This window comes from Astyanax mexicanus, chromosome 21, assembly GCF_023375975.1.
Source record: "Astyanax mexicanus isolate ESR-SI-001 chromosome 21, AstMex3_surface, whole genome shotgun sequence".
NCBI lineage: Eukaryota > Metazoa > Chordata > Actinopteri > Characiformes > Acestrorhamphidae > Astyanax > Astyanax mexicanus.
In genome coordinates, this window is record NC_064428.1 from 27094227 (window position 1) to 27166315 (window position 72089).

Genomic DNA, 72089 nt, shown 5'->3' on the forward strand with positions numbered 1-72089 from the left:
ACCCTATATACCCTAATATTACCCTGTACTACTCTTTTATTAATACTGTACTGGGAATTATAGGGAAATGGATACATACGAGCATTCAGCTACTAACGTTATAGTAGGATAACTAACAAAAGCTAGCGTTGCTCACTGTTATTGTTTGGAAACTAGCTAACGCTACGTTTTGTTCGCTATAATATTTAAGCGTTTTCTTACCGTCGGATAAACACGCTCCTTTCCTCCGGTCTTCTGGCGTTTTCTCTCTCCTCCCAACACCAGACAAAACCCCAACCGGCGAGCTGGAAGACAACGCGGGGTTTTTAACTCGGCTCGGTCCCTCGCGGCTCCGCTAAACGCTAAACCCGCGAAACTCGGTACGCCTCGCGCTCTGTCCGTTGGTCCCAGCAAACGTCGGGCTCAGAGAGCTGAAGCAGAGCGAGCAAAGAAAACCGCAGCGGATTAATGAAAATACATCTTCCAGCTGCCGCCGAGACTGGGCCAAACCGAGAGCCTGAAACGAGGTTTCTGCAGGGCTGGGTGATGTCACGATTTATAAACTCCCGCCCCTCCCTGATGCCAAGCTCCCTTCACCCTCAGCCACACCCACCGGCACCAGGACACGCCCCTAAACCCTCCCAAATCCCACGCCCAAAAAACATCCACAACCACATCACATATACCATCTCGATGCTTTATTTATTTGTTTTTAATTATTATAGACCCAAAAAGACACCTGTATTCAAAACAGAAAAATTAAAAAGGCTTACTATAGACACTTCAGGAGCTCCTGAAGGGACATGGTGTATTTCCTTTCACGTGAAAAAAATTGGTATGCACCCACACTAACTGCTAAGAAGTGATGAGCACTACATACTAAGTAGGTTAAGAAGGTTCTAAGTAAAGCTTCACAATTTACTGACAACTGCATTTACACTCAAATATGTTTTTTTAAGTCCTTTAAAAAATAAAAATCTGTGAAAAAATGTGGATTCAATGTAATAAAGTATTCACACTGACAAGATCTCCTGATGGCAAATGAAAAAAAGCTCACTAACTTGGTAGGACATGGTAGGATTGTTGAGCTGCATAAGCAAGGCTTCTCACAACGTACCATGGACACAGTAAGACAGTTATTTTCCATTTATTAGAAGATAATACATTTTAAGTTAAGTTTATGAAACCAAAATGTCCAGAAGTAGGCACAAAAAAATCACCTTTGCTGAGCTGCAAGATCTGATAGGCTGTCTTTCAAGACACAGGACAATCCTCAACCCAAATTAAGGTCAAAATCATGATTTGGGGTAATTTTTTTCTTCAATGTAACAATGGAGTTTCAGGTTGTGTAGAGGCATGTGGTATGTGGAGATGTTGCAGAGGGCATCCTTCAAGACTGAGGGCCCTAGTCTATGTGGTAATGGCTGGTTTTTTTTTTAACAGAACACTGCTGCAGTTCACTCTTTTAGACCAGCCTGCATGTTCCCCTGATCTGAATCCGATTGAGAACATTTGGATGAATGAATGGCAAAGGATGTTTATAAAAATGGACATCAGTTCCAGTCAGTGGATACCCTTCATGGAGCCATCTTCAACATTTGGAGTAATGTTTCCACAAGTCTCATTGAAACACCTGCATCAAGCAGGCCTAACTAATTGTTTAAAGTGATCAACAAGAATGATGGAGCAACTCATCACTGAGTCCTTTTCCTTGACAATTTGATTTCTATTTTGATGGGGTTTCAGGTTTTTTGAGTTATGGTCAATATAGCTATCAGTCTATTTCAGATAAACTGTTGTTTGCCCACTCAAAATCTTTAGTCTCTTGCTCCCATTTCTTATTTTAGCATTGTGAAGTTCTACTTAGTATCTAATAATTATGAAATAGTGTCTCATAATTATTACTTAGTATCTAATAATTATGACTTAGAATCTCATAATTATGACATAGTAGTATCTTGTAAGTCTGACCTAGAATCTTAGAATTATGATTTAGTATCTCATAATCATGACTTATGGGAGGACCCTTATTGTTTTTCAAGTGGTTAAAAAGGCTTTCATAAACCTTGTATCTTGGTTATGTATTTTTGTAACTCCAGCATTACACAACACTTTAACTAGCCAGATGTACTAGGTAGAGTGATCCACCTCTGGTAGCCTGTTAGCCACCTGGCTAATTCCCACACTAGCTGGAGCCCTTGCCCTGCAGCTAGATGTTTTTAAACAAATAAAAAACTAAAACATAAGTGACAGAGACTTTGCAGTTATTGCAGCCGATAGTGTATATTGTCTGTTTAAATGTGCTTAAACAGGATCTATCTGTCGAGAACAGAAGTGTCTTTTGTTAGCCACGTCTGCAGCTGCAGCTATTGAAAACAGGAGAAAGGAAAAGACAAGAGAGGCTGAATGAAGATGAATCCTGATACAAAGTGCTGCTGAAAGACAAATACTGCAAGCCAGAGAGGAAGAAAGGGACGGGCAGAGGAGTAAAATACGTATTCAGGGAAAAAATAGGGCCTCCAAACAAACTGCAAGTCATGGCAGATATAGACAGAGGCAGAGGCTAAAGGGAAGCGCTTATGCTAACTGACACGCATCACACAGCTTATCTTTGCTGTTTCTGAAAGATAGAAAAATGAAGTTTGAATGTGTGCCCAACCTCTGCTAGGCAGAGAAAGTAAGATGACTCATGTTTGCTGTCTGTCTGGCTGTACGTCTGTCTATGTGCGTCTGTATTTACTTCACTAGGTCTTATCTTAGCATGTATCCATGCATTTGCGTACAGTGTGCCTAGTGTAAATAACCCTGCCATTTCACACACACACACACACACACACAATATACACTGCCTGGCCAAAAACAAAAAGTCAGGTCTAGGTTCAGCAACAGTATGTGCTAAAAGAATGAGGTCAGCTGACTACCTGAATATACTGAATATAGACCAGGTTATTCCATCAATGGATTTTTTTCTTCCCTGATGGCTCTGCCATATTCCAAGATGACAATGTCAGGATTCATGGGGCTGGAATTGTGAAAGAGTGATTCAGGGAGCATGAGATCATCATTTTCATACATGGATTGTTCACCACAGAGTCCAGACCTGAACCTCATTGAGAATCTTTGGGATGTGCAGGAAGGAGAAGGCTTTGTACAACGGCCAGACTCAACCATCATCAATGCTGCTGCAAGATCTTGGTGAAAAATTAATGCAACGCTGGATTCAAATACATTTTGTGACATTGCAGAAACTTATTGAAACAATGCCACAGTGAATGTGTGCTGCAATCAAAGCTAAAGGCAGTCCAGCAAAATATTAGTGTGTGAGAGCTTTTTTTTTGGCCAGGCAGTGTATGATATATGTAATCCTTGCTAAAATCATGTGTTCCCTTTTACAGCAGGATAATGCTTGCCCACATATTGCAAGAGTTTCTCATGAATGGGGCTTAAGTTACAGGTTGCTGTGGGAATAAATGACTGAAGATTTCAAATGTTTTAGATGGTTAACTGTCAATGCAAATTTTTCTTTTGGCATGTGTTCAGGCATAAAATGCAGGATTTTTTTTTCTTAGCAAAACTTGAACTATCTGGGGTTCATATTGTCTGCAAACAAATAAATGACAAAGTAAATGTAAGAATCATTGTATATTACTTTATTTTGTTTTTGTTTTTCTTTAAAATACAGTTACAATGTTTTCTGACTTGGTGTTGTATTTCTCTATTGGACGTCTTGCTGTGTCTGTGCCCAGAAGAATCTGCCAAGTCACTGTCCTGACTTTAAATGCATCTGAAGATTTAGTGAAAATCTATCAGCCAGAGACTCCCTATTACTGAGTAAACACCTCAAGAGGCCTGTAGCATTTGCCAAAGCTGTTACACACAGACCCAGACATGCTGATGGATTATTTTGTTGAATAAGCAGAAGAAGTGAGTGAATTTTTTTTTTAAACAAATCTTTGCTTTATTGATCAGGATTGGTCAAGAAATCTAGCTTTTCTGCTCTCTATAATATACTCCCATATAACAAACTTGGTTTTCTTTACAGATGGGGAGACAGATAGGTGAAATGATGTTTGTCTTAGTTTGCCACCTAGTGGTGAGTTGGAATACTACTACATGAATTCAAATACAGCGCTGAGAAAAAATAAGAGACCACTTAAAAATGATGAGTTTAAATTTTTTTTTTTTTACCAAATTGAAAACGTCTGGAATATAATCAAGAGGAAGATGGATGATTACAAGCCATCAAACCAAGCTGAACTGCTTGATTTTTTGCACCAGGAGTGGCTTAAAGTTTCTAAAAGCAGTGTGTAAGACTGGTGGAGGAGAACATGCCAACCGCATAAAAACTATGATTAAAAACCATGGTTATTCCACCAAATATTGATTTCTGAACAGTTAAAACTAGTTCTCTTTGCATTATTTGAGGTCTAAAAGCTCTGCATCTTTATTGTTATTTCAGCCATTTCTCATTTTCTACAAATAAATACTCTAAGTGACAATATTTGTATTTAAAATTTGGGAGAATTGTTGTTCGTAGTTTATAGAATAAAACAACAATTTTCATTTTATTCAAACATACACTTATAAATAGCAAATTCAGAAAAACTGAAGTGGTCTCTTGTTTTTTCCCCAGAGCTATACAAGGAAGGAACATCCTACCACTGGTCAGACAGCTTTAAATGATCCTGGCTTCGTCATGAAGCCACAAGTTGCCCCAAATGTTGGCGTGGCAAACTGGGGAATTAAACACGCTACCTAAATAGTAATATAATGGACACCATCAGTTCAGTGGCATGTGCAGAGCATCCTGCTGCCATATGCATTTCCTCTTATGGCGGGGCTTTCAATTGGCTTTACTTTCAGCAGGATAATGCTCACCCACCCACTGCAGGAGTTTCACAGGAATGTCTCCAGCAGACTGTGACACATCTTTGGCCTGCCTGCTTCATCAGACTTAATGCCAATAGAGCATTTATGGGACCAGCTGGGATGCCCAGCCTCATCAGTGGGCAAATGTACTGCAGGATTGCGGCCCAAGAGGCTACTTGAGTCTCAAGAGTGGTCAAGCTGACTAAGGGGCTGCCACTAGGATCGGGAGATTGCTGGTGTGAATCCCGTTCATGCAGCTTGCCATCAGCTGGGTGGGTAGATGCCGCCCTCTCCCCACATTACTCAAAAAAGGTGATGTCTGCAGCACAAGGCGTCTGTGAGCTGATGTATCAGAACCGAGTCACTGCGCTTTCCTCCGAGTGCACTGTGATACTACTCTGCAATGCTGCATCAGCAGCAGTTCAAAAAGAGGCAGTGGCTGACTCCACATGTATCGGTGGAAGCATGTGCAACTTTTCACACTCCTGGTGTTGGGGCATCACTCAGGTAACTGGCTGTGTAAATTGGGGAGCAAATGGGATAAATTTTGAAATAAATATATAAAAAAGTATAAAAGGGATCATCACACCCAAATGACAATTACAAAAAAAACAAACATCCAAAACACTTTTGAAAAATCTGTATTGAACATGTACCAACATGGATGAATATACACATTAGCAAGACACATACAGTTAAAACTGTGAAAAACAGCCTTGTACAAAAAAAAAAAAAAAAAAAAAACGTTATTAACTGACTTAAAAAATCCTTTCGAATTCTTTGTGTTTAAATAGCCTCTTCCAGTAAAACGTTTAGTGGATATTGAACAAACTAGCCCATACACTAACCATAAGTGATAAGATGACACCATGGTCAAAACAAGCTGTACACTGTTGGAGAGAACATTATAAAATTGGTGCATATACCATAAAATAGGCTCTTTTATTTTTACAACTCTTCATTCAAGTATGTCTAATGTGTTTGACCTGGCCATGCAACTCTGTATGTGTGTGTGTGTGTGCATAACATTGTGAGCTTCTATAGCCCTTATACACTGACCTGGGACCAGTTTTCTTAGCAATAATATGGGTTTCTAAAATTGGTCCTATGTCAGTGATAAAGGTGCTGAAGAAATGGTCAGCTCTCTCAGAAACCGAAGAAATAATTGCAAAAGAAGCCTACTGATGTTTGTGCGTTTAAAATTCAGTACATACATGGAAAAAAACACAACATACAACAATAAATTAAAATTCTATACATAGTGATTATTTAGGACATAGACTTCAGTATAAGAAGGAAAAATAGTCAAGTGTTACATTACAACAACTGCTTTAGTTCATCTGAATCCATTCTTTTACACTCTCAGCATTAACCTTTCCAGAATGAGGAGAATTAGGCTATGAAATTTAAAAGGCAATTTAAATGCATTATTTCTGAGGTCTGTCAAGTCAAGTTGATGCACTGCATATGCACTGCGCTGGTCCACGAGGCAGAGAAAACTTCTAAAAACTACTTTAAAAAAAAGGCAAATGTGTTTACCCTCCAGAGATGCTCCTTCTAAATGTAGGTCAACCGCCGCCACGCATAATTAAAGTAGTTCTATTGTTGAAGATTCTACAGAACTGGAGCGCTGCACCCTGCTGAGCTAGTTTACTTACATCAAAAGCAGATCAGAACAAAAGAGAGATTGGTGAAATTGTCTATTGTCCAAAATGTACTGACTGTAACCTGAGCTACTGCAAGAGAACATCATCATTTAGCTTCCATAAATCTGTCCAGTCTATTCTGAAGTCATTAGCCTTGACTGTAGCATCTATTTTAGCAAAGTCTTTATGGCACCGTCTCACAGCCTGTAAAACAAGTCTTCACAAAAAGCATCACTAAACTAATCACATGCTGGTCCCTTCCTGCTGAAGTGGTGGTTCTCTATTCTCTATGGTGGTGGATCTATTCAGTTCACACTTTGCTCCTAAATCGATCTGAACGGTGGTTTTGAGTCATGGTCAAAGCCACGATGTAGACACCATTATTTTTACACTATACAGACAGACTGCTTTGGGCTGAAGGGACACTCATGAAGTTTTGCTCATCACAGATTTAGGATATACGTTTTTGAAGTTTCTTAAGCTAATCTCAAGTTACTGCATCTGTTGTAGCATAGTCATTCTTGCCCCATATGTTTGCTTTAAGCCTTAGAGAAGTCTTGATAACTTATAGTAGAAACCAATGGTTTCCAATCATTGCTTTACCTAGAAATGTATGTAATAGAAATATTTTGAACATTTCCCTATGTACAAGAAAACAATTTAATCACCTATATATATGTACTAATGCAGCAAATGAAAATAAGTCTAAAAAATAGCTGAAGTATCTGTTTAGTCCTTTAGACCAACAGAGAGTTATATTATGTTTTTTTTATGTCTGTAATTTGATTTTATAACATTTTGGAATCATTTTTTTCAAAGTATGATTTATCGCTACAGATGCAATAACTGGAGATCAGATTAAAGGAGAACTCCGGTGAGAAATTGACTTTAGGTGTAGTAAAACATGATAAAAGTCCCACCTACATTCTTACACAGCTTTCCGAAATCAAGCAATTTTATTCCGTTTTTCCAAACTACATAGAATGTGTTGTAATGGGGCATATTCTTGCCCCTGCAGATAAATCGTTTTTTACACCGTTATCCAGGCTCAAACTAGCTCCACATCTCTGTAATTATAAAAAAGGCATTAATAACTTTAAAAGTGCACAAGAAGTTTATTAAAAAAAAGACACTGTTTATAACCCGTAGTATTGATGTTGGAGCCTGGAAAGGCACAAACACAAACCTTTATCTTTTCCAACAGCATGTGCATTACATGCTTGTCATTCTATTGATCATGAATTTACTTTAAGATTGCGGTGCTCGGAGATGTAGGTTACGCTACAGGTTGTAAACAGTGTTTTTTAATAAACTTTTTGTGCACTTTAAGTTCTTAATGCCTCGTTTTAAATGTCAGGGCTGTCCGTGTGTGGAGCTTCTTGAGCCTGGATAACAGTGTAAAAAGCGATGTATCTGCAGGGGCAAGAATATGCCCTGTTTGGACAAACAGAAAAAAATAGCTGGATCTTGAAAAGCTGTTGAAGAACAGAAGTTGGCTATTTAACAAAAGTTAGTACTATTTATCATGTTTTTCTACATCCAAAGTCAAAGTCACACCGGAGTTCTCCTTTAACAAAAGGCAGAAGTAATTTCTTTCAGGCCTAGCAGTTGTCTAATTCACTTTAAATAGTGGTTCACTATCGAAAATGGATGTTATCTGTGTATGGCTGAGCCACCAACCACAACTTCCTCCCTCAATCAGCACATCAAATGGAAAGCAGTGGCAACATAAATATAGAACAATGTGGCTGGTGACTGTAGACTGCAGAAAATGTGCAAAGTCATCGTGGAGCAGGCGAGGAACAGTTCTCTCTTCCTTCTTCAGAATTCCTGAGGCAGGCACAACTCGGTACAACTTATTTAAAACAAGATGTAAAGGCTTTCAATTAGCAACATTAGATATATTGGTTACTATTAATATTTATCAATTAACATTAAAATCTGTTTAAACACAACATTAAAAACAATCAAAATGTCCAGTCACTTCCAGGACAAAGCATCTTCACGTGAAGAGAACAGTACAGACAGCACAGACAGCAGGATGATTTACCAACAGACAGCTACAGGACTTCTTCCTTCTTCTGCAAACCAATTTCATTTCTTTCCTCTTTTCTGTAGCAGTTTTGGCTATGTTGGTGTGTGCTTTGTGTAAACCGATAGGAAGAAAAATAATAAACCAGTCAGTTCAGGAGGAAAATGTCCTCTCTCCTTAAGTCCTTAAGCATGTAAAGACCCCCAGACTGTGTGCAGCTTTGTGTTTGTAGGAGTGAAAGTGTGTCAATTGTACCAGTCTAGACATTATTCACGGTTTGGTTGCCAACAATGAAGTTAGCAGCTCAAGTATGCTGCAGTTCCACGCGGTCACCAACAGATGGCGCCAGTGTAATTCTGGGACTAATTCACCAGCAGCACGTCCTCATAGGTGGTGGTCCTGTAGAGTATAGATAGACACAAAAGCACAAATTACAATAAACACATTTGTTTGGCACATATTAGTATATTAGCTAACATTAATGGAAAAGCATTATAAATATTTACGGCGGGAGTCAGGCGATATTTATTTTAAATTAAAAGATTTGTAAGTGAACAGAATATTTTTAATTAATGGTATCAGTGTCCTAGCACAACCATCCCTGCAACATCTAACAAATTAAAGGTCAAATTTTATCGTTTTTTTCATTTATTTTAAAATGCCTAGTTGTGGTCTCTAGTATGAATAAATGCCATGTGAGCTTTTTTTTGTAAAAAAAAAAAAAAATCTCCAGTGTTTCTGTATAAACCTGCTTTATTTCACTCAATTAGTAGTCTCTAAAGAAAGACAGGATTTCGGCTCATTGATATTCATACATGCAAATATATCACCTCTGATTGGCTAACAGCACTGCAGCAGAGAACGCAAACTGCCTTCGACCCACAGTCAATTTTACAGCTCTAAAACTCAAAGGACAAAATGTTTTACAAAATGAGATACATCCTTAGTTGTAAAGATATAGCACTGAGTGCTGGTTAAAGTTAACCCTTAAACTTTGCTGAGTGGCCCCACAGCCAAAAACATTATAAATGTTTATATATTATATATTATTTATATATAATATCATAGCTCAATGCTGGGAGCATTATTTATACCTCTTTAATCCATGCCTGGCATTAGGCATGGTTCCAATAAGGTTGTGCATCTTATTCATAAAGACCACTGGCTTAACTGTATGCTTTATATATACAGCTTTTGCAGAGACTCTGTAATGTAACAACTGGCACAAAAGGAAAAGTAAAAATAATTAAACTGTATGAGTGTAAGAATATTGGCAGTGACCATTACTAGCAATCTAAATAAAACAATGGGCAAAACTAGAAAAACAAATCTTATAGTCCCCTCTAGTTTAATCTCAGGCATAAAAGAACACTTTATCCAGAGTGGCTAAAGCTAAAGCATTACATAATTCAGATCCTGCTGAAGGAACTTTACACATTTAGCTAAGCTCTTTAACCAAACTCTAATTATTTGTCCTTAAAGCCAATCCTTCTTCACACAAACACACACACACTGCAAAAAATCCATCGGCAAAAACTAGACAAAATGTAAATATGTAAATTACATATATAGACAAAAAGTCTTATCAGAGAAGAAAATAAGATTTAATGCCTTAAATTTAGAAAATTACACTTGCTAAGATTTAGTTTTTCGCAGTACACAAACAGGCGTTTGGCTGACCTGTCGCAGCAGCAGAAGAAAGAGCACGGCGACGTCTCCAAGCCTCGGAACTTTCCAGAGCAGGGCGTGTCCTTGCACTCGGCAATGAAGGCGTGCAGGTCAGTGATGTGTATGGGCTCCTGAGTTTGGTGCTGTTCAAATAAAGAAGATAAAAAATTAAAAATAAATGTAAATAAATGAAAAAACACACTAAAAATGTGACAAACAGGAAAAATAACTTATAATTTCAAAAGCATAGGCATTTCAGTCTGCCTGAACTTCTTATAACAGATTAGCCGTACTGATTCCAGCTGACCACTTCCTTCCTTTGCTCCAAACAGTGGTTCACGGTACCTTTCACACCCTAGTTTTTCACTCCCTGTACTGACTGCGAGCACAACCAAACAACAACTAAAGAACATTTCCTATTTATCAGTCCTTCTAACTTACCTTGATGGTTTCATAAGCACCAGTAATAAGGGCGATGAAGAGTGACAGCACCATGTAGATGAACAGGGAGATGAATGTGTACAGATACACCTAAAGACAAAAACAATGGTTAGAAAAGCCTATGGAAAAAACATCAATACTTGGTGCAGAGAGGTGATTTAGAGAGTGTCTACACCTTAAAAGAACAACATGCACTTTTAGATTTTATTTGACCACATGAATCATTAAGGACCGACAAAAAAACACTAATATTTATCTCACCTGGCTGAACACCCACACCAGCGTGCTGCTCTCCTGCATGTCACTGAAGGTGACGAACATATCATCTCCGTTTATCAGAGAGAACAAACACTCCGAAACCATGGACAGAGAACGGAACTGGCAGGAAAGGAAGCCACATGAGGAACATTAATCAATAAAACCTCTGTATTATTCATTAATAGACAATGTCTACAGAATTCTGTTCAATAAAATAATGTGAGTAAATACAAACTAAATCTTTTGACACATTAGTTACATCAACCAGTAAATAAAATTTAGCTAGTCAATTAAACTAGACTTGAATGTAAACATCACCTAAGCAGAATCATTTAAACAATGTCTTGGAGTGGCCAAACAAAAGTTCTGATCAAGACACTACTGAGTTGCTGTGAGAGAACCGGAAACAAGATTCATCCATTTGCAGAGCCAGTGAACCAGCTGCAGTTCTAGACCAGCAGTTTCAGATCAAAAGTTCAGAGATTAAGAAAATACAACTGATTAAGTGTAATCCAATCTTAGTAAAAAAAAAAACTAACAAACAAAAAAAACAACGTATTTTCCCACATTTTAAACCAAGATTAAGAGTAGATGCTGTAAGGTAATTGTATCTACCGCATTTAAAGTGTAACAGAAAACACAGGGAAAATTGCTAACTTGTTACATACTGCACTTTAGGTGGAACAAAAAAAACTAGGAAAATTCAAATTTGTTAAATGTCACATTTAAGGTGAATCGGAAAACACAGGGAAAATGCCTGGTAGCTACCACATTTAAGGTGGGACAGTAAAGTAAGGAAAATGTAAGGTGTTAGCTGCTGCATTTAAAATGGAACGGAATACTAGAAGACAAAGTTTGGTTCTCAGCAACCACATTTAAGGTAGCACAGTAAAATAAAAATAAATAAATTGTATATTTGTTAGCTCACGCGTTTAAGGTGGGATAAAAAAAACTCTGGCAAAAATAAAAAGAATAATTGAATAATCAAGAGTTTTGTGAATATTACTTAATTTAAGAGAAAAATAAAAATTCAAAAGCAGAAAAATATAATATATTATATATAATAGAAAAATCTTTGGCAATAAATTAGCCTTTTCTCAGCACTGCATTAAGTCCACATGATATCAAAAGAGGGCTTGTACTTTATACCTTCACATGATATGGTCCCAAAACGATCCACCCACAGAAGCAGTAGCCCAAGTATATGGCTGCCACGCAGCAGCAGAAACGGATCACGTTAGGGAACGCTGCCCGCAACGTCACGATCAGGATCTGCAACAGAACTGTTTTAATAACTGCATAAACAAAATTAAAACAGCAAAACAACAACTTCATTCTAGAAAAAAAAAATGTTTGCATGTCTATTCGTTTGGTAAGAATGTAAAAAACGTGCAGGCTTTTGAATTTGTGCTCAATCTAGGAGTCATATCTAGATGATATCTAGAAACGTGCAAGCTTCATTTCAAGGATGCAGCAATGCATTTCATAACAAACAAAACCACAATGACTGTGCAAGAAGAAGAAGGGGAAATTGGAGAGCAATGATGCTTATAAAAAAAAACAGAACAAAAATAGATTTAGGCCATTTCATTACAGTGAAAAACCCTGTAGAAAACCTGTGTTTAGACAAATGTTTCACTTTGTATTTGTCCTTTGTTTGGCCAAATAAATTATTATTAATTTCAGTACATCACTAATGGAGTATGAGAAGACAATTAAACAGAAAAAGAAGCAGAATAAGAATATCAACCAATATCAGCCTAGTAACACCACAGAGAGAGAGGGTCTGAAAGTTGCTGTGTATTATAAAACTTACATTGTACTTCTGGAAGAAGCTGAGGTAGCGAATGACTCCCACCCAAACCAGCAGTGTTGATGTTCCCAACAAAATCCCACACACATCATATGATGCAATGTTCTGTGGGGGAAAGTCAGAGAAAGGAAAGCTACATTAGAATCAGAAAAACAATGAGTAAAAGCATTGCCTTATTGTCTTATTGATCAACAGTGATACAACAACAAACCATGGCCAATAGTACATATCATGACATATTATGACTGGCCTTACTATAACTCCAATGTGGGAATAGAATAGATGGGAGAATGAAAAAATAATGTCTGTAGAATTTAAGAACTGTATGTCCAATCTATCTAGTCCCCACTATCAGACCTTACTTGAACTCTGATAATTCACATTTCCTTGCCATGAGCATGCTGGTTAGTGTTCATCCTCACTTAAACAGGTGTGGGTGTATCCCATGACATTTTTCTTACCAGTGTAAAGGTGATATATTAACAAACAAAGCTACCTTTCTAGCAAAGAACACATTTTGGTGTTAAAAAGAAGCCTTTTGAAAGAGTGTGAAGAACCTTTATAGTAACTTATTTAAAAGCTAAAATAATTATTTTTTCATTAAAAAAAAATACTATTTATCAATAGAAATCACTAAATCTTACATGGTGGCATTGTAGGACATAAAATGCAGGACATAAAAAGAATTTCCCCCCGGGGATCATCAAGAATTTCCCCCCGGGGATCAATAAAGTATCTGTCTGTCTGTCTGTCTGTCTGTCTGTCTGTCTGTCTGTCTGTCTGTCTATCTATCTATCTATCTATCTATCTATCTATCTATCTATCTATCTATCTATCTATCTATCTATCTACCTTTTATAATAAGCCAGCAGTTAAAGAAAATGCTACATATTGCACCATTAAACCATATCATACAGATTTTACACAAATGCTTCTTTACAGAACCAAACATTTCTCCAGGTTAAGAGTTTAAATCAGGTTTTATATTGTAATTGGGGCGAATTACGCAAATACCTAATCCAGCATGAATAGGCCAATAAATCAAGAGAAAAGCGAATAAATCACATTACATAATCCCCTACTTTAAAAATAATGTCCAAGGTGATGTTGCCAAAGTCCTATTTTCCATATTAGAGATTTCTAATGAGGAGGTCAGCTGTGTCTGACAAACCTTTGACTCGATTCCAATCTTAATGAAGGAGCCAGTGATGGTGAGCAAGTCGCTGATGATGAGGAGGATGTACCAGCCATTGATGAACTCCATTCTGTCTCCCCAAGACACTTTACGATTCAGGGTGTCCTTAAAGAATTGCACAAACTCCTGCAATAGAGAAGACAAAAATGTGTATTACTATACAGCTCTGAAAAAAAGAGACTACTTTTCTTTAATTTTACCAAATTAAAAACCTCTTATCCAAAAGCAGTGTGTAAGACTGGTGGAGGAGAACATGCCAAGATGCATGAAAACTGTGATTTAAAACCAGGGTTATTCCAGGGTTTTATGTAACTTTTTTTTTTTTTTTTACACAGCTTTGCACAGCCTAGGAATGCATCCAACATTTGGATTGATTTGAAGGACGCAACTGATGTATCCTTCCTGATCATCCCTCGGTCATCCACTACTCCACTAAAAAACGGCATCACAAAAATGTTGGAAAACAATAGCACAGGTTGTGCAGCACAATTGCAAGAGGTGGGACATTTCTGGTCACATCACACAGCTTTGTTAGACTGTTCCATTAAAGTGACCAACAGGTAACTAAAAAGGTCCTAACAGGGACAAGTCCTACCTCAACTGCAGTCTAGGTTTTGGAAGGCAGTTAGAGAGAGAAAGTGAGCAAGAAGAGTTCTTATAGCTCTTTCAAAATCACTAGAGCAAACACCAGCCAGTAGTAGATGTGTTTCTTTTACATCAGGCATGCTTAAAAACTTTCTGGGGGATGCTTGAAAAGTGAATGTGTGCTGAGTTTGTGCTTATTGTGATTAATCTTAATTTTGCTGTGCTATATTTTGTTCTGTGTTACTGGATTGGACTGAATACTGGATTAAAGAATGTTCCAGAAAATTGCTTCATATTCTTTTCATATAATTTTTTTGGTGAATTCTGTCCATTCAAATATATGCACACACTCCTAACACTCCTTAAACTCTTAACATTATATTTTTCTCATTTCGTACATTATTCAAAAGTTTCTAGAACACTTTTGGAATTGAACTATAGTATGGTTCTTTGTTGAAGAACATGTATGTTGGTTTCTTACATGCTGAAGGAGGACTCCTCTAAAGATGGAGCGACCACACAGCAGCAGAGACAGTAAACACACCACCGCTACAGCCACATCAAACGTCACCCGAGCATAGTTCTCCGCTAAAGAGAGAGAGAAATAGAGATTATAGCAGTAGGATCTGAAGAAAGTCTTGTGGGGGAAAAAATGTGCATGTCACATGATGGGTTTAGGGATTAGAGACACAATGTACAAAATTATACGATTGAAGAAATTTGAAAAGAGAGGGAATGAAAAAAGAAATGAACACAATGCACAGTCACTCCGATTGCTGCAAAATCTGTCTGTCTGATTAGTTACTGAAACCTGCATCAAAAAGACGAAAAGGTTCTTCTCCCACTACCCGATAAAATGACTCCCCATAGGCGTCCCCTTTGGGTAGTGTACTTCTTGATGAAAGTTTGTTGACATGCCTATACGACGCACTCAACAACCCAGTTTGTCAAGTCAAGATACAGACTTTGAGACGGAGTTCATCCCTGAACTGAGAGAAACAGGATAACCATATTAATAAATTGGCTGTAATCTTTGTTGCTCACTAGCCAGCTAAAGTCATCTTTATCTGCAGTGGTGTCATAAATGAGAAACCTGGACTGCTATAGACCAGACATGCAACATTTACATTTAGCAATAAATCCAGGTTCTTTTTGTGTTCCGATGATGGTTGGGTTTGAGTTTGGAAGCCCAGTAGTAAGCGCTTCAAGCCTGCCTTTGCTGTGGATCAACACACTACCCCCAATGCTGGTGCAATAATCTGTAAACCATCGTTCACAACAATCAATTCTTTGCTCTTCTTATTGCAGTACTTCCAAAAGGTATTTTATAGCAGGAAAATGTTTGACCGCACACAGCAAGCTTTTCCCAGGAATCTCTTCACCAGATTGGGATGCCAGTTTTGGCAACATACAAGTGTACAAGATCTAAAGGCTGAGCTTCAACATCTGCTGGCAATTATGTGGGCATATCTAATCTTGTATCCAGGCTAGAGGCAACCTAACAGTCTACTAGAGTCTCCTTTCAGCTGTGCAGTTTTCCATAATAAACATATCTTTTCACTCTAATACTGTAATCACTTTCATATATCGTATTTTTTCGCACTATAAAGCGCACTTAAAATCCCTTTATTTTCCCAAAAACTGTCAGTGTGCCTTTTAATCTGGTGCACCCTATGTGTGAATTTTACCAGTCAGGTTGTAAGGAGCAGTAAAGCCACTCCACTTAAGTCAAGCGTTATACAGAAGTTTCAGTTTTGTTCTCCAGCACTGAGACTGGAGCAGTATTAGCATAAGCCACTAATCAAGAGCTAGCTCTTTGGCCATTCAGAGGTGAGTGCTTTCGGCCTCTAGCCTGCTGCTAACCCCGACTATCAATGCTGAAACAGCATTAGCATGAGCCGCTAACCACTAGCTCTGCTAGCTAATATTGCCCTGGCTTAGCGGAATACTTAGGGTTCCTCAGTGTAGTGCTATTGGGCGGCATTAGCCGCTAATCGCAGCAAGCGCTAGCGTTAAGCTGCTAAAGCTAATGCTGCTGACCCAGCCTTAGTGGAAATCTGGAAATCGAAGCCTACTGTAAATAAACGGAAGTGCTATACTCACCCAAATAAACAGTTTTCAGGAGAGAAATCTGTGTAGATTAACACCCAGTTCTTAACTTAGCTTTACAGGTCTCTCTACTGAATTAGAAGGAAAACATAGCGACACCCCTATTTCTTACTAGTGTTGCATGATGCGCCTTATAATCCAGGTATTATCATTACATTACAACAACTCCTTTATGGTGTGTTATTTTTTATATTATGTAAAAACTCTCACCATGGCCGGACACACTGGGGTCTTTGCATTCCTTGATCGCAACTTCATTATCCAGACTGATCTTCACCTTGCCGCTGTGAGCCTTGTTATCCAGCACTATCTGCTCAGACAGGCAGAAAACAACACAGCTAAAATCAGCTCTTAACAGTATAACAGCTGGCAGGTGAATGTAGGAGAACATCTGAGAACCGTGTGAATGGGACAGAGTAGTCTAGAGAAGTCTAGAGAAATGTGAATGAAGCAGAGCATTCTAGATAAATGTTTGTGGCACAGAGCATTCTAGAACAATGTGAATAGTGCAGAGCAGTCTAGTGAACTGGGGAAACATGTACTAGAGTAGTATGGTTAGTACAGAAATGTCTAGAACAAATCTGTGGTTTAGAGCAGTGTAAATTAAATATACCTCTATATAGTCACTGGGGAAGAGTAGATCAATAAATGTCTAAAGATCCCCCTGTAGGAATTGATGATTGACCTTTGTACAATGTGAAGTAAAGGCACAACTTACTGTGATGGTAAACGTGTAGCAGTCTGGTATCTCATTATTTATGATGGTCTGAAGATTTATAGCCTTCAGCTGAAACTGTATAGTCACATTGATGAGTCTGAAAAATCCCAGATTGCCAAAAAAAGAAGACACAAAAAAAGAGAGTAAAACATAAGTAACTCTCATTTTCACAATGTAGGAGGTTTTCTGGAACACAAACCTACTTGTGAAATTTGAGGGTAAAGTTTTTGTAGTCACTTCCTATGAATCCTGAAGGTGTATCGAGTGGAGTGACCCCCACACAATCTACAGAGAGAGAGAGAGGAAGAAAGACACTTATATAACATATTTACATACTACAGCTGTTAACCATTTCCTTTTTTGAAGTGTACCTACAAGTGGTTCTTCTATAGACATATTAAGGAATGTAACTTATAGCAGGGCTGCAAATGTTTTAGTTTAGAATGCTCTAACTACCGGTATATTAACTTTCTTTGGACACCAAATAAGAATAAACTATAAATAACTATAATTAAATGCAATACTATATTATGTTAAATTGTTTATTATCCTTTTTTTTTTACCTGATTCTACAAATGTTCAGGACCCCACAGTACCATGACAGAGCATGCATAATATGAATGGTAGGTCATTCTCAGCACTGTACTGACACTGGCCTGATAGTGTGTTAGAGCAGTGTTTCTCAACCAGGGTGCCGTCTGGCTTCATCGGGGGTGCCGTCAAAATATTGCGCCTCACGTGCATATTTCCTTTCCAGAGTCAGCTCGTGTCGGGGTTTGTCCCAATTCACAGGCAGCATACTTCGAAGGATGCGACCCACAGAGGCGGTGTATTACTGCGCAGCTGTGACGCAATCTGTCTTCGAATACAGCCTCCCCCACGCGATGCACGCGCTATTTTATTTCATATTCCGCCAGCAACACCCCTCGTTCTCACCTGAAGTACTGCGCCAGCACCCCCCCCCCGTTCTCACCTGAAGTACTGCGCCAGCACCCAACCCCCCCCCCCCCCCGTTCTCACCTGAAGTACTGCGCTAGCACCCCCTCCCCCCCGTTCTCACCTGAAGTACTGCGCCAGCACCCCCCCCCCGTTCTCACCTGAAGTACTGCGCCAGCACCCAACCCCCCCCCCCCCGTTTCTCACCTGAAGTACTGCGCCAGCACCACCCCCCCCGTTCTCACCTGAAGTACTGCGCCAGCACCCAACCCCCCCCCCCCGTTCTCACCTGAAGTACTGCGCTAGCACCCCCTCCCCCCCGTTCTCACCTGAAGTACTGCGCCAGCACCCCCCCCCCCGTTCTCACCTGAAGTACTGCGCCAGCACCCAACCACCCCCCCCCCCCCCCCCGTTTCTCACCTGAAGTACTGCGCCAGCACCACCCCCGCCACCCCCCCCGTAAACAGGGGTGCCTTGACATATCGCATATACTTAAAGGGTGTCGTGATAGAAAAAAGGTTGAGAAACGCTGTGTTAGAGTGTCTTGTGCTGGTAGGAATATATTAGACACAGCAGGGCTGCTCGAGTTTTTAAACACTTCAGTCTACCACCAGTGTCATGTTGGCAGTGTACTGTGGGTGCAGCAACAGATTCAGAGCTTCAGTTTCTTGAGTTTACATCTACAAGGTGGAGCAGCTTGGTAGGAGTGTTTAATAAAGAGAGGACAGTGAGTGGACACAGAGTTTAAAAACTCCAGCAGCACTGCTGCACTGTGTGTGATCCCAACACACTAACACACACTGCAATGCTGAGAATAAATAACCCACCACCCAAATAATAATAATAGCTGCTCTGTGGTGATCCTGCACATTAAAAAACAGTGTAAAATTCTGATAAAGTATGCACAGAAACAGATAGAGGACAACAGTCTGTAATTATAAATATAATAAGCTTCTTCTAAATGCTCAGAGGAGCTGAAAAATGGTTCACCTGTATTAATATGAGGGTCGATGCTGAAGGTGTCGTTGGCAGGGTCTATCCAGCCTCTTCTATAATACTGCTGGCAGAGCGACAGAGCACTGCCGTTCACTCCTACTCCATACACATACGCGTAGCGGCCCACGGTGGTCTCTGGCAAAGCTAGGTACTAATGAGGGACAGAAGAAGTAAAAGAGGAATTGATGAGATGATTTAAAAGGGGAGCAAAAGAAAGAACATGATGATCATACATGCTACACTAGAGCAGAACGATAAATTGTTTTTTAAACTGAAATCGCAATTTGACTGGACGCAATTTTTCAATCGCAGGAGCTGCCATTTGAATTAGCCAATAGCCTGCAGGTGTGTGTGAAGACGCAGCCTTCTCTTCCGGAGATGCATCACATTGTTGCAGCACATGTGCCGTGATGCCACTGCTTTTGTAGTTCGTAAAGTTCTGCGAATTGTAGTCTTTGGGGTCATAGTCACTCCCATGCAGATATTTTGCCCAAATCGTGCAGCGCTATGCTTTACAGAGTTCAAAACTATGCCCCCAGTGTCAGAAATCATGAAGCAAAGCTATTTTTGGGTAGTGAACATTTTAGTGCCACTGCCATTGTTGGATTGGTCATTTCAATAAATTGCCCACCATCTAGGGCACACATTGCTCCAATCATTGGCATCATGATGTGGGGAGCCATCGAACACGACCCAACGGCCAACCCCAAGCAGTGATCTCAAGTTAACACACTGCCTTTGCCAATCAAGCATTTATGGCACCAGCTGCAGAATCTCCAGGTGCAGAGGAAACATCTTCAACATCATCAAATGTACCACAGAATGCCATAAGCAACCTGTATGCCTCTATAACAAACCATACTAGAGGCTAGAGGATACCCAACAGGGTTGCCCGTTTCCAAATGTGCAGTTGTCTCTAACAAACACATCCTTTTGCTTTTGCTATTGCATGAAATACTGCTTATGATCACTGGTCAGCAGCAGTCAGCAGCAGTCATGCGACTTAACATCACATCTACTTCAGACGTTTTTCCCCAAATTGCAACCTAAGGACTATTCTGACTCATCACTGGCTAACTATGGCTTGCTTCACCATTACACAGACTTCCCCTTTTTCAGTGCTGATATCAGGCATCAGGTGCAAGAAAGTGCTAGTGGCTCTTTTAGCAGTTCCTCTACTGCTCTTTAAAATTTCTCGCAATGGGGCTCCGAGTGGTCCACCGTTGACGTAGCTTGCCATTAGCTAATTACCAGAGCCCTGAGAGAGCACAATTGGCCTTGCTCTCTCTGGTGGGTAGAGGGCGCTCTCTTCCCACATCAGTCTGAAGGATGATGTCGATCAGCCCAAGGCATCTGTGAGCTGATGTATCAGAACCGAGTCGCTGCGCTTTCTTCCGAGCTTGCTGTGATGCTACTCGTCAATGACATATCAGCAGCATTTCAAAAAGAGGCGGTGGCTGACTTTACATGCATCAGAGGAGGCATGTGCTAGTCTTCACCCTCCTGGTGTTGGGGCATCATTACTGATAGATTGAGTCCTAATGAGTGGCTTTGTTAATTGTCCTTATAAATGGGATAAAAATTTGAAACAATACAAATAAATAAAAAACATTCTAGCAATAACAATGCAGTACACAGACTCTTGAGCAGTGCAGGCATTACAGTCAGTCACTCTTTAGATGCAGTCGCATCCACATGATCACAAGCACATTTACAGTATATCACAAGACTTTTACATGACTAACAATATAGCACTGGTTACATATACATACTGGTCATATAGATGCTGTATAAGTCACAAGAACTGTGTTTTGCAGTAGGGAGTATTTCCCTCTCAACAGCCATTTCCAAGCATTACAAAGGGCTTCAAAAACAGCTGATGCTACACTACATGGACAAAAGTATTGGCACACTTACTTATTTGTTGTTTGTTCTAAAATCAATGGTATTTATTCAGCTTTTGTTGGGAGTATCTGTCTGTACAGTCTAGTGAAAGCAAAGGAAATTCACCCATATTGTTTTAAAACTCAGCATGCTCTTTCCACAAGAGGGGATTAAAACCCTTCCAGACTGCCCTACAAAAAGGCCCTCAGAGGCCATTTAGTGAGAGATCACTGTGAATTAAAAATATGGCTCTGTGTTTCTAGCTTGCAACTTATTCTTTTGTTTGGGGTTGCACTTAAGTACCCGTTTACCTGCTCTACTGCATAGTAGATGCTGTCGTAGACATCACTCTGTGTGTACACTGCCAGCGCGTCACTTTCCCCATCATAGCCTTTGAGGAACAGATGTTTAAAGGAGGCTGTGTTCTCTTCTTTAAATGTCACAACCATCTGGTTACTCAGACCAAACAGCACCAGCTAGACAGATAGAGAGAAAGGAGAGGAAGCAATCAGTTGTTGCTGTACAAGACATACAAAACTACTATACAGTACATGTCCTGTCATTTTTCATACTATCAGAGTCATGGTTAAGCAATAGAGAACAGACACAATGGTAACATGACGAAGACCGCAAAACTGAAACAGTCATTTTGCACTGACAAACCAAAAGTCATTGGACAGAAACTAGTATAGCCTTCTATGATTTATTTCTGGTACACTCATGACACTTTGGATCAAGGAATGCTAAGTGTCTGCACAACTTCAAAAAAGAATGTCTCGTCTATTAGGCACCCACCATTAGGCCTCACTCAAACTCTTGATAATTTGCATCAGCTTGTCTTGAGCACGGCAGCCAGTGTCCAGCCTTGCTCACAAGATAACACCTCACAATGTACACAGGTGTGGACCTTCCCAAACTTCATGAACAATCATGATTTTACATGATGTTATTCCATGACTTTTGACATGTCATTGTATTTCCATTAGCATTATGTTGAAGAATAGACCAATGATTTAAGTAAGTTAGTGCTAAAAAAAAAAAAAAAATATATATATATATATATATATATATATATATATATATATATATATATATATATATATCATTTTTAGTAAAACAAAAGATTAATGTTAGAATATTAATAGCTCATATTTACCTAACTTCTCAAAGTAATAATGCTAATCTCAGATCAGGTAAAGCATTTTACATAATAACAGATGATTTAGACAAATAATTTAGACTTCAGAGAACTAATCCAGGATCAGTACTTTTATACAGAAATACTTCATAATTCCAATAAGTCCAACAAGTCCAATGTGTCCAGTGCTTGGCCTGCATACTGACCTGTTTTCATAGCAAAATAGGTGTACCAGTAAAACTCGTAAACTTAGAGAGTAAGGAACTTGTCCTAGTTCACTTATGTACGTATGACTTTTATAGTCATTTGAGTGCTATTTCCCTGTCATTAAATCTAAAGTTTACAAGTTTAGGGTATGCTGGACCTTAACCCACTTCTCTTTTGTACTACTAGCCCTTGTTTTCAAGTGTAACCCTTTCCATTGGAACAGAGTTGCAAGGGCAAGGAGTGTATAATATATATATAAATATTTCTGTTGCACTATTTAAGGTGTAATGGGAAAGTTAGTTAGCTACCAATTTTTATGCTCATTATGAGGAAAATAGCAATACAGCTTTGAAACCACACATTAAACTATGGTAATATAGTGTTTGTCATTTATAACAAGCAAAACAGTCCAAGTTGTGGGTTTCTTGGGGCTCAGGGCATTTTTGGACTTATAAAACCTGCATTATGTCTCCTGGTCAAGATGGATTAAAAGATGGGAAAATCCTAGAAGAAATTCCTCCTGTACACTGAAGCTGAAACTGAAGGCTGGGTGTCATTGGACCTTCTTACAGAACAATGATCAGAAGCATACATCAAAGTCCTAGAAGGCATGGTTTCAGAAGAAGTCCTGAAAGATTCTGCATGTGCTGTTACAACCACATGACAAGAACCTTATAGAAAAACTTCGTTGTATTAGTGAATATTAGTGAACTAGAGGCAATTTTCCTTGAGAAAAGAGCTGAGATTTTCAAACAATGCAGCCAGAAGCTGGAGTCTGCCCATGGATTTCATTTATATCAGGCCATAGCAGCAAATGGGTGCTCTAGAAAGTACTAAAGATGCTTTTCTCTAAAGATGCTTTGGTGTTGAAATGGGAGAAACCACATGATATATTAGTAACAAGTGTTATCTATTTAAATGTTCTTGTTTTGTTGGTTTATGGTTTATAACAGCTGCCAGTTTGTAAAGAATGAACTTTAACAGGTTTGAACTTCAGTCCACTCTCATACCTGTACAGTGACTATAATGATCTTCACAAGCTGTAGGAACAGTTTGAATGGTTTCCGGCCTTTTGCATGGAACTTGTCACAGGGGCTCATGAAGAAATATTTCAGTTTCCGGCGCAACGCTTCCTCCTCCTGCTCCACGGTCACCCAGGATCCCATTGTCGGGGACAACCTGGAGTTGCCATGATCGTTGTTACACTCATGGGATCCATAGTGAGTCACAGGGGACAGCAGCCGATCTCTTTCTGGAAGGATAAAAAAAAAAAAAAAAAAAGAGAGAGTCACAATCTTATAAATAAAGAATACAAGTAAGACAAGATATCTGCACACAGTTCTGATTTTACCTTCATTACCACGCCACAACAACCGTATCAGGATGAACCCATCAGACGGTGTGTTTGTCATACTTGACTTATGACACATCCTTCCTTCTTCTTTACCAGTTTTAGGACAAAGAACTGTAACAACTTTGTAATTTCGCTAATAATGAAGAAGTCAGTATGAGCCATGTTCAAATAATCCCATTCTAACTGGTCGGCATCAATTTTTTTAAAACAAAATGTTAGTAGGGATTATCTGAATAACATTCTGTATCAATTTACTACCCTTACACAAACTGACTGTGACAGCTGAAAGATATAAGCTGTATGATGCTGTGCAATATACTTTAGCTATAGAATTTGTTGATTACCAAAAGACTGGCTGCCTTTCTCTGTGTAACTTTTTTACTCATTTTTTTACTTGAGTAGCACTACTAGGGTAAAAGTATTACTAAACTTAGGTAATGAGGTAAATTTAAGCAGCCCTGCTGAGGTAAATTTACAATTAAAATAGCAATACTCAAAGCAAATTAACTGGAAAAGTGCTGCTTACTAAATTAAGGATTAGAATAGACTGCTAAAAAAGCATTAAAATTACATTGTGCTTAGCTGGTATGTCTGCGGGGTTACTAAAAAAAACATATATATTAAATATTTGTATAAATTGTAGTTTTGTTATTCCTTTTTTTATTCAATGATGGTAAATTTCATTTTGTTCTGTTTTAGCCAAACATTTTCATTTTCATTAAACCCATATTGTTAGCCACGTTATTTTGGATGAAGAACTCTTAACATTTCCAGTCCAACTACTCTTGAGAGGCAGACAGCAAATACCGAACATTACTGACAAACATTCTGCTGCATGAAGCATTAGTGGAGTAGGTGAGGCAGAATGATGAGAATTTGTGTCTGTAAGTAAAGTTTATTTGTTCTGGGAGAAATGGAGTACTGGTAAATAGACAGAGAGCACACCATCTGTCTAAATAGGCCTGTTTAAACATTATGGCCAGGTAAAAATAGCAAAAACAAAGCATGGAAAAAAAAGAGTGATGGCAATGTACCTGCGAAAATGATACATTGTGCTCATGTCAATGATCAGGAAACAACATATGTTCCATGAAAAGGGTGACAAAGTGCTCTAGCACCATTCTGAAGGTGGCAATTAAAAACATGCCCTGTCTCTCCCCAACTGTGCAAGCTCTCTATATATGTCAAAAAAAGGTTACCATGTTGTACACATTTTCCAGAATTGCATAGATTTTGGATTGCTAGTCCCCCAAATCCGCTGGTCAAATCTAGGTAACACCATAGATCAATATATCAGCTGAATGTGGACCAAAGTGCATTTAAACCACTCCATCTGCTGGACACTGAACCTAAAGGTCCCTAAAGCCCCCAATCAAAATGTTCTACTTAAAGTAACTTCTTTCTACCTGTGTCTTCTAATGAAGTATGTGATTAAAAAAAAAAAAAAAACATCACGATAGGTTAGAGAAATCATTTCTAGCCTTCTGGTCCATTAGTATATTAACCCACTGAATCCTAGGTTTGTCCTCAGGGTTAAATGTTAGGAACAAAAAACTTATGTTAAAACTATTGATGACAAGAGTGAAGTGAGGCTTACATACAAAGTCAATAAAAAGGTCATAAGGCTAAAAAGTGATGACCAAAACATACCATATAAACCAATGACTTTTTTGAGTTTGAAATTATATTTTGACTACTAACAGTGTCTTTTATTTTGTAGGCCCTAATATAATCTAAATAAGCATATTATGTAAAGCACAGTCTATAAACTAAGGTTGTGCAACAGGGTAAAAACAGAATATCACAATACTTTAAGGCATTTTAATGATAGATCAACTTTAGGGTGAAGTTAAATAAATGTATTAAAAAATAAATTAACTAAAAAAAATAAACTAAAATAAAATCCAAGTACAGGCTGGGAGAGCTCAAGGGAATTATGTTACTAAGCTATGTTCTCCAAACTATAGCTCACAAGATCTCAAATATTTTCTTTAAAAATGGAGAATCTAGTCACTTTTCCTGTACTTATGTTCACCTGCACCCGCATACGTTCACTTAAACTGAAGTAGTGTTGGAGGAGTAACACTTCGCTATGGCTCATTGAGGGTAAATTATTGTGCTAGTCTACAGTGGCACCTTTGGGCGAAAAAAAGGCAGTTAAAAGCATTTCAGATTTCAGCTTGAAGGTGAAATAAATCACGACAAGTCACTAAAAAAAGTGAGCCCAAAGAGAAAACACCTGCAGGCACGTGTGATCAATGGCTGGAGCGATAGTTCTTAGCATGGCTCATTAAAGGCGAAATAAATCACAGCCCGAGCTCGACGTAAGAGTGGTCGAACTGGTCAAGAACCAAAAAAGGAAGTGAAAAAGAAAGAAAGAGGAAAGGAAAATAAAAACAAAGCAAGCGAGACTAAAGGTTGATGGAAAGGCCGACTGTGGAGAATGTGTCTATGAGGCGCTTTTATGGCTTTGGTAAGGTAAAGCAGTTTGCACTGACCATGTGTCCAGTTCCCAAGTCCACTTGACTCAGCAGATCATGTGGCCATTTTTTTAAAGCTTTTGCACTCTTAAAATGAAAGAGCTACTAAGGGTTATTGGAGCGACGCTATAGAAGAATCACTTTTGTTATGAATGTAAAAGTATTGAGATACTTGTTTATTCATGGTTTCCACTAAAAACAACATAATAATAAGTGTATCCTGCTTTTACTGGTTTTCCACTAAATTAATGAGGTCTGGATGTCCATATACCCCATCTCAACAGAAACTGTATGTGTGTGTGTCAAAAATAGGTGCAATTTAATGTAGAGGTGTCTACACAGCTTATCTGTATCACATAATTGCTATATTCAAATAACTAGCATTAAATCGGCGCTATTGTCTTAATGTGACACAAATTTTCCAGGGCTGTGGGGCTTTACAGGGTTTTTTTTTTCCAGGGCTTTTCAAACCCTATAAGTAATTTGCATACGTTGTGCAAGATACATTTTTGTTTCTGCTTGTCAGTCAACTTTAGGCGACTTGACTTGAAGATGATGGTGCCCAAAGGATTACCTGAAGGTACTTTATGTATAAGCAGTGTTTGTTAAACTACCTGTGCACTTTCAAAGTTCTCACAGTGCCTCATTGTACATGTCAGGGCCTCAGAATTTTACCAATTAAATGTGGATCAACTTTGTGATTTCTTTGCATGGGCAAATTCTATGCCCCCATCACTAGCATTGTTAGTCTGTTGAGAGCGTCACCTAAAAGCTCTGCATTTTAGAATGCTGGGGGTAAATGAATGTGGGCTACTCAACAAAAGTTCGTACTCATAATCATGTTTCATTAAACCCCAAGTCCATTTCACACTGAATTTTGCCTTTAAACCAAGCTAGGTGAAACTAGCCTAAAGAAATCAGCTTTATGGAAAAGACTGAGAGACTCACTTCCTTTTTGTAATCAGAACGATCATCTGCAACTTTTCTCTCACGTTTTTTGAATGATATCTTGGCATGAAACATATCGTGTCAACAGGCTAAAATATTTGTCTGGACACTGTCCGACCGATTCTGATCTTGAAGTGTGTCATACAGGATGCAGGTGTATTTAGGCTGCTGCTCCTGAGCCACCATGACGAAAACAGTGATAGAGACAATCAAACAAGGTAAAATAAGTAAAAGAATCTCATCCGTCCTGCTGAAAGCGTCTGCAGACGCTAGTACACACGCTTCAGCTGTCTAGAAAGATGCAGGTACAATCAGTGTAATCAGAAGGCTAGTCTCTATATTGGCGACAGAGGACAAAATTCAGATTCAGGCCTCAACGTGTCTTATGTTAAGGGATGCATTTTTGACATTTATAAAAAAATATATATATAATAATAATAATAAAATAATAATAATAATAAAATAATAATAATAATAATAATAACTATTATTTTTTTTTAAAAAGCACAATTGGCCTTGCTGTCTCTGTGTGGGTAGATGGAGCTCTTTCACATCATCACTCCTAGGGTAACGTTGGTCAGCTCAGAGCGTCTTTGAGCTCTTGTGCTTGAGTTGCTGCGCTTTCCTCAGAGTGCGATGTGATGCTACTCGGTAATGCTGCATCAGCAGCAGTTTGAAAAGAGGCGGTGGCTGACTTTACATGTGTCGGAGGAGGCCTGTGCTAGTCTTCCCCTTACTTGTGTTATGGCATCACCAGTAATGGGGAATACACAGATGACTAGCAGCTGAATGTATGGGAGAATTGGCCTAGCTAAATTGGGAGAAAAATTGGAGAAACTTTATGCTAAAAAGGAAAAGAAAGTGGTAAGACTCTGTCCTTCAAAATGGGCTGAAATGGCATGCTAACGTAAGTGAAAATAAAACACCTTCTGCACATTTTAATTTACAATTACCGGTACTGTTTATGCTGTAGTTGTGCTTTAGATTTGCAAAAACGCATAGATCCTAGGGGTGGGAATCTTTTACTATCTCACGATTCGATTCGATTCCGATTTTGGGGGCCACGATTCGATTCAAAATCGATTTTTGATTCAAAACGATTTGATTTATAAAAATTTATTGAAAACTTATTGAAAAAAAAGCCTCCAAAATATACACTGGTCCTGGAGAAGGTAATGTGTTACAAAAACAATAAAATGTGCAGGAATGTGGGTCTTCAGTGACAGAGGAATCACTGGGATATCACAATGACGTTAATGAACAATAAATAAATAATAAATAACACTGCTTTATTACCAGGCTACTAGCGGTGGTGTGTAGGTGACGCTGCTGGGCTGATGTGATGATAGCAGTGGAGCGCTAAAGTTCAGGAGCAGCTGCTGATTAACTAGTTAATTTTAGGCCGTTGTATTTCTTCAGAAAGGGGGCAGGAGGTGGAGAAATTAATTCATATTGTCCATTCCTTAATTCCTCTGTGATGGGGAGCTGAAATTAGCTCTGATTAGCTTATTGTTATTTTTCCGTTCCGCCTTAAATGCTGCAGCCCGCTGCCACCTGTAGCGTTATTTAAGGTGGAACTGGAAAGTTAGCTAGTTAGCTAGCTAACAGAAACTGAAACTAACTACTAGCGATCTTTTTTATGCTTGTTATGAAGCATTCTGCCATAAAACATTAAAACTACACGTTAATCTAAGGTAATATAGTGCTTGTTCTGCCATCTTACCGGTGATTCTCATACACCTACGCTCTGTGTGGGTCTGACGGTAAGTTCAAACTGCAGCGGCCACGGTCGCTTTGGGCAGTGGGAGGCGGAGCGAAAAACGCTTCGTGCCGCTGCAGTGTGAACTTACCGTGAGGGGTAGGGCCAAGGGAAGAAATGGGATTGGACCTTAGAATCGATTTTGGGACATTTTAAATCGATTCTGAATCGTAGTAAATGAGAATCAAGATTCTTATGTGAATCGATTTTTTGGCACACCTCTAATAGATCCTGTAACAGTTTTAGGCTCTAAATCTTATTTTTTACTTAGAAAATCAAGAAAAAATAACATTCTTCAAACTGCACATTTGAAGAGTAAACACAACACATTATTCACTCTATACAGTGTTAAATATTTACTGCCTACCAATAAAATATACTGACTGTATTTGTAATTACACAGACATGCCAAAAGTCATTGAATAGCATAATGAATAGCTAGTTAAACAAGCACTTCATGTTTGTAGACATTCACAGCTTTTTCTGCAAACTTTAAATAGCCCAGATCACATGTCCATGCTGAGATGAGAAAATAAAATATTCCAAGATGGAAGACTTGGAGTTTCCATTTGTCACAAAGGTGCATAAGCATGAGATTTAGGGCTGTTTAATGTGTCAAAAAATAGATTACTTTTATGATATTTATTGTAACAGTCTGACAGGCTAAAAAATAGTTTCTAACAAATATTATGAACTATTAAATTACTGCTCAATATTTATCCTATATATGTATATATTTTGTGAAATAGTTATACATATATAAAAGTGTAAAAACACACTAATATATCTATAAAAACTTAGGACAAAAGTTCTCTATATTCAATCAAAGTACAACAATGCTCTCCAGTAGGCTGTCTAATAGCAATCTTTACTTTACTAAGCTATTCAAATACTACAAATAATACAATATTGTTTATTGATATTGTTTTGAACGCCGTTCGACTGTGCTATTCTTCTCTAGAAATAGCTTATTAGCATTGAGATTCATATCTAGGAAACTGGCCTAACGGGTAGTGAATTATTCAGAGGTCATACGGCAGAGCCAATTCACCACTTTACTGATCAGTTTTCTGTCTATCAACTGATATCCAATAACGAAGCAGTTTTTAAACAATCCCGGATGGATAGAAACCCTAAACGAGCATACAACACAACACAACACAATCAGTATGAAATTAAATATGATGTAACTGTGGTTCAAAGTAGTTTGCTTGTCTGGTGACCCTTAAACATCTGTAAATATATATGGTGCATCACAAAAATGCCATGTATTATAATATAATATAATTCTGACCTCAGACAGCCCAAGGCAACACACACACACAAAAAAGTGGCTGTGTGCTGTGTAGTGAGCATAGTACTTTAATTGAAGCCATGGGGTCAGTGAGCAAGCCAGACAAAAAAAAAAAAAAAACAAAAAAAAAACAAAAGAATCATTCAGTGGGATTTGCATGTCATATAATGTAGGCCAAGTTGAACAGCTTAGAGGGTTAAATCGCATTAGCAGAGACTGCACTCGTTGACTGCACTCAAAGATTTTTCTCCAAAAAAGTAAAATTCAAATGGGTTCTATTTAGCAACAACGGTTACATTGCTGTTACACTTTGAAGTTCAGACTGACCACTGGCTAGGCTGGCATGGCTGGACCGTGTTATTAGATGACTCTGCAACATAATGCCAACACTATGAGACACTAGTTTTTATCTAGACATAATCACACTTACTAGCAAATATCTTACGTCAAGTGTTTTTCTGCATACCTCAGACATTTTGAAATCCAAAGCAAAATACCTTCTACAGTAGGGATGCACCGATACCACTTTTTTCCCCTCCGGTACCAATACCAGATTTTCAAATGTCTGCAAACTGCAAATTGGTTAATATGATGCAACTATTATATCGATACAATCAGTAGAAAAGCCTTTGTTGTATAGAATCATGCACTGACAGAGCTGGGCGATATTATATTATGATTTTTTGTCTTGTCAGTACAAATCCAAACAAGCAACAAAATAATAATTTAAAAAATCCCACTCCAAACTAACAAAGAGCACTGCAATATACATCTCTGCGTATATACACATATGAAATAATTGAACAGTCAGCAATCTGAAAGGAGACAGGTAAAGTAAAAACAGTTAGGTCTTCTCTTTCAGAAACAAATTTTAAGATTTTGATTCTGTAAATAGAAATGCAATGGTTCCCAGACCCTCACAAAATTTGTCTGATCTGTGGTTAAGGTAGTGAGTCAATCTCTCGAGAGCAGAAATCTGTGTTATCCACATGTGAACTGTGGGGACCTGGGAATTAACCACCTCCACAAGATTCCATTTTAGCAAGAAATAAGAGAATAGTCAACAAAGATTTGGTGTTAAGAAACTGTCCTGAGTGCAACTGAGAAGACAGAAGGAAGGAGTCAGCAAGAATTGTTTACCAGGGACCTCACGGATTACAGAGTAAAGTCTGGATAAGTGTACATTTGTGTTTTTTTATACAGTGTCTGGCAATATTCTCTGGAGGTGAACAGGTGTATAAAAAGTTAGACAATTTTTAAAGTTCAGTTCATGTATAGAGATTGAAGTATGTTTAACAGATCTTGTCCCAATCTGCAGGATTAAATGTCATTTCCAGATCCTGCTCCCGTAACAGCTTCAAAGAGTCTTGGGAGACTTGGCCAAAACTACTGTTTTCCAGCTCTGAAATGTCCATGCGAATCTTGCCTTCTTGTCACAACATGATATTTAAAGAAAGGTTTAAACTATACATACTATATTCTTTAAATATATAAGCAATTCTCAATAATTATGTTTAGTTCTTACTTAACAACTTCCTTTTTTTATTTGTAAACAGACAGCAGTATTTAAAGTGATACTAAAGCTACTGTTTTACTTTTTATTTAAAACTTTTTGTGTAGATAAATAGTATACAGCACCCTTCAACAGTACATGTAACAGTTTTTATATAAAACACATTGTTTTTGTCAATATATATTTTTTTATTAATGATTAGCTTCACATCATCCAATTAAACAGGATTTTACTACTAAAACAATCAAACTAACAAGAAAAGTAATTAAATGTTGGGTTAGGCTTTTACAGCTCTAGAAAAAAATAAGAGACCACTTAAACCTCTGGAATATAATCAAGAGGAAGATTGATGATTGCAAGCCATCAAACCAAACTGAACTGCTTGATTGCTTGAAGTTATCCAAAAGCAGTGTGTAAGACTGGTGAAGAAGAACAGGTCAAGATGCATGAAAACTGTGATTAAAAAACAGGGTTATTCCACCAAATATTGATTTCTGAACTTTATGAATATGAACTTGTTTTCTTTGCATTATTTGAGGTCTGAAAGCTCTGCATATTTTTTGTTATTTCAGCCATTTCTCATTTTCCACAAATAAATGCTCTAAATGACAATATTTTAATGTGGAATTTGGGAGAAATGTCTGTAGTTTATAGAATAAAACAACAATGTTAATTTTACTAAAATATATACATATAAATAGCAAAACCGAAGTGGTCTCTTAATTGTTCCATAGCTGTAAGTTATATCTACACCTCTACTTTAGTGAATAAGTATTTATAGTGGTCGACTGGTTACATTTATAGAATTGCTGTTGGCCAGTTAGCATAGTTAACCTAACCAAGTTAGGTTAACTAAGGCTAGTTGAGCTAACATGGCTAGTTAAATAGTTAGCAAACTAACTAGCTAGGTTAGCTAACCAAGGTTAGCTACTATTGTGTTATTTGTTGTTGTACAGTCTGCAGTTTACAGTAAACCCTGACTCATTAAAATTCTCTTCCTTGTTCTTCTTTCTCGCCTTGAGCAGAGTATTAAAATATGCCCTAGAATAAAAAACTGAAACCCTAGTTAGCTATCATGCTAACTGTCCGCTTCAGTGCGAGTTTTAAAGTCCAGTAAACTCGTCTCCACAGTACCGCGGTTAATTTAGAGAAGCGCTTACCGTAGGAATCCTGAATGACATGATTTTTGTCAACCGCGGCCATGTTGACAACTCCGTGAGGCAAGTATCCGTCATAAAAAGCAAGTTTAGGTCACGACACATTAAAATCAAGCAGAACATAAATGTATCTGACCAAAAAAAAAACACAACAGTTAGGTCTGCGACAGTAGCGAGCTAGCTATTACCCCGGCTGTCTCTCAGCACTCTGCCCCCTGCCACTACTGTAGCATCTCCCTCCTAACCGCGGTCATGTGACCAAACCACGTGACGCGGCCTCTCTCTCCCTCTTCACTATCTAACTCTAACTCTGTCTATCTCTCTCTTCTCTCTCTCTCTAGTAGGGTTGGGTAGGTATCTCTTGCCTGCCATATTCTAAAGCAGCTGGCACTTTACCTGGCACATACTAAAGCAGCTGGAACTTTACCTGGCACATACTAAAGCAAAAGCAGTTAGCACTTTACCTGGCACATACTAAAGCAGCTGGCACTTTACCTGGCACGTACTAAAGCAAAAGCAGCTAGCTAGCACTTTACATGGCACATACTAAAGCAGCTGGCACTTTACATGGCACATACTAAAGCAGCTGGCACTTTACCTGGCACATACTAAAGCAGCTGGCACTTTACCTGGCACATACTAAAGCAGCTGGCACTTTACATGGCACATACTAAAGCAGCTGGCACTTTACCTGGCACATACTAAAGCATAAGCAGTTAGCACTTTACACGGCACATACTAAAGCAGCTGGCACTTTACATGGCACATACTAAAGCAGCTGGTACTTTACCTGGCACATACTAAAGCAGCTGGCACTTTACCTGGCACATACTAAAGCAGCTGGCACTTTACCTGGCAAATACTAAAGCAGCTGGAACTTTACCTGGCACATGCTAAAGCAGCTGGCACTTTACCTGGTACATACTAAAGCAAAAGCAGCTAGCACTTTACACGGCACATACTAAAGCAGCTGACACTTTACCTGGCACATACTAAAGCAGCTGGCACTTTACCTGGCACATACTAAAGCAGCTGGCACTTTACCTGGCACATACTAAAGCAAAAGCAGCTAGCACTTTACACGGCACATACTAAAGCAGCTGGCACTTTACATGGCACATACTAAAGCAGCTGGCAGTTTACCTGGCACATACTAAAGCAGCTGGCACTTTACATGGCACATACTAAAGCAGCTGGCACTTTACCTGGCACATACTAAAGCATAAGCAGTTAGCACTTTACACGGCACATACTAAAGCAGCTGGCACTTTACATGGCACATACTAAAGCAGCTGGCACTTTACCTGGCACATACTAAAGCAGCTGGCACTTTACCTGGCACATACTAAAGCAAAAGCAGCTGGAACTTTACCTAGCACATACTAAAGCAGCTGGCACTTTACCTGGCACATACTAAAGCAGCTGGCACTTTACCTGGCACATACTAAAGCAGCTGGCACTTTACCTGGCACATACTAAAGCATAAGCAGTTAGCACTTTACACGGCACATACTAAAGCAGCTGGCACTTTACATGGCACATACTAAAGCAGCTGGCACTTTACCTGGCACATACTAAAGCAGCTGGCACTTTACCTGGCACATACTAAAGCAAAAGCAGCTGGCACTTTACCTAGCACATACTAAAGCAGCTGGCACTTTACCTGGCAAATACTAAAGCAGCTGGAACTTTACCTGGCACATGCTAAAGCAGCTGGCACTTTACCTGGTACATACTAAAGCAAAAGCAGCTAGCACTTTACATGGCACATACTAAAGCAGCTGGCACTTTACTTGGCACATACTAAAGCAGCTGGCATTTTACCTGGCACATACTAAAGCAGCTGGCACTTTACCTAGCACATACTAAAGCAGCTGGCACTTTACCTGGCAAATACTAAAGCAGCTGGAACTTTACCTGGCACATGCTAAAGCAGCTGGCATTTTACCTGGTAAATACTAAAGCAAAAGCAGCTAGCACTTTACATGGCACATAATAAAGCAGCTGGCACTTTACCTGGCACATACTAAAGCAAAAGCAGCTGGCACTTTACCTAGCACATACTAAAGCAGCTGACACCTTACCTGGCACATACTAAAGCAGCTGGAACTTTACCTGGCACATACTAAAGCAAAAGCAGCTAGCACTTTACATGGCACATACTAAAGCAGCTGGCACTTTACATGGCACATACTAAAGCAGCTGGCACTTTACCTGGCACATACTAAAGCAGCTGGCACTTTACATGGCACATACTAAAGCAGCTGGCACTTTACCTGGCACATACTAAAGCAGCAGCAGCTGGCACTTTACATGGCACATACTAAAGCAGCTGGCACTTTACTTGGCACATACTAAAGCAGCTGGCATTTTACCTGGCACATACTAAAGCAGCTGGCACTTTACCTGGCACATACTAAAGCAGCTGGCACTTTACTTGGCACATACTAAAGCAGCTGGCACTTTACTTGGCACATACTAAAGCAGCTGGTACTTTACCTGGCACATACTAAAGCAGCAGCAGCTGGCACTTTACCTGGCACATACTAAAGCAGCAGCAGCTGGCACTTTACCTGTCACATACTAAAACAGCTATCATTTCAGGCACATCCTAAAGCAGCTGTCATATTACCTGGCACATCCAAAAGCAGCCAAGACTCCTTAAAGCAGCTGGCACTTCACCTGACACATACGAAAGCAGCTTTTTTAGATCATTTTAAAACATTTCTGTCCTTAGGCACCTGAATAAAGTGAAATAAAATACATTATATAAATTCAATTGTATTATCTCATCATCAAAATAGAAGAATATACCTTTGACAAGTAAGTAAAAAAATAATAAATACAAATATTTGGCACTTTATAGAATTCCCCATGACCGGGAATACACATGAAACATAGAATCAAAAGTAAAAAAGGAAAAACTGGGCAGAAAAAGCTATTTCTGCCTGGACCTCATGCAAGCCATCGGTCTCCTGTGGGATCAAGATATTTATCTGTAACTGATATTTATTATTCTAGTTATTCATTGTAAGGTTAACAATAATAAACAATAAAATAAGCTTTCTGTTGTTGTTTAAATATTTTATTACATGGAAACTTTACAAGACAAGAGTTTCAATGATATTGCAGCACTGTTTCCATTATTATAACAAAATCCTGTGAAGCATTCACACTAAATAGTGTTTATAATAGTACAAGTAAATCTGTCATGAAAAGGACCTCTACAAAACACAGATGAAGCACATTTACAAAAAAGACTGACAGTAATTTACTGAAAGCATATGTGACAAAAAATATAAATAAAAAGTTGCACTGCAATAGTGTGGAATTAGCCCGTTATCATAATTATATATTATGTTTTAGACTTATCGTAAAATATATGGACATAAGACATGAGTGCCATCATTTGCTGTCCTCCATATTAATCTTCTAGCTTTTCTTAGTAAGAAGAGCCCAGTAACACGAGGGCAAGGGCCAGAGGCAAGCATGAAATACACAGTATGCATGCCTCTCCACCCTGGCTGGATACAATAAAACTACAGTATGTAGTTTACACAGTCGATACACTATTGATATATGCACAATACAATTTGAACAGATAATTTAATGTTTACATGACCATTTTCAAGATTCTCAGGTATTTGTAACTGTGAATATAACAGTGATAGATGTAAATGAGCTCTGTTCTGACCTATAGTGTAATGAAATGTGGTAGTTGTTTCTTATCTTTCAAAATAAATAGACCAATATAACTTCCATTCAAGGTTTGAAAGGATTTTTGTATCTTTGTATTTTTTGTATTTTTGTATGTGGTCACTTCACTAATGATTTAACACAGCAACAAATCTTTTGTTGCACTTCTGCTAATTCAAATTTAAAAATTCACAAAGCTGATCAGGAACTGACCAAGGAACTGGTCCCCGTTCAATATCCCCAGTCATGTCTGCAATGGTCATAATGGAATTTCAACAGCAGTGAGGGGAAAAAATGCTAAACTATTATCTTTTATCTTCCATCCAGAGCTTTATCTCGAGCAATAACCGCCTCATCAAACTTGATCATAAGTGTGGTTCCTTTATGCCAGTGCACGGTTACTTTGGCAGGGAATCCGCTGTGAGTCAAAATAGCCTCTACGATGCCGCCAGTAAAGGCTGCACAGTTCAGAGTGCTGTTCTCTTTAGGAACAGATATGTAGGCGTTAATTAGTGGCTCTTTCTCTATGATGTAGTATGTCTTGTCATCATCGTTGGCCTGCTCCAGTTTATCAGCCTCCTTGCCAAACAGGGCTTTCCATACGTTTACCTAACCAGGAGAAAAACAAACAGGGGGAAAAAAAGAAATATAGACAGATTAGAATGAAGAAAAACTAAAGGAGTCATACAGTAGTCTTAGTCTACCATTCATTTTCGGCAAAGGCTCTCAGTTTTGATAGTAACCAATGGTTGCTGTGGCCACCCCTTCTGTTCTGTAAAATTGAAGCCAAAAACGTCCCCCATCTTGTTATCTCTGTCAGATTTACAACCAGAGTTTGTGTAACAGAAACCTGAGACAGAGCCAGACTCACCTACGCATTTGGTGGAACCACTCTCTTTTCCCAGACCAAGCATGTGTCTCAGACTGCCTTCACTGAGCTGACAGCATATTTTTATTTTGGATGCCAAGATTAGTCAAAGAGAGGTCAGTCAAGCAGAGGTATAGCACCTGTGGTGGCTTCACTTTAGACACATTGCACTGCACATTTATAGTCACTGCTTTGAACATACAGTGGGTAAAAACACAATCTGAGTATACTGTAGTTAACTTATCATCTGGCATTTGTTAATTTTGGTCTCTTTTTACATGTTGTTTGATTCTTTCCATGGCCATAACGAAAGCAGTGCTGACGTTACAGGCTGCAAAATAGTTGGGACTTGGGGGGAAATTGACCATTCAGCAGGACAATGACCTTAAACATACAGCCAAAGCCAAAATGGAATGGTTTAGATTAAATAATATGCATGTGTTAAAATTACCCAGTCACATTATTTTTATATCACATTTATGTGCTACTTTGTGTTGGTCATATCGCAACATGACAAAATGTGCAAATGTTTAAGGGGTATAAATACTGTTTCAAGGCACTGTAATTTATCTATTCTGTGGGGAAACTGGTGGCTCCCAGGTTTGCCAAACTAGCACTGTTGTGCTCTTAAGAAAAGCCGCTAACCCTCAAGCCACCACAGCAGAGGGTGCCACCACTTCAGGTATGTACACTCACTGTCTATTGTATATGATAAGCATGAGTGTTTTAGTAGAGAAATCACTAAACTGTGCTCGGCAATAGCCCTTAAAGATCATAAGTGAAGAATCATGCCCTCGACACCGGCCCTATTGCTGTAATGCTAGATTTAAAGGAGTTGGAACCCCTTACCTTGATGAAGAGCAGTATGTTCAGCACTTTGGTCTCTCGCTTCCCATTCTTCTCCCTCATCACCAAAACATCCAGCAGACTGGCACCGACACTCTGGCCCATGTCGGCCAGGCGGCCCTGCAGCTCCGACACGGAGTACACCCGACTCTGGCAGTACTGCACCATTTCTGAGAAGAGCAGGGCGAAGGCGCTCACACTCACCTCAGTCTTGGGTCTGGTGAGGGAGCGCTCCAGGATGGAGGACTTACCCCTAGTGAAGCGAGTCTCCATTTCTGATTAGTGAGACAAGAAAGGAGCTATTTAGCAATGACACAATGCTGTCACAACAATGCTGTCTATTTTCGTTCAATTGCTATAACACTGTGAAATGGTTCAGTGCTGCTGTTCAGTGTTGCCAGATTTGGGTGGTTTTAAGCCAAATTTGGCAGATTTGAGTTCAAAACTGGCTTGGAAAGGCTTTTTTGCATAATAAAGCACCTAATATTAAAAATAATAAATAAGCCTACCTTTTTATCCAATCAGTTGATGACATATAAACTTTTGTGAGGAAGATACCATTTCCATACCATATAAATAAATAAATAATAATAATAAAAAATAATAATAATAATAATCTGCACTCAAAACACAAACGTGCAGAAATAACATTTACAGGTCATTTAGTTGTCATTTGTAATCACTGGTCTGAACATACTTATTTAGATGAGATCAATGTATGTATTGTATTTAAAATATATGATGTGTTCTAAAAGCAAAGACAATGGATATTGTAACATTATTGTAATTTTGTAAGGTTGTCCAGAAAAAGACACTTATTTTGGTAATCAATCTGTTTTTACTATTTTCCAAAATAATAAATCGGTTAATTATTATTCCTGCAATGCCCTCCATCTCTGATTCCTGTAGGTACATGGCTTTTGTTCTTAGCTTTCTCCATCCTTTCAAAACTATAGAAACAGCTGAATGTGGGATTTAAATGTCCAGTAAAATATTTAGAGAGAAAATAATTAGTCTGCTGTGTTTGATCGCCAAAACACTTATAATCGATTATGTCCAATAAACGTTGCAGCCCATTTAAACACAACAGATCATCTGTTCAATAGATTACATTATTGTCTGACTAAATATTAGAAATGTTTAGCAATGTCTTCTAATCGTTTTTTAAGTGATGATAGAGAAAGCTAAGAACAGGAATAATCATTTGTCAATCAACGAATCTGAAAAATAATCGACATTATATATATATACATATATATATATATGTATATATATATATATATATATATATATATATATATATATATATATATATATATATATGTGCAGTTATTTTTCCAATGCAGTGGCGGGCTATTAAATTAACATTCTGATGGACAATAGGTCTTAATCTGTGTGAGGTAATTATGAAACACACCATGTCCATTGAAATGGATGCAGCGTCTATAAGGATTAAAGTCGTATCTGAACAGAGTGTAGGGTCAGGCTGCTTTAACCTACAGTTTACAAGCAGTCTAGCTAGAGCCGGAGAGTCGTTAACTTAACGTTAAATTATAAAACTATAGCTAACTCACCGTTTCGGTAATGTTAGTTAGCTGTTTAGCTAACTAGCTTAGCGATGAATTCAGCTCACTGGCCGCTTCAGTAACGTAAGCAACTACCGGTTAGCCAGCCGGCTAGCTCACATACCTTAACAAGCAGGGTTTAAACACTCAGGAGACACATTAAACCACTAGCTTAGTATACACACTTTTCTAAATCTTAACTAACTAGGTAATTTAGCTTAGCTAACCCAGAGTAAGATAGCTAGTTATCTTACCTGATATTTTCCGTCTCGGATGTCAGCACTCTCTCATGAACTGGAGGAGGAGTAGGGCACGTATTTCAAATTAAAAGTCTTCTGTCTTCAGCAGTGTGCTTCTTATTAAAAAAAAAGAGAAAAAAAGAAATCACTTTAATATTGCAGCATTAAATTGCATGTATGTGAGTGCTGTGTATTATTTATATGATAGGAAATTATATCAAAACTATTCAATATTCATTTTTCAATCCTAACGTTACCTGGTCTGCTTAATATTTAATAGTAGTATTTAATAATATAAATATATATTAATTAAGGTCTGCATTGTCCCCTTTTATAGCCACAACAATAATAATAACAGCAATAAAACAAGCGTTCCTGTTTGCAGTCTTTAAAACAACAAAGCAAGTTTTACAAATAATTTATAGAAAAAAAAGGTTAAGGATATAAAATACAAAAAATCTCAAAAAAACTGCAAGAACAGCCTGTAAAGCCTGCAGCCGCCTTGCACTCGCGAGATTATAGCGCTGTATGTCATCTTCACGTGGTGAAGGTGCAGAAGTCAAAAAAATCTAACCTACATGCACCAATGACATGCACAGGACCACGTGGTCAAACAAGTCTAATCTCTAATAGAAAGGAGACTACCCAATTGACAAAGGTGTCAAAAGTATTCTTATTCACTACTCAGGTGTAAGTATAAATACTATGGTTTAAAATATTTTGTAGAAGTTGAAGTATCAACTCAAGCTTTTTACTTAAATAAAAGTGTAAAAGTACTGGTTTTAAAACCACTTAAAGTATAAGAGTAAATGTAATGTAAGAGGATAAAATAACATTAAGGACAAAAGCTTAGGCCGCACCACAGGGTCCTATAGTGCAACCCACCCCCCAACACACATTTTTCTAAAAGCCATAATAACTATAATGTTATATTAAAATGTTAATACAAATTGGGATGTTGGGAGATCTCCAGAGGGTGGATCGGGAAATAAATAAATAAATGCAGAAATGAAATGAATGAATGCAGAAATAAATAAATCAGGAAATAAATGAATGCAGAAATAAATAAATCGGGAAATAAATGAATGCAGAAATAAATAGTCATGTAAACAAATAAACAAATAAATCAAAAGAAAAAATAAATAATGTTAATAAAGAAATCCATAAATAACAATGTATTAAGACATTTCTTTTTAAGTATATGTATTTATTTTTACATTAATTACATTTTTTTACCGTTTTTATCCACCATATTACTTTTATTGAGTGATTTTCTAGTTTTTATTTATTTATTTTTAATTTTAGCAGTTTTGGTCCTCCATAGTATTGGAGTAAGCATGAAGCAAAATCTGATTATTTTTATTCTGCAACTCGGGAGCGCCCTCTGCTGGTTAAAGAAACTCCGAAGAGATTCTAAGGTGGGTTTTCTCTTCTCTATTAGAAATCCTTCCCACGAATGTCATGGAGGATGTGACAATAACGAGTAAAAATGTTTTTATGAATAATTACTTAATGACACATACGTGAATTAAATGGTTTGTTTTTTTTGGGTTCAGCTTCTATGTGTTTTAAGTGCATCCTGCAGGGTACAAGCAAACAAACAAACACCCATATTTCTGAAGTATATTTCATACATTAATATGCAGCTTATTAAAGTCCTGTACATACACAGACAAGTCAACAAAAAAAAAAACAGCAATATTAAACAAGAAACAAGTAAGTAAAAAAACTAAACTAAAAGAAAACATTAATCATCAACAAATAAAATACTAATTATTGATGTTAAACATACATGTAAATTTTTTTTTAGCTTTTTTGATTAAATACATCATTCTATGTTCTAATGTTAAATGAATATCCTGGGCAAGTAGTCAATTGCTATTTCTATAATAATAATAATAATAATAATAATAATAATAATAATAATAATAATAATAATAATAATAATAATAATAATAAAAATACACTTTATTTATATAGCACATTTAATACAATAAAATGCAGCTAAAATACATATGAAGTGCTGCACATATACAGACAAGTGAACAAAACACCAAAATTAAAGTTCAGTTGAAATTGAGTTAAAATTAAAGTTTAGATGAAAATTAAAACAAGTAAACAAAAGAAAACCTAACATAAGACTACAAATAAAACCCAACACAAAAAACTATTAACTTGTGTTAATTAAATGCTACAATGCAAAGTGCATTGTTGTGCAATGCAAGTAGGTTAGTAAAGTAAATGAATAAAATGACTTAAATAAAGATAAATATGATAAATAACGATGAATAAATGTATATTATGACATTAAATTAAAGATGACCAGGTGAAACATGGCATATTTTGGGTTTATACTGAAATAAACAATAGTTAAAGTAAATGCTAGAAACTCTGTGTTTTTAATTGATTGCATTTCTGTACAAAGCCAGGTTGGACATCACTGAGAAGGGCCTCAGTGCAAATGTCAAATTGGCAAATGTCAAGTGTTTTTGCAAGGCTGTTGTCCAATATACAGGAGCATCTAATGCTAGCGTCTCTGCTGTGAAAAAAATGCTTGCTGTAGATGAATTTAAACATACATGCATGATTTTTTTTAAAAATACGTTTTAAATAATTAAACTTTCTAAAGTTAGAAGTATATACAGGGTAATAAGGTAATTACTAATTTTAAATTGAGTTTTTAGCTGGTTAGCTCCATTCACTCCTATTCATTTTGGGCTCACTCGCGAGCTCCCTCTAGCGGTCTGCTGTTATTTTCTGATTCAAAAGGGAGAGAGATGAAAAAGTGGGCAGTCTCTTCAAAAACCAGCTGTGGCGTCTCTGATCTGACTGTAAATAAATGAATAGGCGCTCCCCGCTCACTGACCCGGTGCGCTGATGACGTCATTAAGCGAACACCTAAAAAATAGAACTCTCGAGCGATGCCGTCATCGGACCGGCGCTCACGTTCTCCGTACTGTAGCAGCAGCGGAGCGAAGGCTATCCTGCAGTGACGTCATCAGTCACTAGGTTATAAATAGGGTGGAGCCCAGGTTCATAACAGACCCATACTGAGAATACTAGTAGGTGATAAAAACAGTGGTATTGCACAGAGATGGCACCGTTGTGTCAACGCAGTTTGACTGCAGAGCAGCTTAAAGCATTGGTAAAGGATGTAAGCAAACAGATAAAGGTAGCTGAAGCCCAGGTGGCCAAGAAGCAACTGGCAAGCGACATTAAAGTTGCGGAAGCCCAGAAGACCGATATGATAGCAAAAGTAAAGTATGAAAAGATGGTATGGGAGGACAGGAAGAGGGTTTTGAAGAAGTTCAGGGACTCTAAGGCTGCCTATGGTAAGATAATGAATGCCAAAGACCGGTTAATGTTAGACTGTCACACAGAGCAGAAAAAACTACTTTCAGATTTTGAGAGAGAGCGGTCCAGGGTCAAGGCCATCAACAGCATGCGGCTCAATTTCGAAAAGAAATGTTCTAGGGACGAGGTGAGATACCATCAGAGACGCTTAAGCATGCAGCGGATGAAAATCATGATGAAGTTGCAGGACGAGCAGAGGGCCATCATGACAAAGCTCCAGAAAGGGGAGGTCACTGTCCCTCAGGCCGACGAGGAGTGGAAGACCTTCCAGATAGAGGCTCAGGTGGCTTTGAATCGCGCTGATGAAATGTTTCATAAAATATGCTTGAGTATCGAGAAAAAGACCTGGCATCAGCAATTGGAAACTAATTTCAGCACTGAAAGCAGCTTGCAGAGGACAGACCTCATGCTACAGGAGGAGCTGATAGCTCTGGAACAATGGTGCCAGAAGGAAACATGCTTCCTCACTAAAGAGATGGAAAACTGCATGACCAACATGATGGAAAAGGAAAGAGAGTATGCCTACAGATCTAAAAACATGGACGAAGGCAAATTCATGAAGTTGCACAAAGCCTCCCTGGCAGAAATACAAAAGGAGAAAGGGCCCTCCCTAGAGAAGACTGTGGAGATGCAGAGGGCCATGCAGGAACAATTCGCGCTGCTAAAGCAATTATCCAAGGAGAGCACACAGAAAGAGCGGGAGATCGTCGCTCTAAAGGCGGAGGAGATTAGAAGCGCAGAGGAAGCTAAGTGCAAGGAGCACTGGAGAGAGATCGAGACAAAGTGCGAGGAGAGGCTGAGGACCTTGGAGAAACAACAGGAGCTGGAACAGGAGAACAGGAGAACTAAACAAAGGGTGGTGCGTGAGGTGGTCCAGGCAGACAGCTCGAAGAATAAGGCAGAAAAAATAAAGCGTGAGGAACTGAGGGCCGGCAAGATCAAGTGCGAGGAGGATCTGAGGGCCACCAAAATAGAACGCAAGGAAGAGCGGATGTCCTCCGTAAAGCGGCGCAAGGAGGAGCTGTGGGCCGCCAAGAAAAAGCTCGAGGAGGAGCATAGGGCTGCCAAAATAAAGCGCGAGGAAGAATGTAGGGCTGCCAAGATAAAGCGTGAGGAGGAGCAGAGGGCCGCCAAGATACGCCGCTGCAAGGAGCGGATGTCTGCTGTAAAACAGCGCAAGGAAGAGCTGATGGCCGCCAAGCTAAAGCGCCAGGAAGAGCTAAAGGCTGCCGAGATAAAGCGCGAGGAGGAGCTGAGGGCCACCAAGAGAAAGCACTATAAGGAGCTGAAGGTTAGAACATGGGGTGGCCAATATGAAGGGGCTATAAGGCCAACAAGATAAAGCGCCAGGGGGAGCCAAGCGGGGTATAAAGAGAAAATGCAGGGAGGAGCTGAAGACCGCCAAGATAAAGCACTAGGGTGAGCTAAGGGGGGTGGGAGGAGCTGAAGGCCGCCAAGAAAAAGCGCCCCGGGGGAGGTAAGGGTGGTATAAAGAGAAATTGTGGGGAGGAGCTGAGGGCCATCAAGAGAAAGTGCGGGGGGGGGGGGTTGGGGAATAAAGGGTGGCCAAGATAGGGCATCCCAGGTTGGTCCTGATAAACCTGAATTACAAGACAGAGCTCTTGTTACATCGCCGTGATCGTATAGCGGTTAGTACTCTGCGTTATGGCCGCAGCAGCCTCAGTTTGAATCCGGGTCACAGCAGAACTGAAAATGTCTTACTTTTACATATGTTTTACTCTTACATATGTTTTTCCTTGCTAATAAAGTAAAAAAGTAAGAACACACACCAAGTTGTTCCTTAAAGCTTTAAAACCACAGTATCACAAATGACCATTTTTAGCACAAAATAAACAAGTAGTAAATGACCATATTAATAAATTCCATGTAAATATGGTATTTATTAAGATGAAAAAGTCCTTTAAAATCACACTGGAATCGCTGGCTTTATATTCTTTTTTTGTCCAAAATGGATCGTGTGCCATGTTGCCAATTCATTTTACAGTATAAAATAGCACGAGTCAGGCTAATTCCAGGTTTTCCATAAAGTAGAAGAATTTAGAACTCTTCATGTCATGTGTATTTGGTCTGGCCCAAGATGAAAAAGTCCTTTAAAATCACACTGGAATCGCTGGCTTTATATTCTTTTTTTGTCCAAAATGGATCGTGTGCCATGTTGCCAATTCATTTTACAGTATAAAATAGCACGAGTCAGGCTAATTCCAGGTTTTCCTTAAAGTAGAAGAATAGTACTCTTCAGCTGATGTTTATTTGTTCTGGCCTAACATGAAAAAGTCCTTCAAAATCACACTGGAAAATCAGCTTTATCAAATATCAAACCAACTTCAGCGTTAGCTTGCCGGTAATCTAGCTCATTAGCGTTAACTTGCCGGTTAGCATTAGCTAGCCAGTATTCTAGCCCGTTAGCGTTAGCTTTTTTTCGTTAGCCTTACCTAGCCTGTTAGCGTCAGCTTGCCGGTTAGAGTTAGCAATAGGGATGGGCAAACAATACCAAGGCTTCGGAGCAATGAGTGAAGTAATGCTTCGGAGCTTGTATCAAAACACTCCGGTCACGTGACCGATAATGTTTGAAGCTTTGGACGTCATCACTGTTTCGGTCCGCGGCTCAAATAAAGTAAGAAAAAAGTGTCAGAAATAATAATATTACTACAACTACTACTACTCTGTATATACTCCTACATAGTGTCCAGAAAACACAGATTGGATGAGGCCTTGGTGGACATGATTATCAAGGATGTTCAGTCCCAGCAACATACTTGCAGTGCATCTGCCAGTGCCACTGTTGAGATGCACAGGTATTACATATTAAATTACTGTTGAAACTGCTTCAGAATAATGTATTTTTATCATTCATTGGCTTTTTTAGATATGTGGTCTTGTAGATATTTGAAAGAGCCACATCTGGATCAAGGAGAAGACCCACTAAAATATTGGGCTGCACGAAAGACCATGAATCCAAACTTTCTGCAAAATATTTGTGTACACCAGCATCAGCATTTCCTAAATACTTTATTTGTGTTACTCATAGAAACACCATTTCTTATATTTCTGGGGGAGTGCTTATAATTATTTTACTTTTGTGTAATGTATTCTGATAAAAAATAAACAAACCACACTATTCTTAAACCCGTTATTGTTGATATGGGATTTGAAGCCGTCTTTAGTGTTACAGTGAGGTCTGGTGCTTGAGCGGAAGCCTTGATGTTTGTGCATATAGTTAGCTAACACAGAAGCTACTGGACAGTAAAACAGTAAAACACAGAAGCTCCACTGCTCATTACTAAAGCCAGTCGGATAGATTCACTAAACCAGTCCAGTTTGGATCCAGTCGAGTGTCTGAAGCTCTGCAGGTTCAGGGGAACTGAGCTGCTCTGCTGGGTGTCAGTAGGATGGAGGAATGGACACTAGGTGTAGCTCTTATTCATTAAAAAATCGGCCTTGTGTGCGCAGATATCTGCCGATGCAATATTTGGCCCAATTAATCGGCCGAAATGAAGTAAAAAAATATTATTTGAGTTAAATTATTTATATATTTATATTGTAAATTTAAGTTATGGATTTGCTTTCCAGCAAACTAAGAAAAACAGGTCTGAGAGTTCCTAATTTTTCATTAGACCAACTGAAAAATGCACTTTAAATCAATGACATGGTTGTTACACTTTTTTCAGTGTGGTCTTGAGACAGTCTGCAGCTTTGACCCCGGGGGTGCCTGCTTCCCTGATGTCTGGCATCTCTGAACTGGAGATCTATCTACATTATCAGATTATCAAGGCAATTAGTCTAGCATGTAAACCATTAGCTCTGCCAACATGACACCATTGTGTACACAAGCCTGTATTCTGGTATTATTATTTATATAAACAAAAGGTTAATCAATCACATACACAATAAGCAGCTCTTAACTGTTAAGTTGTCAGCTTTGTTTGTTTGGTGTGGCTGGAATTTAAAATTGTGGTTGCAAATAAATCCTAAAATAAAACTCTGCTTGTTTTTGCATAAAATTATATATATATCCAAATGGTTCTAGGTAACAGATTTTTTTTTGTGCAAATTTGTGTTTATAATCGTTTAAAAAGCACAGGGTAATCAGACTAATTAATGACATTCTATCTATGTAAAGATTGGTGCAGCAAGATTCATTTCACCTAAAATGAGCTTATTAAGCGAGATCCTTGTTAAAAATAATAACAGAACATAGAGCCTACAAATTATGCTACATTTAATTATAAAACTTAATATAAAGACAAATAGGTTTGTACCTTCAAAGTTTAGGTTTAACGGGACGGGACGACTTTACTATTTTCAGTTTCTCTGATTTTGCTATTTATAGGTAACCATATTGGTAAAATAACAGTAATTAAATTATAATGCAAAGAAAACAAGTTCATATTCATGAAGTTTTAAGAGTTTAAGAGAAATCAATATTTGGTGGAATAACCCTGATTTTTAAACCACAGTTATCATGCATCTTGGCATGTTCTCTTCCACCAGTCTTACACACTGCTTTTGGATAATTTTATGTCACTCCTGGTGCAAAAAATTCAAGCGGCTCAGCTTGGTTTGATGACTTGTGATCATCCACCTTCCTCTTGATTATATTCCAGAGGTTTTTAATTTGGTAAAATCAAAGAAACTCATCATTTTTAAGTGGTCTCTTATTTTTTCCAGAGCTGTACATATTACCCACAATTTTCTGCACATGGACGCTGCTGCTGCTACTCTCCAAAAGAGGGCAGCAGAATACTGCAGAGAGCTCAGTTCTCCAGTCCAGACGCTGACTTCACAGTTTTTGAACGTGATGTGGCTAAAATTAGCTGTTAGAAAGCTGCATGATGATACCATCGTGTTAACGAAAGATGCTTATAACCGACATGGGGTTTTATCCAGGAGCATCTTGTTTAGAAGAGTAAAGAACAGATAATATCCACATCCCACATATAACGGACGTATTATTGGCGTTATCCTTTGATATTAAATATCATATCATAAAATGTTGGACGCAGCAGTGTAATAACAAATAGGTTTGCTTGTAGAACACTCCCTCCATCCATTCAGCAGCGGGATTTCCTATATAGCCTACACGAGTTTAGCCGGTGATGCGATGCTTTAATTTATTTATTTATTTTCTTTTTTTTTCATGCTGACATCAGCACTGCGCCAAAACGGACAGTTCCATCTTGAGCCCCACCTTCTCCGTTTGGGGAGAGAAAAACTTTTTTTATATTATGGATTCGCCTAAAAATGTGATGGAAATCTGGATGGTTTTTCAAATATTTTGCAAAGTATTCAAGAACGTATAGATTGTGTTGAATAATCTCGTTTGGCTCTCTAAGGATTCTCAACCGCTGAGTTTTTCAACCCTGCAACGTCCCGGACTGGAATGATTGAATTATTGATTGGGACGGTCCTGGCTGCTGGGAGGGTGGAGGTATAAAAAGGAGGGACGCATCCCAAGCAGTGCTCCACAGTCCGTCCCTTCTTCACACTCCCTTCTACTTTCTTCTTTTTCTTCAAACGCCAAGATGAGCTACGGATCCGACGCGTACTCAGCCTCTTCTTCCTACAGGAAGATCTTCGGAGATTCCCCCCGCTACTCATCCTCTCCGTCCAGGATGAGCTCCTCCAGGACCGGCGGCTACCGCTCCCTCTCGGTGACCCGCACCGGCGCCTCCTCGCTGGGCTCCTACAAGCGCGCCGGGCGCAGCGCCCTGTCCTCGGGGCCCATGTCCCTCGGCCTGGACACGCTGGACTTTGCGCAAAGCTCGGTGCTGAACAACGAGTTTAAGATCATCCGCACCAACGAGAAGGAGCAGATGCAGGGCCTCAACGACCGGTTCGCCATGTTCATCGAGAAGGTGCGCAACCTGGAGCAGCACAACAAGGTGCTGGAGACGGAGCTGGTGACGCTGCGCCAGCGGCAGTCCGAGCCGTCGCGCCTGGCCGAGCTCTACCAGCAGGAGATCCGCGAGCTGCGCTCCCAGCTGGAGGAGGCGCACGGCGAGAAGAACCAGATGATGTTCGAGCGCGACAACGTGGAGGAGGAGCTCCAGAAGCTGCGCGAGCGCTACGAGGACGAGGTGCGCGCCCGCGACGAGTCCGAGCGCACGCTCAAGGCTTTCCGCAAGGACGTGGACGACGCGTCGCTGGCGCGCCTCGACCTGGAGAAGAAGGTCGAGTCGCTGCTGGACGAGATCGCCTTCCTGCGACGCGCTCACGACGAGGAGGTGGCCGAGCTGATGAACGCCATCCAGGCCTCGCAGGTGTCCGTGGAGATGGAGGTGGCCAAGCCCGACCTTACCTCTGCGCTCAAGGAGATCCGCGGCCAGTACGAGTCGCTGGCCTCCAAGAACCTGCAGTCCGCCGAGGAGTGGTACAAGTCCAAGTTCGCCGACCTGAGCGAGCAGGCCAACCGCAGCAACGAGGCCATCCGCGCCAGCCGCGAGGAGGTCAACGAGTTCAGGAGGCAGCTGCAGTCCAAGACCATCGAGATCGAGAGCCTGAGGGGCACCAACGAGAGCCTGGAGAGGCAGCTCCGCGAGATGGAGGACAGGCACAACATGGAGGTGGCCGGATACCAGGTTAGTGGTCGCTGTTCTGTCTATCAACTTCAGACAGGTGTATGAGGGGTCTGAGGGTGCGCGACTACAGTTCAGTTTTTTCAGATGTGTCTGCTGTCTGATTTAACTGATTTAACTCACCTGTTAATATGATAATCTCCACACTGCAGAGAACTTTAAAGAAAACTTCAAAGACACCCATAATTTACAGGGTTCATGCACCATTAAAAAAAAAAAATACAAAAAATAAGTATGTTATATGTGATTATGTATACGTTTTGTGTTTCAAATGCATACATATTAATTATATTTATTATACAGCAAAAAATCTAAAATTATCGTGGCAGGTCTTGTTTTCAGGTTTTGTTTTAGCCCCTCCTCAAATGTTTAAAATATTTAAATCTAAATACATCTCAGCAGTGGACCGACCAGTGATCTGACTTGTACAGGGGCGTGGCAGTCTATTTAACGCAAAGCTGGCACTAAATAAATACATAAGTAAATAAATAATTCATATATTTTTAAACACAATTTGATGAATAACCAAAACAAATATTATTTTGGAAGTTGTCCTCTTCAGTAAATGCCCATGGGAAATGCATTTAAATGCAATTGGACAATTACAATGCGAATTTTTACTTTAATATAGCTTTTTTAAATTATTTTTATATTTTTGATTTTGTCAAACTTTTTTAAATTAAATGAAAATGCACTGCATTTAGAAAAATAAGTACAGATTTGTGAGTACAAAGCTTGTTGCTGGATCTGTACCTTATATTGAGGTACAATAGAGTCCCTTTCAGTGAAATTATAAACATTATCCTTAACTGAATAGGTGTTGAGAACTTAACGATCCAAAATTGTTTGGCTTTCAAATGACAATTAAAATATATCACATATATATATTAAAACATATATTGTTTATTAGTACAGTCATACAGAATACTGAATGTACCTTTTGGCTGGTTATATGGTGTAAATCTGTACTTCCTGTTGTTAGGAAAGACTTTGAACTTCAGAGGCAACTTATCTGACCCTGTAAAGACCAATATTATAGTTTTGAGGGTACAATTATGAAAAATGTACCTTTGAGTACAAGAAAGTACTTAAATCGTAATTGTGTGTTTTTTAGTGTGTAATTCACAGGGTTCACAAGCTATGTAAAAACATTTATTTACAAAAAGTTATGATGCACATTCTGTGCACATCCCTGCTCAAATTTCTTATAAAATGGCAAATGTTGTTTTGTGTTTACAGTAAAATACAAGATTATTGGGGCAGGTCTTGTTTTTAGGTTGTGTATTAGCCCCTCCTAAAATGTTTAAAATATTTGAATCTAAATATATCTGAGCAGTGGACTGACCAGTGATCTGACTTGTACACAGGGGCGTGGCATTCCATTTAACACAAAGCTGGTATTAAATAAATAAATACATAAATAGATAAATAAATAAATGCCATAAAACTCCATAGTCTTTTTGATGATGTCATGTTTTTTTGTTAGGACCTCTACATATTATTTGTCTAATAAATGTTTATTAATAACCAAAACAAATATTATTATGGAAGTTATCCTCCTTACTAAATGCCCACATCTATGATGCCTAATGTGTTTTCAAATATAAAACATTATCTGTAGAGTAATTCGATTTTTTTTAATAGAGATGTTTGAGTGAAGAACCTTTATACTTATAAAATGGTAAAAAGACATGTTCATGGGACTCATCACAAGGAAATTAGCATTTCAGATAGGTTGTGGACTAAGTGTGGACTACAGACACATGGGTGTGGTCATGCCCTTAACACAACAAGCCTGTAGATTTTTTTTTTATCAGATTAATATCAGCATTGCCAGCAATGGCATACGCCGCAATAATTTAGCAGTTATTGCAGTTAATGGCCGCAGTTTTAGGAGCTAGGTGCTGCAGTTGCTCTCCATGGTGCTTCACAAGCTGAGAGACAAGGTGAGGACGAAGTGCTTACACATCACTAGTTAGACACTTCACCAATAAGTTGCTGCAACTGTTGATTATTTTATTTTTGTGTTGATTTCAGTCGATTAGTCAAATAATATTTCTGCATTGTCCTCCAGCTCTGCTTCCTTTGGGTCCAGCTCCTGTTTCTAGCTTTGTCTATTGCTCCAAAATTATAGAGAATGCCCTTTAAATGCTCAGAAAATGATCATATATGTGAAATGTTGTGATATTTAGTGGGTAAATAAGTCTTTTCGGCTTCTCCCTTGATCCTAAACCACTTTTAATTCCATATAGTAGGAGATATGTGTGTGAAAAAAAAATAATATATATATAAATATATATATATATCCAAAAAAAGTTCCTTATTGAACCAAATATGATTCTTTTATGACATCCCTCAAAAAACCCTTTGTAGCTCACAAACCCTTTCAGAGTTTGTTCCTCCTGTCAGGGCTGTATATAAAAATTGATTTTAAACAACTGCATTTGCTACAGTGAAGTGATGCTCCCCATTAGCGCAAAGCTAATCTCATTCGCCTCTGTCCAGGGTGCTGAAACCTCTCAAACCTGTGGGGGAGCTGTGAGAAAATACATTTGCTGCTTAAAACTGAATCGGCATTTTATTTATTGGATTTAAATGTACTTAGATTTAAATAAATGTGAGCAATTTTATGTTGTAATTTTTAAGTATGAATTTGAACTTGTAAGGTGGTGAAATGAAAAAAAAATCAGTTTTATAAATTTTTAGATTTCAACATTCAGTTCCATAGTTTTTTAAAATAGAAAAAAAACAGATTTTTATAGAAATTGATAATTCACTATAATATATATAATATATAAAATGAATGTCTTATTTTATTATCATTTACAACATTCTGAAGCATTAAACTTAACTAGTATCCATTAATCTTTAGCTTTTATATCTGTTTAAGCTCTTACTCATAAACTGATTGACAATGTTCTGAATCACTGTTTCTACAGACATTTTCATTTTTGGAGGACAAATGTAAAAATGCTGCACCTCTGATCTTCGGAGACACTTTAATTTGAAAAGCCAGTCAAATGGAAAATCCCATTTGATTTGCGAAGCAATTCTGAAGAGAAGTATTTGAATATTTGAATTGGTCTTTGTCTAGGAGGCGATTGGAGAGTTGGAGAATGAGCTAAGGACCACTAAGAGCGAGATGGCTCGTCACCTGAGGGAATACCAGGACTTGCTGAATGTCAAGATGGCTCTGGACATTGAAATTGCTGCCTACAGGTATACAAAGAAATCTTTTGGGGCCTCATATACATTCAAATGGGATCTTTAAGTTGGTTCAACTTACAGTATTATAATTGAGTTTAGTCTGTTGCCATTGACAGCTTCTTTGTCAATTTATTTGCATACAGTGAGTGCCCCTAGGTTATAACACTCACCATCAGTGTGTAGTCGCTTCCTAGGCTACCGTAGGTAAACTTGTGGTTTATAATTTATGATACACTCCCTTGGCTCGATGTTGTAGGCTGTAAAACCAAGGCATCCTTTGTTAATGAGCATTTTGTCTAGGCATACTTTTTGATTTAAAGGCAAATTTATTTAAAGTAGGTCATGGCTTGTTCTTTGATTTCATTGTTGCCTTAACTGGTTCTGTTTTACAATGATAAGTCCAACGACTTATGCCAGGTCCCATGACTTTTGCCATGTCCCATGAAATTTAAAGAATACTAAACTAACCTGTGGAATATGCTTACATTTGGATGTAATTTCAGCTAGAGTAACTCCATTCAAATTCTGATAATTCACATCACCTTGCCATGAGTAGGCAAACAAATGCTCCCTTCCTAACTCACAACATAAACAGATACAGGTTTGGGCTTTCCCAAGCCGTCTCCTAAGCTAACATATCTAATTCCCACCCTTCTTTTTGTTCTCATCCACCCCTTTTCACTCCCATTTCCCAGGAAACTTCTGGAAGGAGAGGAGACCCGCATTAGCACGGGCATGCCTTACCCTATTCCGAGCTCTGTCTCCAGCAGCCAGAGCTACAGCTACCAGAGCCGTATCTACACCAGCTCCGGCAAAACCGCCAAGAAGGAGGGAAAAGATGAAGAGGACAAGCAGGAGCAGAACGCCAAGTCCGAAAGCAATCCGTCCAAGAAGGCTGACAAGCAAGAGTCTGGAGACGTCAACAGCACCAGCCAGAAGAACTAAACCTCTATACACTACTTCTCCTTGTTTTCTCCTTAATCCCCCATATCCCTTCCCTTCTGCACTCTTAAAAATAAAGCATACTAAAAGGGAGATCTTGGGTTTACTATACAGGAACCACTGTAGGTTCCTTAACCAACCTTTCAATGTGTATAATGCAGGTGAATAACCCAGCTAACAAGGGTCAGGAAACGTTTGTTTTTGGTTCCTGAAACATTTTGAGAACAGATCATCCTTATTTACCCTTTGGTTCTTGAGGAAGGTTTTCTGAATGGAAATTCTGTAAGTGTTCCCATAACTTTTCCACAATCCTGTATTACAATAGAGAAGTAAAAATTACTTTACACTGCAAACCGCAAAATTTATAAACCGCAGATTATTTTCCATTGGCTTCCATTGTAAGCATAATGGATGTGTCCTTTAGTTTATTTGCTTACCATCAGTGTGTAGTCATTCTTCTCAAGCTGTGCTACAATTATAGGAATGTATCCATAACCTTCAAAACAGAAGATTTAAAGAACCATGGGGAAAACACCTTTTCTCTGTGATGAAATCATTAGAAAACCTTCCTGCGAATGTTTTACTGCCGCATTAATTTTATCAACATGAGAACTCTTTAGTCATTTTAGTCAATTTAGTCATTGCTCTTTGTCAGTTTTCACAAACCAAATCCCAGTATGTGATGCTGAATTTTCTAATCAAAATTCGGGGAACCAAAATCTTACGTTACGGCAACGTTTCTAGCTTGTGTTAGCTGGGAATATGCTAGTTCTATTTCAGTATAGAAGTTACCTAAACCTTTATTTTTAAGAGTGTGGGCATGTCTCAGAGAGGAACCCAGTGTAACCTCCTCGTATCAACTCTCTCGTTCAACTCTCACTTATCATCAACTACAGCACTCTCTAAACCAGGGCCTCTGTCCCTTTATGATATTCTGCACACTACTGAACACGCCTCAGGTGTCATACAGTACACTCTCCTCTGCTACTCTCTCTCTCTTTCCCACCGTTAGCCGATCCAGGTCCGCTTTCCGTCGTAGATGTCGTTTCCTCGAAACCCTTAAGTGCACTGCCACAGGCTACTCTGATCACATTCCAAAAAGGTGTGATGTGTGTACTGTGCATGTGTATATGTGAGTATGTGTGTGGTGTGCGTAAACATGCACGGTGCAAAACATTGCGACGAAATATCGCAATCTGTTGACGCGCTAAACGGTATTCGACAGCGGTAAACGAACGTTTGGCAGACAGCGCTAGACCGGGAAGTCGTGGACGAGAGGTAGTATTCACGAACGCTGCACAAACCAAGGTTTTGCTCGCAAAAACCAGCACAGAACTTGACCTGCAATACTGTATTTGTCCGAGCCTTACTGCTCTATGCCATGGCAATGCTGTTATTTGCTGACTGTACAGCACCCAGGTCCCCATTCTGAAACCCATTCATCACCATTACACGTTTTTCTGTAGATTCGTGATACATTCATACGTCGCGTTGCTAGCTGCTAGTTGCTAGTCTTCTTTTATTACTAGATCTCATTATTAGCATCCATTTGTAGAACCAGGTGCACACAAGTGTGCATGGTATGTACACATTTTGCATGGCAATTCAAGGAAGATCCCCACTCTAGAACATCCAGCAACCTAGCATTTCTGGTCAGGCTTCTAAAACTGTGGAGGAACCCCTAAAGCTTCTTTGAGGAACCTTCAAAAAAAAGCTTATGGTGCTTCAAGAAACATTTCTCTCAAAAACCTTTTCTTGAAGGTCCTTCAAAGCACTTTTTAAGGGATTTCTCCATAGTTTCATATTGAAGAACCCTTAAACCTCCTCCAGGAACTTTTAGGAATATTTAAATAACTTTTCACTGAAAAAAAAAGTCCTTTCCAAGACTAATCGTGGTGCCAATCTTGAATCCTCTTGTCCCTGAAAATGTGAATGCTTTGAATGATTTGAGTGTACGTAGCAGCTGCTATTGATGCATGATGTATGTTGTACCCTTTTTGCATGGCGACCAACCGTGTGTGTGAGCCACCAATCCAACTATTGCCATGTGGTAGTTACTTGAATAGGGCAAGAGTAGGTTCTCACTTTTCCCCTTATTAGGTGTATTTGGTAACACTTACTATAAAACTTGTGTTTATAATGCATCATATGGCATACATGATACTTTATATTAATACCTTACATCACATTATGAAGTACAGACATGTGTCTTAAGAGATGTATAAAGAGAGGTATACAATGCCTTAATAATATCATCTGTTCATGAGAGCTTTGAAGATATTATGATTATGATAATTCATCATGAAGGTACATATGATATGTACTTAAATGTGTTATGCATGTCGCTATACATAGTTGTATAGTTATTATACAAGCTTATACTAGATTTATTAGGTATTTATAAGGTATTATGAATACCAAATAAAGCATCATAAACACAGATTTCATATAACGTGTTACCATGTATTCTTTCTAGTACTGTACACCCATCATTAATTTTGTATAAATATACTGTACATCAATGGCTTTCTGTTGTCTGTTGTTGGTGCCATGCCTGTATGGCCACCAAAAAATTGTCCATGGGTTCCATATTGGCCCACATATGGATGGGTTCACAAAGGGTTAAACCTGGGCTCAATCTGGGTTATGTCTATAGGAAGCCCAACTGGGTCCCAATTACAAAACAGTACAAACCCCCCACAGCCCATGCCCACTTGGAACCCATCTGGAACCCACCAAGCCATGCCAACCATGCTCCACCCATGTAAGCCCCACTTAAGCATGTTGGCGAGAAAGGCTTTAACTTTTGACCATCCGCAATCCACAATGAATGAAAGAAAATCAAGATTTAAACCAGAAAATAGTACAACTGTGGCACAAATACTGCTGCTGATGCCTTTTTCACGTGTTGCTTGGTGCTTGTGTTGATGATAATCAACTCAGGGCACTTTTGTCTTAAACCCTATACACTTCTGTCCCAACACCATTTCATTCCTTATGCATACTGACCAGCTGTAAAGAGGAGTGTTTAAAGAGTGTTATTATTTCAATCTGAGCGAGCGAGTGAGAGACCTTTGATATAGGGTTTCGATTTGAGCGTATGCTCTATTACTATAATTTCAGATTGCAATTTTGTTGAGGTGAGAACAAACCCAAGGGAGCAATATTAGCACAAATGCATGGGCAGATATGATCTAAATGCTGTGGATGTCATGAGTAGATAACATGATGTAAAATGGAAATTATATAGATTATGCACAAATCTACCTATCATCTCTCTCTATCTACAGTCCACTGAGTCTAAATTAGGGACGCACAGTATATTGTTTCAGTATCGCCACGGCAATGTACACATGCGCATCGGTCCCATCGCAGGATGTGCAATGTAAGATAACGCTAAACATATAATTAAACTGTACACATGCTACAACATGTTTCATACAAAAAAAAAAAAAATTGCAACTGTCTAATTTCTTCATTTTTAATTTAACTTTTTTTAAGTACACAATATATTGTCCCAGAAATTATTGTGATAAACTAAATATTGTAATTGAAAATATTGCCATTTTAAAGAATAATGAACATTTGAATTGGAATAAAACTGGCTCATATATTCTACATAAATATAACTTATTATAATAAATATATTAAAATATAGTCAATTAAAACCACTGTTTTTAAACAAAGTTGACATATTGGCTCAATCATGGTGATAGGAAAATACATATATAAATGTATGTAAGTCATTAGTCAATTTTATTTTTTAGAACATGACTATATTTATGGCAGAACAACAAAATTTTGAAATATCTTTTTTTAAATCAATATCGTGCAACACTACTCTAAACGACTTTCAGACCTGAACCAACGTCACTTAGCCTTATTGTCACACAAGGAAAACCTCAAAACAGTCAGACATCGTACACACCCAACCGCCTCAACCACCTCAACCACCACAACCACCTCAACCAACTTAACCACTTCACCTCCTACCATGAACAGAAACAGTTAATCATTTAAAGGCACCATTTCAGACCCAGCTTAAATAAATAAAGACATGCTATTAGGGCTATCTAAAGCTACTGAAAGCCCCAAAAGTCCAGAAATGCTTGATATGGGTCTAAAAAGTTACGCTTTAAATCCTGGTTGGACTTCTAATGACTCAATCAGTGCTATAGCGGCTTTCGCTAATTATTCCACTTAAACACTGCCAGGTTTTGACACCACGACTACCGTCTTGCCTGTGTCATTTTTTACCACCTATTTTCAGTCAAGCTCCACATTTTGTGCTAGCTAGTAGTACATATTAGCCAGTACCAAAGTAATGGGAAAGTCCTAGTAGCCGGGAGGCAGAGCTTGACATAAAAACAGGTGTGCTAAAAAATTACGCGCCTTCTTATTTTGTAGCTATTTTTGTCGTGGCCATGTAATAAGCCTGACTTGCTGCACTTTTTGCTGTAATAAAACGGATTGTACCACTAGGTGGTGTAGAGTTTTTTTGTTTTTCTGAAATAGATGTGTTAGAGTAGGTTAGAAAACTAGGCTAGCTCTCATTAGCATTGCAAAGGCTTTGTAAGGAGTTGTGAGGAGGAAATGTCAAAGCAAATCTGGAAGTTTGTCCAGTCATTTCCTCACTTTTCTGTCATTGTAATTAGGTTTTTCAAAGTGCGATACTCTACTAAATAAAGGCTAAAGGGATGATTTGAGAAAACTTTCACCACAAGCTTCACCTAAAAGAAGCACAAGCTAACCCTGCTAGCTAGCCCACTCGCACAGGCAACAATAACACAATAATGCTGCATGTGCAGGTAGTGCCACTCAAAACTCCCAATTCTATAGACAGATAATATACAACCATCGCCCAACAGTTACGACAGGTCCTTTAAAAGTTACACAAAAGAGCAAAAGACATCAGAAATCAAGCAAACAAATACTTGTTTAGTTGATTAAAATGCCTTAAACCACCAGCAGCTTGCTAAAGCTAGCAGTGTGTGAGTAAGCGAATTGTTTGTGCGCTTATCTTTTTTCTTTAGCGATTAGATGCTACACTGAATGGCTGAATTGAAATGTTGAGGAATTGAATGTAGATTATTGTGCTCTACTCTTGATTCTGGATCATAGCCTACTGCTGTATCACAGATGACCAATAAAGACTGATATTAAGAAGTCTGTCCCATTGTCTGCCTGTTTTTTTCTGCTGTTAACTCTAAACTTATCCAGACTATGAAGGAACACACAAAGAAAAAAAAAATCCAAAAAATCCCAAAAAAAGCTTAAGCTTTCCTTTAAGCTCAGTATGATAAATTTTAAGTGAAATTAATATTATTAATTGCTGAACATTTAGCAAGTGTCTTCAGTCTCATTATTAAACAATATGAATGTTGTGAAGTGACTGATATCAAACGTTAATTTCTTAAAGGGGTGGGGTTACCCCATGATGACAGGGTGGACGGGGAATTGTCTGACACATTTAAATAGTTTAATATTTTTCATGAAAATAGCTTAATGAATGTTTGAGGTGCCTAAATGATTAAAAACATCTTCAAGAAAATGTATTATTTAACCACTTTAAATATTTTTCCAGCTTAACCAGTCAGCACTCTGGATGTGGCAAAAGCCCCACTCACCAACATGAAAGAACACTTTTTGTATAAAATGTACAAAAACTACTTTAAAGTGAAGGTTATCATTATTCATTAATTTAAGTAAAATATGAGAACGTATTGTTGTTTTTGTGTGAAATTTAAACAACTATGCTTCGGCACAAAGGGCACATTATGTGGAGTTATGTGTCATAACTAAGTTTTGGGAGTGATCCACGCCCTCACTCCTCCCACTTCCATCCCTATTTAAACCGTCACTTCCTCTCTACCTACTCATTGAACAAACCTCGCACCCACCTCCTCCCCATCTTCCTCCTTCTTTAATTTTATTCTCTTCTAATGTTTCTCCTCATGAGAGGGGGGGGCTTCGGCTTCACGCTTAACAGCGAAGCTGCCCCGAACTCCATCCCAAATACTCTGAGTTCGCTCCCCCTCTTTCTTCCTCTCTGCCCAGTCAAGGGCGTGGGTCAATACTAGCAAAATTAATATTAATATCTGATAACTATGTTGACGTTCTTAAAATCAATAGATTTACGACTGATAAACGAATGAGCTTGTGTTTGATGTCTGGTGGTTCAGTGATGTGTCAAACTGTAGATTATGTAATCTGATGGATGCACAGGATGATGGAGACAGGACAGCTGGACTGATCCCATCTTATCTGTTCTGAATGGAGCTCTTACACACACACACACACACACACACACAAACTCAGTATGACATCTTACAAGCACCCACTCAACCACACCCACATGTGCCTCTAGCACCACACACTTGCAAACGCCCACCAACATTTATACACAGACACACACACACATACACACACACACATACATAAACATGCTACTGCTGTGAGAGTACTGTGAGTGGGCTGTGGCGCATGCAGCAGTTCTTCAAAGATTTATACCCCTGCAGTGCCACCAGGCAGCAGCCAATGTTCCTCTGTGGGGCTCCACACACACTCAGACCCAGACACACACACACACACACTAAAATACAGACAGACACACACACTCAGACCCAGACACACACACATACACACACTAAAATACAGACACACAAACACACTCAGACACACATACACACACTAAAATACAGACAGACACACACACTCATATCCAGACACTCACATACACACACTCAGACACAGACAGACAGACACACACACTTACACATGCACAGATGCACATTTCAACTTCCAGCCCCCTGAGAGCTCAGACCCTTCCCCTCACATTTCTGTTCATCTAGTTGATTGTCCCTGTTGTTTTGTGTGTTTGTGTGTGTGTGAGTTTGCTATTGTCTCCTAGTCCACTGATGTCATAATTTCTTCAAAACAGATTTAGAGTGCTGCTCCTTGTGTCAGGATGTGGACAATTCCTGGTTTTTAATCACAGGTTTCATGCATCTTGGCATGTTCTCCTCCACCAGTCTTACACACTGCTTTTGGATAACTTTATGCCTTTATTCCTGGTGCAAAAATTCAAGCAGTTCAGCTTGGTTTGATGGCTTGTGATTATCCATCTTCCTCTTGATTATATTCCAGAGGTTTTCGATTTAGTAAAATCTAAGAAACTCAATATTTTTAGGTTCTTTTTTATTTGCTTCAACAACAAAAACAACACAAATCACAACAACCACAGCAACACCTACAATACTAACTCCAACAACTATAAACACAAAACACCAAAACCGCCACAATTACAACCACCAATATCACCATCTAGTAACGCCAATATATAAAATGTAAAAAATAAATGTAATGTCTATATTATTATTTGTTATTAAGGATAATACACCATATGTATTTGTGTAAATGTATAAGTGACATTTTTACTAAATGTATGCTTCTTATGTGTTACATAAATGTTAGTACCCCTACAAAATACTACAGATAATCTTAGCAGACTGTTAGCAGTGTGTGTGTGTGTGTGTGTGTGTGTGTGTGTGTGTGTGTGTATGTAGAAATCTATATAATAATCTATAATGTATGAAAACCCCCTCTGTCTTTCTACTTGGGAACACAGTTGATTACTTTGTGAACAGCTTTATTGATGCTGCCCAATGTCTTCTCTGAGGATTGAATCTGATAACGAGTGATTATTAGACGATTAGAACAGATGGATTTGATTTCTTCTTGTTCAACAATCTTCATGCATCATTTCAAAAAAAGCCATAAAACAACATACATCAGTTCTGCTGAAGAGAAATGAACACAGGGAAGCCCGCAGGAGCCTGATATTCCCCAGGGCTCTTTCGGAAAGGACTGACAAAGTCATTGACCTCTGACCCTTAGGGGGATGGGTCTATTCATCAGATAACCTGAGCAAACCCCCCCCTTATTTAAAGTCCTATAGAGCAGACAGGGTTACTGGTAACACACACTGAAGGTTGGACCAGCTGCTGGAAAGGTGTGGTACATTGATGCAAGCACAGTGGATTCAGTGAAAATCAATACTGTTGATATTAACATTTTAAAAAATGTTGCAATTTTTTGTAATTTTTATCAAAGAATATAAAAACAGGTAATTCACGAATTACATTTATTCAGAATGTTCTCGTAAAATCACAACTCATTTCAACAAACTGTGTATTCTTGCTTATTTTATTACAATCCAGAGAAAACATATTGGGACAATACTATAAAATGGATCGAAAAATAGATTTTTACAGAGTAGCTTCATTACTCAGGACTATTAGGACTAGAAATCAATGTAAAAAATATTTTAGTACAGTTAAACAACACATCATCACTGTCCTGCGCTAGGAGTGGCATAAAATTATCCAAAAACAGTGTGTAAGACTGGTGGAGGAGATCATGCTAAGAAGCATGAAAACTGTGATTAAAAGCCAGGGTTATTCCACCAAATATTGATTTCTGAACTTTTAAATCTTTTTAAATATAAACTTGTTTTTTTTTGGCATTAGTTGAGGTCTGAAAGCTCTGAATCTTTTTTGTTTTTCATTTTATGCAAATAAATGATCTAAATGACAATATTTTTATTTGGAATTTGGGAGAAATGTTGTCCGTAGTTTATAAAATAAAACAACAATGTTCATTTTACTCACACAAATTTGGAAACTGAATGATTTGGAAACTGAAGTGGTCTCTTAATTCTTTCCAGAGCTGTATATCTACACGATACGTTAAATTAAAAAGCATTGTGAGATCAGAGAGCCACACGCATGATGTGCAGCTAGGCCTTCAGCATCTCTTCTGTAAAAACAATGAAAATACGTAGCTATGAGGTCACAGTACAAAACATGATTCACACAATATGGACAACTTTCAGCAATGTATACCTCTCATTAGTGAAGAATTAGTCCATCAGAACAATTCAACAATTCCCCTTCTTCTGCCACTGACTGGGTCAATATGGTCATTACCCACCACGCCCAGCACACTAAAGCTAGACAAAGAGTCAGCGGCCTGATCCTGCTGCCCGTCAGCAAAGTGTTAATCAGGTTCCCTCAGCTGTTACCAGGGATACTGTTGCCAAGTCACTCTGCTCTGAGGAATACCTGAGGGATAGAACACACACTCACACACACACACACACACACACACACACACACACACACAGGGGAAGAGAGAGAGAGGTTGCTAAAACTGGAAAAAGGACATCCACCGCTGACGCCACATTGCATCATCTAAAACCTTCCTGTTCTGAAACTCTATTCTATCTAATGCTACAGGCGTTTTCCAGAAGGTTTGAGAAAAAAAAAACACTTTGTACTTTAAAAGACTATTTTCAGTAACTGAAGATCATCACTGCCCTGCAAAATCCAAACCTTGTATCTCCAAAACAGCAAATGTGCAGGAAATTGAAAACCTTATTAACTTTAAATAGAGGTCAAGGTAAGGTCCACTCATCCTGAAATTAGGAGGATATGTAAAAACAAGCTGCTAGATTTTGTAAAATTATGTAAAATAAAAAACAGAAACAATGGATACAAGGTTTTTGAATGATAGCAGTTATGTATCCAAACGTCATGGGTTAGGGTCAGTATGTAAATTGATTATGAACTGTAAACAGCTTGAGAATGCCCACCCCTGTATAATTTCTCGGCTCAAATCCAGGGCAAGTGCTGCATGTGCAAACACAACGGTTATCGGGTATAATACAGCAACTGGCCCAAGCCACTTGTTGCAACCACCCAGTATTATGTATATGAATCAGATAAAGTCAGCACTCCAGTTGCCAAGTATAGTACAACAGTTGGCCCAAGGTCCCTTTTACCAAAAGGACATTGTCTAGTATAATACAGGAATCGCCCCTCAACATGCCTTTTGCAATAATTTAGTCCCAGGTGTTGTATTAGTGCTAAAATCACTAATACAAACTGTACAGCGGGCAAGACTTCCATTGTTTTTTTTACTTTTACCAGACGTGGATATACTTTAGAGTAGTCCGAGGTGAAATGAGTTTTGATGGGAGCCATGATGCTCCTTCTCTTACTCACTGAATCCTGTCCAGGAGGGGAAAAAAACACTGCCCACCCACACTAAAAACTGACTGACTCAAAGACTATTTGCAGAGAACAGGCCAATCAGAACTCTTTCTGTTTTGCAAGCGCTTCATGAATATGTTTCTTTCTCTCACTCTCCCTGTCTGTGTGGCCTGCATGCGCATTTGTGTTCGCTCTTGAGCCACTCGATCTAGATTCTGATTCGATCTGATTTTTGGACATCAGGGGACTGTTATTGACATGCAGTAGACTCCCGCAAACTACGGGAGACTTGGGAAGTCTGATTTTGCCAAGTATAATACGACAATTGTCCCAAAGCTGTTTGTGCCAACACCTTGATTGTGAGTATAATGCGACATTCAGCCGGAGTCGATTGCGTTGGGATCCCACTGTGCTAGCCATAAGCTAATCACTGTATCTGAGTGCAAAGTAAGGGTTCACTACTGACAGTATTTCAGCCTTTCATTATGTTTAGTCACCTACTTTGTTCTCCTCAGGGAAATTAGAAGAGGAGACAGTTTATAAAGAGACTCTTCAGAGCTGACAGAGGAAGAAAGAAAGAGAGAGAGCAGAACCCAGCCTTATCTTCATTTCTCTCAGGTCCCACTCCTTGCCCGTAAGGCATTATAATGTGTGTGTGTTTCTGTATGTTATCTGTCTTTTATATTGTGTTGAAATAATGTGAAATTTAAAATAATAATAAGGAATATTAATGCATTATGAATTAAACATAAATGAGGTATTAAAAGGACTATCTAAAAGTCAGCATAGAGAAAAGAACCAGTGTTTCCCTCTAGCTTGAAAGTATCCCTATCTACTGGCAGAGCCTCTTGATGGTGATTACACATACGCTTAAATACCAGTGTCAGCACGTGGAACATACATTAGCTTTGCCATCAGGGATGCTACCTGCTTAAATGAGTTTCATAATCTCTCATGAAGAGATATTTGATGAGAATCAAAATATCCTAGGCACTGAGCGTCCCTCGTATCACTACTAGGGGTGACTGACTGTTGCAATAGCTCCCCAGATCATCACACCAGCAGGACTGAAGTGCTGATGACAAGGCCTTCATTCTCTAACCCAACCAGTATTTGACACTAAAGACATTGTAGTTTAAATTCATAGAAATCCACGTTTCTCATTCTAGACACTGCTGCAAATGAAGAGGACAGATCTAAACTGTTGATAGATGGTCTATAGATGGCATGGAATTTGTTGAAATGACCATCCTACTTCGCACAGTCCAATAAGGCACCCATTTTTTATAATCTGTCAACTTGGCAAAATGTTTTTGAGTGCTTTGTAGAGGCATGTCTAGCAGTTATCGACCTTTCACACTAGGGTACACTACCCAAAAGTAGCCTCTGAGAGCCTTGGTATAGGGCCCTATTTTTGTTTAATCAGAACACACCTGTAATCATTTACATTGTATCTGCTTGTCTGTATGTTTGAGTAAAAATGAACACTGTTGTTTTGTTCTATTAACCACGGACAACCTTTCTCCCAAATTCCAAATAAAAATATTGTCATTTAGAGCATTTATTTGCAGAAAATTTGAAATGGCTGAAATAACAAAAAAGATGCAGAGCTTTCAGACCTCAGATAATGCAAAGAAAACAAGTTCATATTCATAAAGTTTTAAGAGTTCAGAAATCTATATTTGTGGAATAACCCTGGTTTTTAATCACAGTTTTCATGCATCTTGGCATGTTCTCCTCCACCAGTCTTTCACACTGCTTTTGAATAACTTTATGCCACTCCTGGTGCAAAAATTCAAGCAGTTCAGCTTGGTTTGATGGCTTGTGATCATCCATCTTCCTCTTGATTATATTCCAGAGGTTTTCAATTTGGTAAAATTAAAGAAACTCATCATTTTTAAGTGGCCTCTCATTTTTTTTCCAGAGCTTTTTATCAATGCTATCCAAGGAAAAACAAGTATATCTATTTTTAAAGATTTTTAGTTTTCTAAATGATTGGAACATACAAACTGTCCCTTGTTCTTTGTCAAAATGTCTTGATAAAAGGACCAACAGAAGTTCTCTAAAATGACTTGTAATAAACTTTTTTTTACATTGACTTTTATTACATTAAAATTAAGAAGGTTTTATCTCTCTCCTGTAAAATTGCTGTTTTGAAGATAAATGTTTTTCATTGGACAGCAAGAATATAGAATAACATGCATATCCATAAATAATATTTTTAAAAACAAGCTAAACTATCTTTTAATTATATAAGATACATTAAAATCACCTCTAACAAGTAAAAGAAGGAAATATTCCTACAACAAGCTTATAAGGTTTCATACTAGGGTATTTTAGTATCAGGGTCTGTTTTTACTGATTCACACACTAATAATCAGAGAACACTTCAGTTAAGAGGATACGATGAATGAGAAATCTGATTACTGAGCTAAAATCCAGGTCTCTTAATCATTCTGAAGTATGATGCTTACTTGGGTACTTGAATAATCAGGTAAATTCCAGTAATAATACAAGTATTAAAGTGCATGTAAGTGCACTCACTGTTCTGTTTTTTTTTGCAGTATACAAACTGTTGCTGGTGAGAAACACACCAAGCAAGAGCTCTGAAGCTGAAGTGTATTTTTAGCCACCAGTTCATTATTCTGAAGTGCAGCGCTGAACCTTTTAACTGTTCTTTTGTGCCGAGAGACATTCGCATCCACAATGATGCACGCTGTCACTCATATATAATGTTATCCACAAACACAGTTTAACTCTGGCACTGTTTACATGGAAATGCCTTTAAAACAGACTCTGCACATTTAAATATAAGCATGTAACCATTTAACTCTGCTGCTAAACAAGCTTTACATACGCCTAAACCTTACAAAAACCAAATATCAGTTCAAACAGCTCTATCAAAAGAGCCGTCCTATAATATTCTGGCCACTCACAGCAGCTCTGAATCTCCTACCATCTGTGCTACAATAAATACCCCTCTTTCAAGGTCATTTAGATGTTTTCCTCTTGTCATCTTGATCCAAATTGGGAGTCAACTGAAGTGCTGGGTATTTTAGGCACATCACAGAGCAGGACAGCATTTAAACTGCACTGGTGGGTGGAAATATCTGCTCTCATTATCTTTTCACTGATTTCTGCAGGTTTTTTATTTAAAGCGCCAGCTATCCTTTTATTTATGCATTTATTTGTTACACTTTTGAAAAACACCATCTAAAACGCCATTGTTTTAACCTCTTGTGTCCCTACATCCTCATATGTGGACATTACATTTCTGCTTTTATGCACCAGGATACTTAAAATGTTTAAAAGTTGACCCTGTGGCCTCAAATGGAGACATTGCACATGCCATCTATCAGTCATACGACAACATTGCACTCAACTAATTAAATAATAATAAAAAAAAAACCAAGATGACGGGAATACCAGTCAAGGGTTTTCACAGCCAGTCTAGACAGAAACATGGGTCAAGTAAAACATTTTCATACATTTTTTTGTTTGAAACCAATTTATTTACTCACTGTAGACAACTTAAATGCTGTTTTTGGACTGCCCTATTGTACAGATTATAAGGCGCACCGTATTATAATGCTCATTTTAAGCGACAATATCAAGGAACAAGGGTGTCCCCCTTGGGGAAGCTGGGGGAAGCGCCTAAATAAACAAAACTGTAATTCTTTAAAAAAACATTTTCTTTTAAAGTCAATTGAGCACTGGATGTTAATCTTCGCAAATTTCTCTCTTAAAAATAGTTATTTGGTTGAGTAAAGTGCTTCTGTTTGTTTAGAGTAAACTTAGATTTCCAGTATTTTCAACACCACAGTAAGCAGCAGCGCTAGCCGTGGTTAGCGCTAGTAAATGCCACCTGACAGTGCCACACTGAGGAACCCTGAGTGTTCAGGTGACACAGGACGCTATCAGCTAGCGGTTCGTCCAACGTAGCTTGTTTTAACATGGAAATAACTCAGGCTACAGCGAAAGAGCTAGCGGTGCGGTTAGCGGCTAATGCTAATACTGCTTCAGCCTTGGTACTGTAGGAAAACTTCTCTGAAACTATATGAAAATATAATGCTGCAATTCAGTTAAGTGGCTTTACTGCTCCTTCCAACCTGACTGTTAAAATTCTTACACTGACAATTTTCAGGAAAATAGCAGAAAAGAGAAATTAGTCACTCTGAATTAGCTGACTTACCCTAGTTAGCTGACTTATCACTGCTTGAGATTAGAGATTAGAGATTAGATTTCTGTGATTTCATATGTATTGGAGGAGGCATGTGCTTGTTCAGGAATTTCCTAATGGTGTCCTTAGACAATCCATCCCTACATTTCTGCGGATTTTTTAGTATAGGTGGAGACAAAATGATTGAATGAGTCCCCCATTTGTCTCCATCTTTGTGGAGACAACCAACATTGTGTTACACAGTACTTCTGTATTTGTAGCTCAAATCCCCAAATATTGCCAACATCAATCTAGCTTTTATGAATGTATTGTTCCTATCTATCTATCTATCTATCTATCTATCTATCTATCTATCTATCTATCTATCTATCTATCTATCTATCTATCTATCTATCTATCTATCTATCTATCTATCTATCTATCTGTCTGTCTGTCTATCTTCTGAATATAATTACAATCTGAAACATACAGAATATAGAGAATGGCATCTTTATAGTTTATAGTTCATAAAAATGCTGGAATATTCGACTAAGTATATGCCTAAAACAGGGAACACACAAAATACATATATACAACCAAAAATACCAGCAGCCTATATTCTAAACATGGGGACTTTAAAAAAGGAAAAAAAATGAGAATGTTTAATACTACCCTAAAAAAACCCTACAAAAACACAAAATAATGTCACTTTCCCAGTGCTTTTTCCTTGATGAGGGTGTTAAAGGCTTAAGGCATAGGGTAACGGTGAAGTAGAGTGCAGAGATGTGCTTCAGTTATGCAGTAAATAAGAGAGAATGCTCTATACAGTGCTGAGAAAGCCAGAAGAGGAGTACCCCCGACCACTTCAGAGGGAAAAAACAGATTGGAAAAAGCAAGAGGCTGTCTAATCCTCTTCACACGCACACACACACACGCACACTCGCCTGCACACACACGCACGCACTCACACATATACACGCCATGGGTCTCTCATGAGTACACGCAGCTCATTTCACCAGGCTTCCTTCCAGACATGCCTTCTCTAGAGATGCTGCAAAGGATGCCTCTTCACAACTCACGAAGTACAAAGTGCAACTTCATCCACAGAAGAAAAAGATAAATCAGTGGGTTAATGGAGTTCCATGAAGGAGAAATAGAATAGAAATGCTTTTTTCTACTTTTCTTTCTTGGATCTTTGAGCCAAAATAAGAAGCTAGCTTTAAAAGAAGAAAGAAGGTTCTAGAAAAAGCCCTTGTGGTCTCATAAGTGTCCTCACAAACTCTTTTTGCCAGGAAAAGATAAAATCAAAGACACAGTTTCACTCTTCAGAATACAAAGTAAGTGCAGTACTAAAGAACAGTACTGCTTGCTGGGAAAATTAGACACTTTACTTCATTAAACTGCAAAGCTTAAATATACTGAGAAGTAGGAGTGAAACGCAATATGTAAGTCCTTGCCACCAACGAAATGGGTGAGCTGGCTGTATTTCTGCTGAACAGGTAATCACTGAGCTTCAGTAAGGTTGCTAATCATGGCTAGGTAATTTACTGCCAGTAGAGAATAGAGAGCTTCATGAAATGGGTTTCCAGAGCTGAGCAGCTTAATCCAAGCCTTGCCTTACCAAAAGCGGTGCATGTGAGAGAATGCTTTTGGGAATAGAGTGTATTTACTGTATTGAACACTAAACATTTTTAATCCTTTATTTTTCACGTTGGTTGCGATTTTATTGTGTCATCAAAAACACTAATGCTCAGTATAAGTTTTTCTGTGTTTTACATATATAAATTCAATTAAATACAGAACATTTAGGTTGCCAAATGTTTGGTGCATCCCTATCTAAAAAGAAGTGTTTGAGCGTCATTCACTATTCTGGTGTTAGTGTGTAGAGTAAATAAGGGTCTCCACAGAGAGAGGCTCGCTCTCTCTCTTCTGCATTATCATATCTAAATGATTCTGAAGGTAAGGTAACATTGCATTCAGCTTTCTGAGATAAATTCTAAATGTAATGTATTTTATTCATGTGTTAATCCACCTACATATTTGAATCAAATACATTGCATCATTTTTCTCAGTGTAAATGTTTGGTGTAGGCGAGAACCTGAACAGCCTTTTTTCTAGTCAGGTGAGACTCATTATTTTGAACCAAGAAAACAACCCCTGCCCCTCTGAGACCTTCTCTCGTGTGAACTGTGATTAGCGGATTGCTAAAGCTCCAGATCTTTTTTCACTGGGAAAATAGACTGTAATGATTCTTTACAGATTCTTTAAAGAGACTGGTTAGTGTCATTATCTAATCTTTGTTTGCCGTATTGTATTGTATTATATTAACACAAACAGCTGTTTCGAAGTTCTTAGAAAAGAGGCCAAAGCTATTTTTTGAAACATGCTTTTAATGAAATTTGGGAAATAGGATTTTTTTTAAAGAAGTGTTTATGACCAATCTATGGACTGACTTACAACCATTACAGTCTGCAAATACAGGGCTCAGAATGAGTCAAACATGGGAAAAAATATACAAAAATCATAATGAAGTGTTTCATATCCCTATCATGCATTCTGTCTTTGTTCTAATGCAGAACGCTTTACTAATTAAAAGAAATTCAGATTACTTTACCCTACCCATATCCTAAAATAGTCTAGTTGGGCAGTTTAGCTCCTGACCAGCATATTGGATTTTTTTTTATTTTACTTTGTTTTGTCAGCATTTCCAACCTGATCAACTAGCATGACCAAACCTTTTCACAAGCAGGACCATGGCAGACCTCTATGACCTTCATTACCGCATTGTTTGACCTTTCCTGCCAGCATGACCAGCTTCACCAAGCTGGGTAAGCAGCATGGTCATGGTGGTTGGTCTGGTCAAACAATGTTTTAATGAAGGTCATGAAGGTCATGAAGGCATGCCTGCAAGCTTCAAACATCTGTGTTTTATCTAAAACCATCAGAGGACTATTGAACCCACAGTGTAGTTATACTAACATAACATTAGAAACCCCACACAAATCCACTTAAATGTCCATGTTTAATAAAAAAATAGCCAAAAAAATTGCAATTAGATTTGTCTTTGGGCTAATATATATAATTTGAAATGTAGTTAAATGTTAACAGAATTTATTCGCATTATTTTTAGTATTTAAGTTGTATTAGCTCGACTCCAGTTTTACTTTAGTTTTACAAATGCTTGGCTTAAACTTGAACTGTGTTTTGCATGTGCCAACACCCCGGTTGCCAAATATAATATAAGAATCGGGCCAAGCCATATTTGCCAACACCCCAGTTGCCAAGAATAATATGGTATTTGGCTCAAACCACATGTGCCAACATTCTGGTTGCCAAATATAATATAGGAATCAAGCCAAGCCAAATGTGCCAACACCCCAGTTGCCAAGTATAATATGTGAATCAGCTCAAACCACATGTGCCAACACCCTGGTTGCCAAGTATAATATGGTATTTGGCTCAAACCACATGTGCCAACATTCTGGTTGCCAAATATAATATGGGAATAGAGCCAAGCCAAATGTGCCAACACCGTGGTTGCCAAATATAATATAAGAATCGGGCCAAGCCATATTTGCCAACACCC

At 38.5% G+C, this 72089-nt stretch overlaps 4 protein-coding genes across 5 annotated transcripts in view; 1 reads left to right on the top strand and 3 right to left on the bottom strand.

Annotated features, from left to right (window-relative positions):
* The window catches only part of si:ch211-214c7.4 (platelet binding protein GspB), a 36704-nt gene extending 36160 nt beyond the window's left edge, over positions 1-544 (bottom strand). Inside the window, exon 1 of the mRNA XM_007253119.4 lies at positions 202-544. The gene's annotated coding sequence lies outside the window, so the exon portion shown is untranslated. The remainder of the gene's footprint in view (positions 1-201) is intronic.
* Positions 545-5473: 4929 nt separating this feature from the next.
* Positions 5474-33236, bottom strand: mcoln1a (mucolipin TRP cation channel 1a). Its single transcript, XM_007253120.4, has 15 exons — positions 32983-33236; positions 23485-23726; positions 21441-21605; positions 19240-19396; positions 17517-17598; positions 17314-17410; positions 16806-16905; positions 14968-15074; positions 13878-14027; positions 12710-12811; positions 12043-12165; positions 10897-11013; positions 10636-10725; positions 10207-10337; positions 5474-8925 (listed from the first exon to the last, which is right to left on the bottom strand). The coding sequence occupies exons 1-15, from the start codon at positions 33023-33025 to the stop codon at positions 8889-8891; spliced, it is 1743 nt and encodes a 580-aa protein (XP_007253182.3). The 5' UTR covers positions 33026-33236; the 3' UTR covers positions 5474-8888.
* A 2821-nt stretch (positions 33237-36057) lies between these two features.
* Positions 36058-40305, bottom strand: trappc5 (trafficking protein particle complex subunit 5). Of its 2 annotated transcripts, none has more exons than XM_007253122.4 (3): positions 39964-40116; positions 38393-38664; positions 36058-37284 (listed from the first exon to the last, which is right to left on the bottom strand). In XM_007253122.4, the coding sequence occupies exons 2-3, from the start codon at positions 38660-38662 to the stop codon at positions 36988-36990; spliced, it is 567 nt and encodes a 188-aa protein (XP_007253184.1). In that variant the 5' UTR covers positions 38663-38664; positions 39964-40116; the 3' UTR covers positions 36058-36987. The 2 variants fall into 2 exon arrangements, with proteins under 2 accessions (XP_007253184.1, XP_007253183.1); XM_007253121.4 differs by lacking the exon at positions 39964-40116 and adding an exon at positions 40209-40305 and having other exon boundaries at positions 36059-37284.
* An 8440-nt stretch (positions 40306-48745) lies between these two features.
* LOC103040041 (alpha-internexin) lies at positions 48746-59461 on the top strand. Its single transcript, XM_007253123.4, has 3 exons — positions 48746-50146; positions 53238-53362; positions 54046-59461. The coding sequence occupies exons 1-3, from the start codon at positions 49091-49093 to the stop codon at positions 54293-54295; spliced, it is 1431 nt and encodes a 476-aa protein (XP_007253185.2). The 5' UTR covers positions 48746-49090; the 3' UTR covers positions 54296-59461.
* The last annotated feature ends 12628 nt before the right edge of the window (positions 59462-72089 follow it).

Bases quoted from the DNA above. Each gene is read 5' to 3' on its own strand.
- LOC103040041 (XM_007253123.4), top strand. From the start codon at position 49,091: ATGAGCTACGGATCCGACGCGTACTCAGCCTCTTCTTCCTACAGGAAG. The intron at 50,147-53,237 runs GTTAGTGGTCGC...GTCTTTGTCTAG, and splicing joins TGGAGGTGGCCGGATACCAG to GAGGCGATTGGAGAGTTGGA. The intron at 53,363-54,045 runs GTATACAAAGAA...CCCATTTCCCAG, and splicing joins ATTGAAATTGCTGCCTACAG to GAAACTTCTGGAAGGAGAGG.
- mcoln1a (XM_007253120.4), bottom strand. From the start codon at position 33,025: ATGGCCGCGGTTGACAAAAATCATGTCATTCAGGATTCCTACG. The intron at 11,014-12,042 runs GTATAAAGTACA...CTTTCCTGCCAG, and splicing joins TGGGACCATATCATGTGAAG to TTCCGTTCTCTGTCCATGGT. The intron at 8,926-10,206 runs GTCAGCCAAACG...TATACTCTACAG, and splicing joins TTCTTCTGCTGCTGCGACAG to GACCACCACCTATGAGGACG.
- trappc5 (XM_007253122.4), bottom strand. From the start codon at position 38,662: ATGGAGACTCGCTTCACTAGGGGTAAGTCCTCCATCCTGGAGCGCTCC. The intron at 37,285-38,392 runs GTAAGGGGTTCC...TCTCCTGGTTAG, and splicing joins ACATACTGCTCTTCATCAAG to GTAAACGTATGGAAAGCCCT.